At 49.5% G+C, this 60,948-nt stretch overlaps 1 protein-coding gene across 1 annotated transcript; it reads right to left on the bottom strand.

The window, feature by feature from the left end:
- Nucleotides 1–20,966: 20,966 nt before the first annotated feature.
- Nucleotides 20,967–45,746, bottom strand: MELK (maternal embryonic leucine zipper kinase). The gene is made up of 17 exons (XM_074570507.1): nucleotides 45,612–45,746; nucleotides 45,068–45,221; nucleotides 44,691–44,776; nucleotides 44,109–44,225; nucleotides 43,481–43,624; nucleotides 41,833–41,901; nucleotides 40,601–40,693; nucleotides 39,328–39,426; nucleotides 32,844–32,912; nucleotides 32,206–32,304; nucleotides 31,135–31,221; nucleotides 29,682–29,810; nucleotides 25,985–26,210; nucleotides 24,149–24,242; nucleotides 23,538–23,706; nucleotides 22,935–23,038; nucleotides 20,967–21,262 (listed from the first exon to the last, which is right to left on the bottom strand). The coding sequence occupies exons 1-17, from the start codon at nucleotides 45,744–45,746 to the stop codon at nucleotides 21,085–21,087; spliced, it is 2,052 nt and encodes a 683-aa protein (XP_074426608.1). The 3' UTR covers nucleotides 20,967–21,084.
- Nucleotides 45,747–60,948: the final 15,202 nt, after the last annotated feature.

Raw genomic sequence — 60,948 nt, 5'->3', positions numbered from 1 at the left:
TAAAGTGAATATTTTCCCAGATTCAGATATTAGAGCCTTCCAAAAATGGAGTTTTCCCCAGCATTAGAAGATAAATTAGTCCTGTGTTGCTCAACCCAGGACACTGCCCCGAGCTGCAGGTCCTATGTGGGGCTCACAGCTGCAAACCGCAGCATGGCAGCGTCCCTGCGCCCACCGTCCCTGCGCCTGGCGGAGAATCGGTGCATTGCTGTCCCTTTGTGACACTGAGACTCCCCTGCGCTGGAACAGGGTCCTGTTTTAAAGGTGTCAGGGCTTGGGCCAGGTTGGCCGATGCTGTCCCCCACCTCCGTCTCCAAGCAGAGGAGACAGAGAGAGATATAAAGACATTTATGAGCTTAGAAAAAACTAAACTATTTCAATGAAAATATTAATAAATTAATAAAATAATATCTATTTTTTTTAATTAAATATATACAATACATACAAAATGGTATCAAGCTCCCAGAATGACGATCCCATCACCGGCAGCACTGGGTAAGTCCCAGACTGGACTCAGCGATGGATGGGAGCTGGATTCTGCGTCTGGATTCAGGAATGCATGGATTGGGATTGAAGGCAGATGAACAGACAGAGTCCTTCTCGGACACCAGCCATTGAAGAAAGAGGCCGACCCTCTGATCCCTCAGCTTTTACACGGAGCATGGGGCAGATGTGATGGAAAACCCCCTTGGTCAGTTTGGGGTCCCCTCTCCCCTCCTCCCTGCAGGTGAGACCCCTCTGCGCTTTTCTGCTTCCGACCCTCCAACGGGGCAAATAATTATGTGACCTTGGTTGTTACAGCAATAAATATAAGCAGGAGCCTCTCTGCGTACCATCCCTTGGCATAATCGGGTCTTACCACTCTGACAGCGAGCAGTTTCTGCACCATATGCTGTTAATTTCAGAGAGTTTAGTTGGTTAGAAGAGCCTTAGCTAAAAAGTAAAATTACAAATCAGAAAATTGGTTCTGTTTTACCTCAAACTAGGACAATGGGAAAGTTATGCTCTGTATCCTGCTAATCTGGCCTTGCACAGCTTGGATCCTGAAAGGAACCGAGCCTTCCACAGCAGACAGGTTTGCAAAATTTATTTCCAAAGCCAGTGTTTTCAGGGACGGGGAGAGGAGTTTTCATCTTTCAGTGCTGCTGTATGCAGGTCCCAGGGAAGAAGCTTGTCATTGTGTTGGGTTGCTGGTTTTGCTGAGCATGGACATGAATTTTTGCAAAAGTTTCAGCTTCCTTCAAGCCCACTGGCATTGCTGGCATTTTATTAGAAGAGCGTGTGGTGACCCCAGTCAGGACAGGAATGGCAGATGCCATGGCCGAGCGCAGGTGCCAGGCCGAAGCTTCAGAGGAAAACAGAAACGCCCCTTCGTGCTTGGCCTGTCCAAGGCAGCTGGGAGACGATGCTGGCCTGCTCTGGGGAACCAGGCATGTCCAGGTGCTGCAGAGGCAGAACAAAGTGAAAGACTTCTGCTGGCGGCGATTAGTGAAGTCTTTTTCCCCTCTGCAGCTGATAAGCTGGGCTGGAGCAGGGGGGAGCAGGGGGGAGGAGAGGGAAAGGCTGGGAGGGGAAGGGGGTCTCATGGGTGTGTTGGATCCTCTGCTGTGTGCTGGGAACAGCTTGTGGCACTCAGTGTCGGAGTAAAGGTTCCAGTCTTCGGCCCTGAGGTTACGCAGGCAGCTCAGCGCTCAGCGCACAGTGCCAGGCAAATACTTGCCAAGACTCGTAGCTGAAAAGCAATACGCACAAGTGTTTCTTCCCTTGCTATAATGTTGATCAGGAACAGACCTTAACCCCTTCTCTTTCCTCACCTATGCTGAAAATTAAACCGTAGCTGGATTAAAGCTGACGGATATTCTTTGCCAAGTCCCTTGGGAATGGAAGAGGTCTCTGCCACGTCATTTTCAGTGCTTGTGTTCACAGGTTTTTCCCCAGGAGAAAGCGGAAATCTGCCTGTCGATGCCACCAGTGATGCAGATGGGTACCTGCAGACCTCAAGGCTGTCAGCTTGGTGTCACCCAGTTCCCTTCTGTCCTTCCTCTTCTTATAGGGTGCTCGGGGCTCACCACCTGCCCCAGGGGTTGCCCAGGCACAAGGGACCGCTGGGTCTCTGCCGTGGGCTCCACCATGCTGGGATGCTTGGCAGGGCAGCCCCAAGTGCGTGCTTTAATTCGTCTTGTACAGCCTTTCTGCCCCACTCCCAAATTAACAACATACCCCCATTAACTCTTTCCATGTTGGTCCCTGGTTTGCTGATTTTACACCCTAGCTTAGCCATTTTGGCCCAAATGTCTCTGGCACACCGCAATTCCCACAAGATCCCTAACCAGGTATATGTTATTTAACGTAAATATTCATGTTTTATAAATACGTAATGTCTGATATTATAATATCGAATATATAAATATATATTTCTAAAAATGTGTATATGTTAGTATTTGTGTGTGTGTGTTTTCCAACACACAGACAAAGCACATTCTCCTCCTGTTAATATTATTTTGACAATCGATAGCCTATGCTGTTCTTGTTTCATACAACAAAACTTTCCGATGCTCTCCCTGCTGTCTGAGAATCCCTGGAGCCGTCAGCACATGTTGCCTTTCCCTACCTACCGCTCCTCCTGTCCCTCACCAGAGAAGTCACACACGGAGCAGCTCTTAGAGGGACTCCACAGCATCCTCCAGGCAGCTCCAGAGGGAGTCCAGACCCGTGCTACAGCTGGGAAAAAGGCTCTTCGGTGCCTAGACCTGACTGTCTGCTCTGTTCATCCATGATGACAAACCCTGGTCCAGCCACAGCTCCGTGATGGGGCTGAACCTGATGGGGAAGGGCAGCCCAGGCACATGGGAGAGATTTTGCTGTTAATGAGAGCTGACGAGGTTGTTCTCACAGGATGCTGATGGGAGAAGAGGTCTCACAGCAGTCAGGGTCGCTGGGCAAATTGCTTCTGGGGGACAAAATGCGGGGTCACCACAAGCAGCCTCCATCCCCCCGGAGCCTCTCTTCCCGAGCCATCTCCATTCCCGGCCTCCCTCCCTGTCCTTCCCTCCTTCCACCACCCCCGGGTGGGTCCCAGGAGCCTGAGGCACATGTGGAGGCTCCCGGATCTGGTCACCCCGCGGGGGCCCTGCATGGTGGTCCATCACGGACCCTCCATGCTGGGAAGCTGCTGGCCTCCAGGGAGCTACCTACCGCCTGCAGGTCTGGCGCTTTTATCATGCACACTAAGAGGAGACATAATCAATTCCCCTGTTGGCACTTTGCACTGAATACCCACTTTTTCAGTCTGATAGCAAGACTAAATTAGTTATTTAGCAATGAGACCCTAATTTAAAGTGAGCAACTGCCCTGACAAGGATCATTGTTCAAGGCCGTCCCCCCTTTGCTTTCAGATGAGAGGCCCACCAATCCCTGGAAGGTGATAAATAGACAATTAGAAAATAGATATATTTTGTTAGTTCTACAAAGCTCCCTGGTGCTGTCAGGCTCACAATAAAGGGGGCTCCGGTAAATTGGTGGGCAATGAAAGCCAGCTGTACGGTCATCACTCCTACAGACACAAAGCCATATGTGGCCATTTACAGGACATCCCTGAGAATAGATGGAGCCAATAAGACCAGAGGGAACTAAAAATACTTGACAAAGTTGGCTGCTCTTCATTTAACAAGAATAAAATATCTAATGGAGTGTAATGGAAGCCATCAATCACCCCTGCGTAAAGCACAGCTTTAATACTCTACTTTTAACTATTAATGCAAGTTTTTATTCATCTGTAATAAGTCAGAAATGAGTATCTCCTGTGTGCAGCATGATGATGTTGTGCAAGGGCTAACAAATGGCATGGGCCCAGCACCACTGCCGTGAAACAAACCCAGACCTGAAAACTTGGCAGGGAGAACACAAAGAAAGAGGACTGAAGGCGAAAGCAACCACGGCGTCAAAGATAATGAGAGATCTGTGAGCCCTGCCAAGGAAATATTCCATTTCATCTTGCGAGCCAGCTGCCGCTTCTTCTTTTTACTTATCAGGCTCTTTCTAGGCAAGGAGATAGGAGTAGGTGTCAGGGGAAGTCCTTCAATTATCTGCTTATTAGGGAAAAATATTTGAAGTGCTTCTCCTGGAAGCAAGAATCAGAATGTTGGAAAACTGCTGGCACACCCTCAGTTCTGCGAAGCGGGATTTCAGTGCGGAGCTCAGCGCTGGACCTGCGCGACCTCATGCGGACGTTGGGTGTGAAATGGAGCCAGGTCCCACCACAGCCTTCAAGGCGTTCACAGCACATGCATGGCACAGTCCAGTAATCACGGCAATTTGAAGAAGCTACTCCTTAATGTAAACAACCGGCCAACGAAAAGCCAAATTTCATGAAAATAAAACAAAAAAAATTTAGCATTGTGTTACCATGGCTATAAAAGAAGACTGATTGCTCCATCTCTTGTTTGTGGCCAAGAGGCAGGCAGGCGAAGCTGCTACGATGTGTGGAAACCCGTATTTACTGACCCCAGAGCCCTGTCACTTTCACGAGCTAAAACCATGCATCAGCAACTCAAAAAGTGGTGGCCACACACAGGAGTGTTCAGACTCCCACCCCCATGAAGCCGGTGTCTTCACCTGCATTTAGAGATGGCATATGCTGCAAGGTAACTGCCTGCTCTCTCTTGCCTATTTTTAGCTGCTCTCACAGGACAAGAACCATAATTTATTTTGCAGAACACCAAATGTCACATCCTATGAGTACTTTGTTGTACAAAATGCAATATAGTAGCTGGAGAAAAGTGACCTTCCATAATGGAAGTGTCCTATAGAACTAATAGAAAATGATAACCAATAGGTTTTACCAGATAATTATATCCCTCTTCTAGAACAGTTTTTAAAGCCAAGGACATCTCTCTCCATAACATTGTGCAGTTCAGGCTTGTTTGGTGTGGTTTTTTTTTCGCTCTCTGAATTCCATTAGAACTAAATTCATTTAATCTCTGGCCGTGTCTAAGAAAATTCCCGTTGGTGTTATCAGGGACTCAGACGCAAGGCTGAACCCTTTGACTCCGATCGACCAGCCTGTCCTTTCTGCACTTACCACAAGCTTACAAGATCTACGCAGTCTTCCAAATCTAGCTTAACTCATCTTAAATCTATTATGTTTAATTTTCACAGGATTTGCTGACTGGGTAACAAGTACAGACTTCTTTATATATGGCTACAGCCACACATGAATGCAGACTTTATATCTCTTCTACCACTGTAGGGTGCCATCCTGAACCCAAGCCTCTTTTGTGAGGCCTTTTTGGTCTTTTTCTGAAAGGTTTTAGCAGCCATATGTGGTAACGATATTGACTGAAGAGCACTCTTGATGCACAATTATCCATGTCAGCACAGACTAGTAATTTACTCACCATGAAGGTGCCAAACACTTCTAGGGAAAAAAAAGCACTGTTTAATACACAGCCAATGTTGGACCCCGCTGCATCTACTGAAATAGTAAACGTGCCTTCGTGCTGCACCAGAAGGAGGACGGAAAAACCAACACGCTCACGGCATCGTGACAGAAATGGGCACTCTGGATTCGGCAAGCTTAGCCAGGGCTTATAAACAAATTCCCATCTAGACTTCACTCAAAGTGTTTGAACAGCTTCCAAGTAAGGGCCATAATAATAATTAAAGATAACATGTGTCAGCAGGCCCATTTTTCCAGCACAAATGTGTGCATGTATAAGACACGGAGTGGCTCCCGATTTCTGCCTCACATTTTCACTTTTTGCATGATACTTGGTCATACTTTGTTTTGGAGGAAAGAACATTGTTCTCATAGAGCTACCAAGTACCACACGTACACATCGGCTTTCTGTCCACAGCCTCAGTTAGCCACAAGCTGCCCCGTTCCTGCCTGAATCAAGGTTTTTCCATCGCCTCAGAAATCCCATTCCTGTTATGGCCTCTCTTGTAGGAAAAGGTAAAACTTTCCCTAAAGCTTTTTCCGTGAAAATCCAGGCCAGGACCTCAGAATGCTGGAGGTTGGAGAGGACCCCTGGAGATGGCCCAGTCCAACCCTCCGGCTCAACCTGTGTCACCTAGAGGTGATAACCAGTTGGGTTTTGGACATCTCCAAGGATGGAGACTTCACAGCCTCCCTGGGCCACTGCTTGGTCACCCTCATTGTGAAAAAGTGTTTTCTGGTGTTCAGGAGGAACCTCCTGTCTTTCCATGTGTGCCCAGTGCCTCTGGTCCTGTCACTGGGCACAACTGAAGGAAGCCTGACTCCCTCATTTCATTTCTCCCATCAGGTATTTATACCCATGGATAAGATCCCCCCTGAGCCTTCTCTTCTCCACCCAGAGCAGTCCAAGCTCCCTCAGCCTGTCCTTGTAGGAGAGATGCTCCAGCCCTTCATCACCTCTGTGATTCTGGGAGGCTCAGCACTGGACACGACACTCCAGATGTATCTCACCAGCGCTGAGTGAGGAAGGCTCACCTCCATTGACCTTCTGGAGACACTCTGCCCAGGATGACGACCTTCTTTGCTGGCTCCCAGTCAACCTGGTGTCCATAAGGGCCCCAGGGCTATTTGTGCCATCTGTTTTACAGACAGGTGGTCCCCAGCATATACTGGTGCCTGGGGCTGTTCCTCCCCAGGAGCAGTGCTTGGCTTTTCCCGTTGCTGAACTTTAAAAGGTTCCTCTCCACCCATTTGTCCAGCTTCTTGAGAGCTAAACAGAGTTAAAAAAAAATCTCTACAGAAGGATTTAACAACAGGAACTTGTGTTTGCAGCAGCCAGCCATGCAGAGATTGTCTTACCTGAGGTGCAACTCCCTGAGGATGGGACAAGAAGTGTCAGTTTGCACACTCAGGAAAACACACTCTGAGCACGTGCCTGTGTGTGCTCCTGTGTGGACAGTGTATGGTCAGCGCCTTGTCACAGCCTCTCACAGGCCTGTTGTGATACACGCTCCACGTGTGTCCTCTCTCCTCCATCAATGCTGAAGAGCAGACGAGCCTGCCCAGCTCCACAGGAAGGAGTAGGGAGGTGCTGGTGCTGTCGTCTGGGTGGGAAGCCAAGACAGAGGGCAGTTGAGAAGGGTGCCTCCGACCACTCAGGAAGCAGAGGAGAAACCAGACCTCCTCTTCTACCAGCAAGGTGTGAAACAGGCAGCTTCAGCATTTTCCTACCATTTATACCAAGAGGGGTCCCAAACGTATGTGTTTCCCAACAATTGACACGTGTGGAGAAGTGTCCTCTCCCAGACGGACCTTGACTGTGGTCTCCATCCATCGGCCTGTGCCCAAATCCTCTCTACTTTGCATGTTCAGAGCTAAAACTGGAGGCAGTTCCTGGTGCCAGAAATGTTAAGAACCAACCTAACACTTGGCACAGTTAGGTTTACTGTTGGACTCGATGACCTTAAAGGTCTTTTCCAACCTAAATGATTCTATGATTCTAAGAAGGCTGGTTGTTCAGCTGTGGTGCAAGAGAAGCCCATACCAGCCCCTGGTGAACATCATAGGAACAGAGAAATATTAAAAAAAAAAAAAAAGAAAAAGTTATGGTCCAGGAGAAGAGTTTGCAAAGGACGTAGGAGTTGCATTGCCTTTTGGATTCTGGCACAGATACAGCTTCTAGAGATGAAAGACCATTGCAAACGATTTGTATGGAGAAAAACTGCAAATTCTAGCCTTCAGGAAACTGGACTTTTGCCGACCTGTCCCAGCAACCTCCAACTGATGCACAGGAGGGACAAGGAGTGAGAAGAGCTGCCTCGCCCCAGGTTAAGGGTGAGATGGGTGGGAAGAATGGAAAGGTTTGCACAAGCAGTCATTGCCTGCGGAGAGCTTCATGCAGCACCGGGAGAGAGAGATGTCGTTGCGGGGGAACACTGAGATGAAAGGTAAAAGGAAGGAAAAAAGCAAGAATTAATACAGGCAGGAGAAAATTTCTGAAAGGGAATCTTGGCAGGTGTGGTCCTGCTCTTGCAGCCCTAACAGCCCCCCTGATGCCCACCCCAAACCCTGCCCATGGCACAGGACCCAATCTCAGCCCCCCAGGGGCCATCAGCCCCTTCCCCAGCGAGCCCCTGGGATGCTCCGTGGTGCTGCACCCTCAGTCTCAGGAGAAATCACCAGCCATGGGCTGCTGTGAGAGGTTAAAAAAGAGCCAGTGGTGATGGAGGTGCTTCTGGGAGAACCACAGCCAACAGAGCAGTGGAGGCCTCTCAGAGAAGCAGGAGGTGCCCATGGTGGTCCCTTGTCCCCCTGCCCACCACGGTGGTCCCCAGCTGACCAGGAGCCTCTCCAGCCTCAAGGGTCCCCAAGCGCGTGCATGGTCTGACTGGCCAGGGAGGGACAGAGCCCCTGGAAATGCTGATTTTCTCTTGTTGAAAATGCAAAACCTGACCAAAAAAATGTAAATTCATCGTAACTTCAGATGTGACAAAATCCTGGTTGGCTGCTTTCAGCAGTGGGCTCAACGCTGAGATTAGAGAAGCTGCATCCAAAGCAATATTCAGATAGCTGGTTGCAGAAAATACAACATCTTCCTCGGCATCCTTTGGGGGAAAGGTTTGGCGCACTGCTGTTAAATGGAGTTCTACTAATTATTTACAAGGCATATCCTTAAAGATCCATTCTATGATTAAATTAACATGAGATATATTAATACATGAAAATCACCAAACAGGATGTATTTGCAAGGGATTTTTTTTTATTTTGTTTACATTTGATAGGACATAATGAGGCCATCTTGGTGCTAATTGTGTCTCTGCTAGAGACATGATTCAAGAGCACAGCCTACCATTGTTGAATGAAATTGCCCAGAAAAGTAATTGCTTTTCAGGATGAGCTTGTGCTCATTTATATGATTATGATTTGTTGATTAACCTTTTTTTCTTTCTCTCTGTTCTGTGCATAGTAAGCAGGATCTTCTCCTTTTGTAACTTTATCATTTTAATAAACCTTGGCATGCCAGCAGCAACCCAGAGATCATCGTGACCTGCCCATGACCACCTGAGCCCTACTTAATCAATTTAATTAATTTACCTTACACAATCCTTGATATCAAGTTTAATCAATTCCATTTGATATAAGAAAAACTCACTGGCCACTCTTGTTACTCTTTGTGTGGGGCTTGTAAAAGCTCTTAACTTTGTCTTTTCAAGAAGAAATTAGCTTTTTCTTTAAAACCATTGCTAAATGAAACTGTATACATGAAAAGTAGTTAAAATAACTTCTCCCAGCAAAGGAAGAAAGGAAGAGCAGCCATACGGGTCCGTTCAGCCCATCTGGCTGTGATCACTATGGAAGTCCAAGGAAGAGTATAACAAGATAGCAATCAGTTCATTAAGATTTTATCTGAATATTCCCACTAAGTAATGATTGACAGTTCATGAGCTTCAGCCACTTTATTTTCAATGAGAGCTCCAAGTCAGGAACACGAGACAGGGATGGGGATACCCCGGTGATCCTTGAGTTTATAAACTGGTTGCAGAAAAATGATAGGAAAAAAGGAAAAAAAAAACCCCAAGCTTAACATCTGATCAAAATTGCGAAGTCATAGCACATTAGAAAAGGGGGATATGAGACGTGACAGCCACTCAGGCGATGGAGGCCCCGTCCCCAGCAATGTGGCGCGTTGGTCCCACGGTGTCACAGCAGCATCCGCAGGAGGGAGACAAACTGCCCCCCACCCTTCCCAGAACCAACCCAGGTCTGCAAGGCGCTCTGTGGCAGAGGAGCTTTCTTTTAAATGTTTTCATGGTCTGACTTGTTTGTTTTTTTTTTAAATCGCCCTCTGTAGGTACGTTGAAGTGATTTCTCTCCACTACTACCACGCCAGCTCCTTGCGGAGGGGAAATCTGTCTGAAAGTCAAGACACACATTTTGCTTCAGGTTGAACAAACCATCTCCCCTGACCCTGAAAACAAAGTCAATAAGAATCATGTTCTGCTTCCACCCAGAATGATCTACGGTGGCTCCTGTCTAGCTTTTCACGGGTTATGGAGACCAGCAGACCCAGCAATGGAATTAGCTGACTGGAGCTGCTCCTGCCCCGGGGAGGACGGGCTCCGTCCACACCTGGGAAAACCCTGCCAGGGAGCCACTGCCGACACTGGGGGAGCCCAGTGACCTGCAAACCCGCTCACCACCGCTTGCCACACCGCCACACACTTGGTCCATCCCACCGCAGCCCGAGCGACCAGCGTGCAGGATGCGTCCCCTGCCACTACCACCATCCCCAGGCTCAGCAGGGACAGGTGTGAGCTCAGCATTGATGACCACATCCCTGAACCCTGTCCTCACGCCAGCTGCTGGTGGCTTCGATGGCTGCAGGCCATGCATCAGCAGGGCTGGGTGGCCACAAGCTGCCAGCATTAGGGGCCACGTATTTGGGGTTGAGGGATACCGAAACTTCCCACTCTGCACCTCGATGGCTTTGGCACAGCCTGCCCCATCTCCTCGTGCACGCTCAGGTGCTGAGCTCATGTGGGACCCCGTTGTCCCCAAGCGCCGTCGCCACTGGAGGAGCCACCGGCCCCTTCCCCGTGCCCAGGGACAGCTCGCCCAGGGCCAACAGCACCTGTCTCCCCTTGTGGAATTTGGGTAATGAGGTGAAGTCTCTGTGCTCAAATAACAATTAAGACTAGCTTTGCTATCTCTTGTACAGCCCAGAGGAGTGAAGGTTCGTCTGGCCATTGCAGGACATACAGAGAAGCAGGAGGCCTTGTGGAGCCAGGACAGCCCTGCTTTTCATCAACAAAGACAGTAAAATCAAGATAACAGGAACTTGTGTAGCTCTTTGTTTCCTCGAGAGGCTACCATGCCCGATGACGGACCTTTGCCTCATTACCTGTGAAAGGCATATTAAAGTTGACACCCCTGTGTATGCTAATGAACATTTTAGAGATCATGCTAAACTTCTATGACTACAGCACTCATGTCTCCACCGAAATCATACTACACGACATCTAGGGGAGGGTGACCTTGTAGTTTTGGGGATAAAAAGACGGAGAAAATGACTTAAATTGGGAGAGAAGGTACTCGATACCTTGACGGAGCAGCCGAGGGGCTGTGTCCTGTCCCTCCGCCCCAGGCAGGGACGCCATGCTGCGTCAGTGCTGCGCCTTCACCCTCTGGGGAGTGTTACCCCAGGGCTGTTGTATTGTTATTAGTTTCACTAGCAATATTAACCTTAATTAGTAGCACTATTGTCATTAGTGAATTTATCAGCAGCAAACTCGAATCTGTTCTGCCACTCTCAATAAATACATAACTTCCCTTTTTGTGAATCTGACTCAAAGTCCTTTGCTGGGACTCTGACAGACAAATCAAGTGAAAGTCCTGGGACGCTGACAGACAAATATTGAAACTACATTCCTTTTTAATGCGACACTCCCGCCCCAGGGCCCTCACCAGCACGGCCGTCCCCAGCCCTTCCCTCCGGTGCCTGCGATGGGCAGAGCAGAGGGACCGCGTGTGGCACTGGGCAGCAGAAAAGCAGGGGTCTGCTCCCAGCTGCGGGGCACCCCCTTCTCCTCCCAAATTTCCTAAAATGGCTGTGACCCCCAGGCAAGGGGAAGCCTCCACAAACCCCCTCTCTAGCACAATCTCCTGTGGGGGGTCCTCACTGCTGCTCCTGGGTCCAGCAACCCCCACCCCAGCGCGTCCCGCCATCCTGCATTGGCTCGGGACGCCCCGACACACCGTCCCCTTCCCTTCCTTACACACCCAGAAATCACCTCTTGTAGAACCATTTCTCTAAAATCGATAGGTCTCTGTGGCGGCTTTCTAGTTGGCGTTTTTTTGCTTTACAGATTTATTGTGTAGGATTTTATCTAAGCAGCCCAGATCCTAACATTAAACCTCTTTTTATCCCACGAGTTAAACAAACCTGAAAATCTACTACTACACAATTAATTAAAAATAGATGAGTTTCTTACTGCTGAGCTTTGAATTAAAAGAAAACCTGTATTACCCTGAACAATTGCATTAGGAGGCTGTGAAGTACCACTGTGCAGTGATACTGAGAGAGTTTGGGAGATTTGACTGCAGATGTCCACGTTTCAAAATGAAGATGCTACTACCAACAGCAGGAAGGCGCTTTACTGTTCTCCATTTGGGAGCTTTGCTTTATCTTAGCTGAATTTCCCTTTGCTAGCACTCAAAGCCCACACATCCAGCAACTCAGTTACATTTTCCCAGCCTGGCTGTGAAGCTCAAACCCTGAAGATGACGGCGGGAGCAAGGCTGAATGTTTTCCATTACTTCCTCCTTTGCCAGATAGCTAAAAGTTTTCAAGAATACAAGCTTTGATGGGGAATTTCAAATTAAAATTTAATTTTCACAATTGCTAGCAGCATTTTGCAAGGCAAATCTTGATTATCAGTCTACCCTGAGAAAAGGTATATTCCCTTTCCTTCTGCTGCAGGGGCATCTTCGCATGCTTATGCCGGTTTCTGTGCTTGCTCCTGTACTCCTCAAACTCGTGAAGCTCCTCAGAACTTTCCTAATGTTTCCCAAGCCCCGTGAGCTCCCTGCCCAGTGCTGACAGGCACCTTCTGTGAGCTCGAACGAGGGGCACCCTCCCTCTGGCCAGACCTTCACAGGGAGACACAGATCCTTTGCTCCAGGAAAAGGCCTGGTAGAGGTCAGGAGAGGTCCCAGTCCTGGAGGTCCCAAACCTGCTGCTGTACCTCACCAGTTCCACTGACATTCATCTCCCATGTGTATAAGCAAGACGCAACACACCATGGCATAGACAGGGCTGTTGACACGTGGTTTTATGAGCATGGTGGTGCATGCCACAAAATAAAGCTGTAATACTGCCAGACAACAGCAGTGTGACATAGGAATCGTCTCCTGTAGGGAATCTTGGAGTAGCTGGTTTTATTTTTACAGCTTCTTATGACTCACAGTTCTTCCTTGGGATTGTGATGTCTTCTGATGATCTGAAGGTTCAACGTCATCTTGCAGTTGAATGCAACAGTCTGTCTGACTCAGCAAATTCTCTTCCTGTCAGCAGAAAAAACTGAGATTTTTGCTCCGGGAAGGGTGGTCATTATGTCACTTTTTTTGTGTTGTCTTCAGGAAAGGTGGCAATTAATCCAGAAGATTCAAGCCTGGACCAGGGGGATGGGCAAGGGGAAACTGAAATCCATGAGAAGTGGCAGAGGACACAGAGGGGATGTAGGATGTCAGCAGCACCCAGAGAAGGGAGGTCAAGAATGTATTCCATGGGAAGGCTTTGGGTCACAGAATCACAGAATGGTTTGGGTTGGAAGGGACCTTAAAGATCATCGAGTTCCACCCCCTGCCCTGGGCAGGGACACCTCCCACCAGCCCAGGTTGCTCCAAGCCCCGTCCAACCTGGCCTTGAACCCCTCCAGGGATGGGGCAGCCACAGCTTCTCCGGGCAACCTGGGCCAGGGGCTCACCACCCTCACAGCAAAGAATTTCTGCCTCAGATCTCATCTGAATCTACCCTCTTTCAGTTTGAGGCCATTACACCGTGTCCTATCATTACAGTCCCTGCTCCAGAGTCCCTCCCCAGCTTTCCTGGAGCCCCTTGAGGGACTGGAAGGGGCTGGAAGGTCTCCCCGGAGCCTTCTCTTCTCCAGGCTGAACCCCCCCAACTCTCTCAGCCTGTCCTCACAGCATATGTCCTCAAAGACTTGTGGAAGAAAGGGCGAGCTGGTGGAGCAGGCAGGGAGGAGGAGGAAGGCCATACAGGTCTTCAAGGTTTCAAGGGTCTCAAGGCTGCAGGGTTGGCTTTGTTTGGAAGGAAAACTTTCTGTGGGTGAAAAAAACCTAAGGGTGGAGGGTGCTAAGGGTGGAGAAAGGCAGACTGTGGCCTCTCGAGGGCTGCAATCAGTGACATTACCTCAAACCCTGCTGAGGACAGGGCTTTGCAGGGCTATCTGTCTCGGATGGATTTTGAAAACCAAGATAATCCCGTGTGAAGCAGGGGAAAAAAAGAGCTTCCCTTGGGGGTCTTGAGCTGGGACGGGCGCTGTTTCTTTTTTCACCGTCCCCTGGGGCAGCCCAAACCAAATCAGGATGGGGGTGGTCCAAGAGAAGAATGACTCAATTTCTTTTTGGGGGGTTGTTGGGTAAAGCTTTATTTTATGTCACAATGACTGAAGGTGGAAGGGCGAGCTAAAGAAGGACTGCTCATTAAAGCATGACTTTTTCTCCTCTGCTATGGAAACACAATGAAATCTACCCATTACTCTTAGTAAGAGATTTTTTTCCTTCCCTTTCCTTCCACAAAAAGAAGTTCCTTGAATTAAAGTCATCTCAAAATATAAACACATTTTATTTTCCCAACACTTGAATAGGCTTATTGTTTCCACCATTTATATTTAACATTAAAGTTTAATCATGAAGTTGTTAACCATAAAAAACTATTAAATGAGTACAGAACATTAAAAAAATTAGTAAGTATTTCAGAATGAGCACTTGAAAAGAAAATTTATGCATAGAAACAATGGAGAATTACAATTAAGAGCTCTAGGGATCTGAGAATGATTTGTCCAGCCATTACACAGTCATTTCAATTTAAATTAAAATTGTAACTATTTTCTAGTCTACTAAAAATATGTGGTGTCACATTAAGAGTTTTAATGGAGCTTTCTCTAGGGAATGCAGAAAAGCTAGTTAGTAGCACATAAATAACTATATATTGGAAACTGAATAAATTCTCTGCCAAAACCCTAATATGATAAAAACAAAAATGACAGTGGATTATTCTATTTTCTCTAACAAAGCGCAGACCTCATATTAAACCAAAAAAACAGTTCACGAGGTGTCTGAGTCTACGTGGTTTTGCTGAAGCTGACCGACAAAAATAAATAAAAGTCTGCCTGACTCATTTTTTTTAACTTGGTGAACCCCTGTGTGAATTTCTTCACAAACTATGACAGTGTTATCTAACAGTACAATCCTGTCTCCTTCTTCTCCTGCAACACGCAGAATAAGTTGCTGTGGTCTATCCAACACCTCTGACGTCAGGAAAATTGGCTCAAAGTTTTGACTGCTGCAAAACGTTCTCAGGAATAAAGTGTTTTAGTGAGTGGTTTTATTCAAGTCTTCTTAAAGACAAAGTTCTGACTGAACAAAATGCACACATGGACCAAGTCAAAACCAGCTTTCATGTGGACCTGGGTGGCTTTTGCATTTCAGAAGGTACTTGAGATCTGGGAGCGGCATGCCGCTCTGCTGGAAGTGAAAGCCAGGTTTAAGAACAAAGAGGACAATTTGTTTTGCCTGCTTTGCTCACCAGCACGCTGCTTAGATTTCAGAGGAACACAGGGAATCTGGATCTCACCGCGTCTGACCCACAGCAATCCAGGAGGGGCCTCAGGGGTGCTCAGGGATGGGAAAAGTACCTGCCTTGACCCGCTCTGCGGAGCAGAGCCCTGAGAGAGATCCTGCCCACCTGTGCTCCCAAAGAGAAGGATCTGCCTCCTGCTCCTCTGCTCAAAACATAAAGGAATGCACCCAACTATCAGGTCTGTAGGTGCCTCCGTACCCGTCAGACCAAGCTCAAGACTGGTTAGGGGGGTGTCTCTTCTTGTACCATCATGGGTGGATCGGTGTGGGCTGCAAACAAGCACCCTGCAGCCCCGTGTAATGCCCACACCCGCATGAGGATGCGATGCACCGTGTGGGACGGATGGCAAAACCCACCTGTGGATGTACGGAGGTATTTTGAGGTCATGGAAAACATCTCACAGGTGCTAGGCAAGCTTTGTGGACAGGACAGTATAATGCAAAGCTTTTTTGAAGTCAGTTTACTGTTAGAGCTCTCAAGCACCCAGAAGTTAAAGCTTTAGGGACCGGCAGCTACTGCCAAACGTCTTACTGTAAAGCTAATAAAATTTTCTTATCTGTCTCTCCCAAGAAAGGTTGGTGGCATTTAGACATTTGAGAAGCTTTCCATATGGCATTCCTAGTTGTTTTTTCAACTCTTCACTATTTTCAAAAATTAAAGATGTCAGAACAGTAATTCTCTTAGTTAATATATTGACTTTAATTAAGTAAAACAAAGGGCAAGCAATTAGACTAATAGCCTCAACCCTGACCGAGTCTGGAAAACAAGGCTGTGCGTTTTTCCCTTGTGTTACGTCTATACCAAATCTCACTCTATAGACTTAATAACTAGCTTAGTTTCTATATGTAAACATATTTTGATTTCCCCTTCTCCCCAAAACTTAATTCCATTTTTGTTTGCTTGAATTACACAGATCTGTTTTAATCTTAACACAGGCCAGTTAAAATTTGGGTTTCCTATTACCGTTGCACCCAAACCGGCCACCTGCCTGCTCCTCCGCAAAACCATCCCACAGGACAAGTACTGAAGAAAAGAGGCAGGGAGAAGAAAAGCAATGAGGGGGTGATATTCATTAGGAAAAATATCTTCCATGTTACAATATTAAAGCAGCAGCTTTATAGAGAGTGTTTACATCAAGCTTTGAATGGAAAAATAATTTAAACACGTGAACAGATGTGCTGCAGAGATAAAGCAGGAAAGGTTCGCTGCTGTCTGTCCTGCAAAATAAAATCAACATGCAACACAGCTTTGACAAAATACCAAAACTAGTCCAGCCTTTGGTTTTCTAAACAATGCATAGCAGAACTGATCTGCACTCCTGAAGGGCACTTGATACTACAACAGATAGGAAATACGATTGCACTGCGAAGGATGGGGATCACTCCATGAATTACAAAGATAAGGGAGCCAAGGAGATGGAGGGTGATCTGCTGAAGAGTGGAGAGCTTCTAGTTGGTTTTTCAAGCATTGGCCTGGGACTGCTCTTGTTAAGTATCATTATTCGTGGCCTGGACACAAATTGTAAAAGGTGTTACAGAAATTTGCTGATAGCACTAAGTTGGAGCTGACCGAAGAAGGAGGAACTGAGAACACGTGCAGCGGAAAGAACGTGAAGATCCATAGCACCAAGTGCGAGGAACAGTAGTTCTGGTGGAAAGAGGACAAAGAGTGTTGCTATTGCATGAGGCCCTTGCAGGGACTTACAAGAAAAGGGACCATTTGACCAGCTGCTTTAAAAGGAAGATGAGCAAAGATCAGACGGGGGAGTCCTCGACACCAGGATGATGAAATGGAGAGCCAAGAGGAGGCCACAAGAGCTCGGCTAATTCAATCTCAGAAAACACATGTGGGTAAGTCATGGTTACTCGTATACTTGGAAAAACGGTACCGCCATAGAGAGGGAAAACAGAAGCTTAGTGGTAACGCCAAGAGCACACTCATGTACAAGGAACATAAATTAACTTTAGACTCTAGAAGAGGTTCCCAGCCAAGGGAATCGAGTTCAACCAGGCCAAGTGCAAGGTCCTGCACCTGGGCCACAGCAATCCCAGGCACAAATACAGGTTGGGCGGAGAATGCCTTGAGAGCAACCCTGAGGAGAAGGACTTGGGGGTGCTGGTGGACGAGAAGCTCAACATGAGCAGGCAATGCGCGCTTGCAGCCCAGAAAGCCAACGCATCCTGGGCTGCATCAGAAGAAGCATGGCCAGCAGGCTGAGGGAGGTGATTCTGCCCCTCTGCTCCGCTCCGGTGAGATCCCAGCTGGAGTACTGTGTCCAGCTCTGGAGCCCTCAGCACAAGAAGGACACGGACCTGTTGGAATGGGTCCAGCAGAGGGACACAAAGATGGTCAAAGGGCTGGAGCCCCTCTGCTGTGAGGACAGACTGAGAGAGTTGGGGGGGTTCAGCCTGGGGAAGAGAAGGCTCCGGGGAGACCTTGGAGCCCCTTCCAGTCCCTCAAGGGGCTCCAGGAAAGCTGGGGAGGGACTCTAGATCAGGGAGGGGAGCCATGGGACAAGGGGGAATAGTTTTACACTGAAGGAGGGGAGATTTAGGTGAGATATTGGGAAGAAATTCTTTGGTGTGAGGGCGGTGAGCCCCTGGCCCAGGGTGCCCAGAGAAGCTGTGGCTGCCCCATCCCTGGAGGGGTTCAAGGCCAGGTTGGACGGGGCTTGGAGCAACCTGGGCTGGTGGGAGGTGTCCCTGCCCAGGGCAGGGGGTTAGAACTAGATGATCTTTAAGATGATTTTCTAACCCAAACTATTCTATGATTTTATGACAGCCTCCTAAATGCAGCATACCATCTGATGTCACGACTGACTGATACACATGACTTTATAAAACCTGGCTGCTGCAAGAAGAGTAGTCTGAGTGCAGTAGTCTGAAACTCCCTGGCCCTACATCCTCTGCTTGGAACAACAACCCATGCTCCCTGTTATCCACACAGCTCCTTTCCCTGTTAACCCTTCGTTTTGCCTCGCTCAGAGTTCCACCTGAGATCAGCTGAAATAGACTTCCAGCAATCTCAGTAAAAAGAACTGCTGATAGTGTAGCAGCAGTTTGGTTTCAGAAAAGGCACAAATGAATCTTTCTTCTTGCCCGTTCTCTGATTCCTATCACCAGATGTCATTCATTCACAACAAGGATTATTAGCAAAAAAAGTCAGGACGGTAGCCTACAAAGAGGAACCCTATTTCACACATCAGAGCCTGTAAGACAACTTGAATCAATTATCTCCCAGTTGTTTTTAGCTTAAAAAGAGGGAAGGAACAAGACATTTTAATTACCGTTTGTCCTTTCATAACATCAGTCCTGTGACCATAGGGAGGAGACAGTTACTCACAGAGAATGTGCTTCTCAACAGCGTCAGTTCGGGTATTTCAGGATACTTCTGTAGTCACTCCTGAAATTAAAGCTCAAAGAATGCCAACGCAAGCCAGCGTTCCAATTCTTCAGCCCTTGGGCTTTGCAGTTGTGATTGGTGATCTAAAACACACATCATGGTACTCATTAGCTAGACTGTTATCAATATGCCTCGTTCAATCAGCCCTTCCATCTTCTACCTTTATTTTAATTCAGACCAAGTTCCAGGCAGAAGCCAAATTCTCAGGGAAAAGTTTGTATTCAAACAACAAGCAAGTGAGCAAAAAGCCAGAGCTCGCACAACCCTGCAGCGCTGCTGATACGCATCAGCTACAGCCCTTAGCGGCACTGCCGGCAGGCTTAGACGATTTACAGCTGATGTTTAGCAGACTCAAATTTCAACATGCAAAAACCAAACTGGAGTCTAATATTGCAGCTAGAGGAGTCAGGCACAGGAAGTACTTAAGTGCAGATAGGAGGATTTAAGCACTAATTTGTTAGAACAATAGGTCAGGTGTGCCTTTCTCAACCCAAACCCTTAATTCATGTGCCGGTCACAGACACTTTTAACACCTCCTGCAGTGTCTGCACATCACCATTTACATTTCTACATTGTCCGTGAAGGGATGTCAGGAGCGTGGCTGCCTCCTCCAGCACACACAGTTGTGGGTCCCCCTGGCATCCCTACCCGGAGCAGACAGCCTTCCCAAAACGAACATTAGCACGTTCCACGCACCCTCATCAATTAGCGTGACCAACCAGGTCTGCCTCTCATACCATCCGTCAGCCACGTTTGTGTCATTCTATCTTCCTGATCATGTTGTCCCTCTTTTCTCACTATCCTGTTCTGCATCTGAAAGGTTCTTGACCAGCCACTTAACGGAGCAGCAGCCCTCTCCTTCCACATACCCCCACAAACACTTCTGCCATTTCTTGACATTCACTAAAAATTTCCCAATTCCTTTACCTGCCTAGAGAGCAGCAAAGGGACAACTTGGCACTGGCAAAAAACGAGGGACGTGTCTACCTTGACCAGTAACTGCTTTAACAAAGAAACCCTAGTTACGTTATCCCTCTAGTTAAATTAAGGGATAGTGAGCAAACAGTTTTAACTAGCAGAGGTGGGGGTCGGGCTCTTCTCCCAAGGAACAGGCGACAGGACAAGAGGAAACAGCCTCAAGCTGCACCACGGGAGGTTTAGGACAGATATTAGGAAAAGTTTCTTCATGGAAAGAGTTGTCAAGGATTGGAAGAGGCTGCCCAGGGCAGTGGTGGAGTCGCCATCCCTGGAGGGGCAAACATGGTGCTGAGGGACATGGCTTAGTGGTAACTTGGCAGTGCTGGGTCAATGGTTGGACTCGATGATCTAAAGGTCTCTTCCAACCAAAACGATTCTATGACTGCCACTGGAAGCTTCCAACACCCCACTGTCCACCTACCCAGCCCTCCCATGGGTGAGCTTTAGGCTTTAGTTAAGGGGCAATAATGTGGGGTTTTCACACAGCCTACGTCATAGTTGCCTTCATGTACCTTAAGATGAACGTGCAGCACATTATCAACTTATCTAGGTATTACTGGACACCTTTGCACAGAGAAAGACTTCAACATATCTTCCCACTGCCGCTGCTTGGATTTATCCCAGTATCCCCGGCTACTGAAGCACGGCTAAAGGCATGAATAGGACAGACACCACCAGCGCTTGGCAGACACATACCTCTTCCCAAGGGGAAACCCTAACACCCCAAACAACTCTTACGTGCACTTACTAGTCCTGTATATTTCAAATTGTACTTTTTGTTCTGCGCCCGGTACCGTAAAGGTATCCCTCCGAGCTCCTTGTAGACAGCCGGGGTTACAAATGGCTTCTCCACTGACAACAGTTCAAAGGTGCTCTGGTTCCTAACACGACGTTCTGATGATCACTTAACACAAGAGCATCAGAAAGTACACACACTTGTTAAGCATCAGTGAGGCTTTGTAATGAGACACAGTAACGCTTTATATGGGATCATAGTTTAAATCCTAGCCCTCTTGACTTCACATTTATTGAAGACAGTCCCATTTTGTACAACACTGAGCATATAGTGTAACTCTGGGAACCACAGCTGTGACTTAGTTAATGATCTCAATAAATCCTACTTAAGCAGAGACAAGAAGAGAATTATGCAAATGACTATTTCTGTACCACACGTACTTGATAACTGAAGACATACCAAAATAAGCTGCTTCAGCATACAAACACCAATACTTTTTTAACCCGCATATGTGAAAAATACGCAAGAGGGGGAACAGCTTACAGAATTTTATTTCAGAAGAGTTGCACAACATTATTACAAAGTAATGTAAACATACAAAAGCCTCAAGTACAAAACTGCTGCTTCCTCAGCACACGCATCAGCCAGTCACAGCTGGCAGCTGGACAAAACGTCTTCCACCAGTCTCTTGTAGGCCCAGGCATCACCTTTAAGCCGTTGTCGCCTGATACCCACCAGTTCAGTTTTACTGAGCTGACACACTTCTAACTCAAACTTCATAGTGACTTCGCCAAAATCCGACCGCATTTGACATTTCAGGGTATAACTGTACAAAACAAAGGGAAAACAGAGTAATCGCTTAACTGTTTAATGTTTGTTTTGCAATGCAATTCTGAATTAATAAAAGCACTTTACAGAAATTATCCCATTGCTATTCAGAATATTGGGAAACAACACAGAATTTAGTGAACCAAGGCTTTGAGTTTTCAGTCAATATATTCACCAACGACATGGATGAGGGTACAGTGTCCCCTCGGCACGTTTGCTGATGACACAAAGCTGGGAGGAGTGACTGACACAGCAGAAGGCCGTGCTGCCATTCAGCGAGACCTGGACAGGCCAGAGAGCTGGGCGCAGAGGAACCTCATGGAGTTCAAAAAGGGCAAGTGCAGGGTCCTTGCCCCTGGGGAGGAATAACCCCCCGCACCAGGACAGGTTGGGGCTGACCTGCCGGAGGAAAAGCTGAGGGACTTGGGTCTTGTCAGTCTGGAAAAAAGACAGCTGAGGGGGATCTCATCAATGCTTATAAATACTGAAAGGGGGGATGTCAGGAGGATGGGGCCAGGCTCTTTTCAGTGGTGCCCACCAACAGGACAGGAGGTAAAAGGCACAAACTTGAGCGTAGGAAGTTCCACCTAAACGTGAGGAGGAACTTCTTCACTTTGAGGGTGGCAGAGCCCTGGCACAGGCTGCCCAGAGAGGTGGTGGAGTCTCCATCTCTGGAGACATTCCAGCCCCGCCTGGACGCGTTCCTGTGCCACCTGCTCTGGGTGACCCTGCTCTGGCAGGGGTTGGACTGGGTGATCTCCAGAGGTCCCTGCCAACCCCCATCATTCTGTGATTCTGTGACATGTAGCACCAATGTCCCACCCAGCCACAGGCCCTCATTCTCCGAGTGCAGAGCTGGAAGTCTGGAGACGTTCCCACAATTTTTTGTAGACAAAACTGCTCTCCTCTCTGCAGAGTCACGGCTGCCAAGAGGCCGGTTACAGCTCAGCTGGTGTGACGAGTGGAGAAACTGAATCTGAAGCTTAAATCATTACAACGGGAGGAGGCGCCTCTGTGGAGTTCAGTATCCTTCCAGATTTTGAGCTTGGAAATGCATCAGAGGTTAAAGTGTACTCTGACATTCTACAATGCCTATCACTCACATATTCAAGAACTTTAGAAAATGCATATTCGTAAGTGAGCACAAGAAGATCAGAACTAGGAACCAATCCTAGTCTCAGTACCTTACTCTAGTTAGTAGATGCTACAAGTTACAATAAGGTTAGACAAAGGTGTAGATTCTGTGCAGCTTTTAAAATATACTGATCTCTTGGCTAAATGTTTATGTGTTTTACCTGCCAAGAATGAGGGTTAGAGGTACTCGCATTATCTCCCAAAATCATCTGTTTTGGTCATGTGACTGTACCATAACAAACCTTTTGTATTTACAATTTCACAAGAGACAGATAACATTGACATCAGCCTTTCAGAGCCACCTCACTATTCCCAGCTGTCAGCTGCCAAGCTCTATTAGAGCTCACTTAACATTGCTTTGCATCGGGTGGAGAAGTCTTACGGCATACCTTCATTTAGCGCTTTGTACACTTTCTATAAAATTATTATATTTTACACTGCGAGGCTGAGAAAGTTTAAATACTTCACTTTATCAAGGATTGGAGTATTGATTATTTAGACAAATACAAGTTGAAGTCATCGTCTTTTACACTTACCCCTTCTGAACATATTCCACATGCTTCCTTGAAAGAATAGCAATTATTTCGTTCAACAGTTGGTCTGGATTCAGCAGCTGAGTGGTGGTAACATTATAGTGAGCCTAAAAGTAGTCAGATCATTAAAATAAGAGTCAAGGGGAAAAAATAAAAAATCTTTCTCCTAAAACTGAAGAAATTACAAAAAATTTTCATAAAGCAAGCTTTGGAGTAGCAAACTTGTGAAAAATGCTTCAACTTCCCAATATTATCATAACTAACACATTGCAGTAGCAGCAAGAACACTAAACAATTAATATTAAATCATGCCCAAACTACAATCCACCATAAAATCCGAAGTGGCAGCGGAGGGCCGGGGCAGACTGAGAAGGCAGACACACGACTGTGCCTCGGGCGCCCTCCTGCACGCTCCACAGCCAGGAGATTGCTGATGGTGCATCACCGAGCTGAGACCGAGCACTTCTGATGTGCAAGGAACAGGCACGGCGCCACGAGGCTTTTGCAGGACTAAACCATCGCCATATTTAAAGAGAAAAATGTAACTTACTACTCATAACTTTACTGTTAATTCTTTTTAAGTAAGATTTTTTCCAGCAACCTTACCTTAAGTTTCCTTGGACAATCTCTAGCGCATCGTTTCTTTTTGCTTGGTGTAAGCATTGTGATCACTTTATCTAGGCCTCTTTCAAGACTTCCGAATACTTTGGCTTTTCTCTTCTTTTGGCTGCGACTCACATGAGCAACATTGAGATCTAATTCCCCTGAGTGACACCTGTTACATGAACAAAATTAATTAGCTATTTTTCCTCGGTGTTCAGAAATTAGTCATTTTGGATACATCACTAAAATATTACCAGACCTGTTGGAATGAAGAAAACCAAAGCAAGTGCAGTGTATTATGAGAGTTTCTGTTCGAAAGTCAGTTGAGATTTAAACCCAGAGATGTACATAGAAACTGCAGCTCTCTGGGGAACTAGAATAAGAAGGAACTTATATTATGGAAAATAATATATTCTGAAGATAATTGAGACATAGTTTTAAAACTTTTCTCTGCCTTCAGTGTTTTCCAGTGAATGTAGAAAGGGTTTTAGGAAGGTTCTTACCAAGAGAATGGAAATAACTACTTGCTGTTGTAACAAGGCTCCCTAGGCAGTACATGGATTAAGGTAGTCCTGCTTTAAATCAGAAGTGTACACAAATAACTGGACATTTACCTCCTTTTGGGAAGAACCTCAGCTGCTGTCAATTCATCTGTGTTTGTTGGGTTTGTGGGTTTCTTAATTGGGGTGACTGCAGTGAACTGTCTCTCTGAAAGAAAGAATCCAAGCCAAAGCAGGTATGTTTTTGCATAAAGGATTTTCTTTTCTTCAGCAAGGATTTCTCATGATTAATAATTTATTTCTAAAATCGCCCCCCCTTTTCTATCTCAGGTCTGTATCTTCAGAATGATAAAATACGTTTTTAATATAACAATACTACCCCTACTTTACAAAGAAAAACTGTGACTGATTTCCCCAGGGCTCTACAAGTCAAGCCTTAGAGCGACCAATGCAGTTCAATATCAGAAATTTGGAAAGGAAGAGGATTAGAATTTCTTTCTTGCTCTGCCACTAGTCCCAGAATAAATAGTGAGCAATTCACTGCGTCAAATAGTTATGTTCTTCACCAAGCCATTTCCCTTATAGGAAGCGTGTGAGCTTGTACAGCCACGTTTAATAATACACTCTACGTAACAGCCTAACAAGTTCTACTAATCACACATTGACAGAGTTCTGCAGAGCATGGTTTTGAATGTGCAGAAGCAAACACCAAGTGAAACAGTGAGTTGCTAAAATTAAATTCAACTTCAGCATTTAAAGTTTCAGCTCTCTGGAGAATTGCACCTGGCCCCAGACAATGATGATGTCAAAATTTCCAACAGATGCTTCCACTTTTCCACCTCTAAGAAAATATTAATACTACCTTTCCTGACCCAAAAGTCTTTCAATGAAACAAAGAATTAGCTTTTCATTGTTTAATCCTCATAAATATCTCACTAAAATGAGCAGAAACAGTGTTTCTGCATTTCCCACTTCAGAAAGAGCATCTACTTTTGTGAAGTCAAACTTCACAAGTTCTTCACATACAACCTTAAGAGAAAAGAAATAAAACTCATATAAACAACTAGTCTTTGCAGCGCACTTGCTTAAATGCTTTACAAAGGATGTCACTGAACAGCAGCATGTCCAAGATCCCTTGTAACTTGAATCAGCCTACAAGTACTTACTGTTTCTGAACAATGTTCCTTAGCATCTGGAACAGAAGAGTCTCCTACTGGAAAGAGTCCTTGGCATTTCAAGGACAGAGTTAGCATTTACAGTATCAACACCAAAACTTTTATGTTAATGGTTGAAAGGAACGGTAATGTGTATACAGGATCCATCCATTTTCATAAGAATGGACTAGACAGGCTGAGGACAGAAATTTCTGGTAACTTGGAAAAGCTAACACAATTTAGCCAGATTTCTGTGGTCCATCACGTAACTGTAAGATCTATACATTGTTAACGCAAGTGTTTTCACTGCCACAGCGGACTGTTACTATGAAAACACTGATATGCAAACACACAAAAAATTCTCTAAGCAGCAGTAAAAGCAGATTTGACTAAAAGTACGCCTTTATTTTCCACTCAAAGTAATATCAAAGTAAAAACAGAGTATTGAGGAAATTATGTTCTCAGCCTTCATGGAAGAGTGGAACCAGATACAAGTTTTAGGAACACATCACTTGGCTCCCTGTCAGAGCGCACCAAAAGGCATGCGCGTGTGTTACCGTAAGCAGCAGTGACTTCTGTAATTAACATACAAGTAACCTGCCCCGATGTATGGTTAAACCTCCTTCAGCACCTTACCGATGTACTAGAAGAACCAGGCTGGTGAATACAGCAAAAAAGGTTAAGTCTTCCAGAAACAGATGTTTTGGATACACAAGTATTGTGATCGTATTTTAATTTACAATAATTTCTAAGTGACATGTGTGTTCTAAGTTTTCATTAGTTACATTCAACGTACCTTTGAAGACGGGTGCCTGAAAGGGTATGGTTTGTACTTGCGTCTCAATCTGACTCTTCGCAGAAGAAGTCGTTGGAGCAGGAAGCGCAAAGGGCATTTCATTTCTTAAAGCTGACTCTGTATCAACATTCTCTTTGTTTTCATGCTTCTCTGATGCCACTTTTCTTGTCACTGGAGTTGACAGTGTGAATTCTGTATCGTACAGTTGAGCATCATGCCTTGAATGCTACAAGAGATGTAACAAAAAGAAGACATCCTTTGCTGTATTCTGATCACATTCAGGAGTGTTACAGACAAGGAAATTATAAAATTGAAGCAGCTTAAAAATACCATACAATGCTTGCCTATCGAGCGAAATAGTTAAAAACTCTTCAATACTCCTGATTCCATCTATAACTTGCTAATAAACATCTCAAGTCATTTGCCAATTCTTTATCTGCTCTTCCACATTCTTCAGCTTGCACGTTTAAGACTATTCCTCACCAGCTCATCTAAACACAGCTAAGAATTTTCATTTGGTTTGATTGCGTAATTGTAATTGCTTCATTGGATTTTCTCGTCTGATACAGACAGGCGGAACTTCTTCAAAGACTTGTCCAGCTCTAGCCCGGCTCTGAGGTCTTGTTTGCTGTACCTTATTGTTTTCCTGTCCATTTTAAAATCCTCACTGCCTCATTTACTCATTCTCAGTTGAGATTCCACTGCACTACTAATAGCAAGATTTCATCAGAGAATTGTCACAAAATCTTACTTCTTTCTAAGTTCTTAATTATGGCTAATAGCTCATGGAAGTTCGCATGACAGAGACCTAAGTTTTATATGATTTTAACATTGTCATTATGGATTTATCATTTGTATCAAAAGCAGATGGGAAATTATTCTCAAGCGTTACAAAGTCATCTTTCATGATCTGCATCAAGAAGAGAAGTGACTCACAAAAAATACCTTCCTTTGATTTCAACACAAGCTCTTCGTAACAAAAGTCAAATAATAAGCTGGAAAGAAACCCAAGAAAAGAATGCAGTAAAATCTGAAAGGGGGACGGATAAAGGTAAACACATTACAACCAAAACCTGTGATTATGTAATCTGCAACAGTACTTGAACTGGCATTCAGAAGCCTTCATGTAATTGCTAGCTCCAAAAAAAGATGTCGTTTCTTAAATCACAGGATTCATAACTTCAGAAGACTGCTACCCTTCATGGCTCACACCACATACAATCAGATGCGTACCACAGTACCCTTAGTTTCTAACACCTTTTGCTATTTTCAGGAAACTCTTCCCAAGGACCTGTTTCATACCACTTCAGCGAAATTGCAGGTATTCCAAATTATCAGTCCTCGGTTGGAATGGATCCCATTTTAGGAAGCTTTGCTCTGCTGGCAGGTAAGTTTCTCTTGCTCTATGATGAAGGATATTGGAATGATCAGATCTCTCATTACTACTGGAAAAGAAACAGAACTTCCTGGTATGCTACCAGACCTACTACGATGACTTACTAAAAAGGCCTTACCGGGGCCTCCTAGTACAGCAAGCAAGCTAGCAGCCCAATACTGTAGTTGAAATCACGTCCCATTACAATACGAATACCTGAACAGGATTCCTTGGCTACCCTGCTCCAGATGAAATTCAGGCCATGGTGAATTTTTTTGGAATATCCTTCTACATCAAATTGCTTGAAACAAGGCAGTACCATGTACAAGCTTGTGCCACCAAATTCAGAAACTGGCTAAGTTAAAGGTTATGTTTGCTTGGTTGTCTTCACATTAGACCAGCTCTAGCTAGAGAACTTTGCCAGTTGGGCATTTCAGCAAATTCAAGTGATACTCACTCACAGTATCTACACGCAGGTAAGTTAAATATGTCCTGAGAGCTGTAGGAGGACTACTGGATTGTTGTATTGTGTAGACATGGTTTTCACAATCATCTGTGAAGGCATAATGCGTATGTTAAATAGTAGCATTAGCCAGATGAATTTACCTAGGGCACCACTAAAGATGAAGTAACTTCACAGCATCAGCGCTACTGAACCTAGAGAACCTCCGACTTCAAATCATCTGAGTGTGGAAGACTAACCCACCATGATCATGGAAAGCACATTATGCATATTCATCAACACTTATGATTCATGATCTGTTATGCAGCCCTGGTAATCTTAGAATTCTCATCTGCGTTTCAAAGCAGTTGTATGAGTGAACTGAAACGATTTACATGCAATTGAATCGGGTGCATAAGAAAGTATTTATTCTGAGTGCTTGTCTCTATGTAGAGAATAGCACATTCAGATAGCTAGTTAACAATTTTACACCAATGTCTACAGTTCAAGGGGGAACGGTTAATAGGAAGTCTGCGATTTTATTGAATGTTTTTGAGTTTGTCAAATACAGACGAGCATCACTGACATCACATATAGCTGCATATTATATATGACATTGCAAGCAATTTAGCAACTGTAGAGTGGTTATGAAGTGCCCTATCTGCAATTTGCTACCAAACCACAGGAACTGAAATTACTGTAAGATATACAAGCCCACAGGAGAATGCAATTAATCAGAAAAACATCAGCAACATTTTTCCTTTATTAAAAATAAACAGAATCCTCTCTGGGATTGTGTTCTGAAAGGAAACAGATGAGGAAGGAATGGGTCTCTCTCCTTTGATCATCATCAGCTCATGTAGTGTTCGTGTCATCTCAAAGTAGGCTGCCCAGATGACACGCCAGGATATTTCAAAAGACCTTCCTTGCTAAGCCATGCTAAACGCAACTAGCAAGGTACAAAAATATTTACACACAAGTGTGAAAAAGCAGAGTAAGAAGTTAGGCATCACAGAGGAAAATCTGGAATGATCACGTAGGCCAGACACTGGGCAACTTTAGTCCATTTCTGTGAGCAGCCAAGGGGACGTTCTGTGCAGTACACATAACACACCACGTCCCCGCAGACAGTTATTCCAGTAATACCAATTCAAGAAGCAGCCCTGCTTTCAAAAACATGTTAATGAGGAGATTGAGCTGTTTAATGACCAAGACTTTGGCTGACTGCACACATGGTCTCTTACTGACATTGTCATGGTTTAACCCAAGCTGGCGACTAGGACCATGCAGCCACTTGCTCACCCGTCCTTCCCCCAAAAATGTTGCAGGGAGAAGAGAGAGAAAAGGAGGGGAAAGGGAAAAGGAAGGCAAAAAAAACCAAAACAAAACCCACACTTGTGAGTTGAAGTAGAGTTAAATAGAACAATATCAGAAAAGAAAAAAAAATACCAAAAAGGATAATAATAATAAGAACAACAACAACAACAGAAGTCACTCTCACACCCTGGTGAACTGGTACCACCCCGCGCAGTGATCGCGGATCCCCCCTCCCACCCAACCCCCACTTATACACTGAGCATGCCGTCTGTGGTAGAGAATATTCCATCAGCCATTCCCTTGTCCTGTCTGTATTCCCTTCTCAGCTTCCATGGGAAGCTGAAGAGAGTCCTTAAAAAGCATAAACATCGCCTAGCAACAACTAAAACAATATGTATTGTTGACGTTCCCTTCACAGCAATCACTAGAAAGGAAATTAACTCTTTCCTGGCTAAAACCAGGGTGTAAGTTTAGGGCACCAGTCTGTTTTTCTAGGCACAGCTTTGTTAATGCAGAGCAGCATTTTAATCAGTACTTTGTCCTGTTGAATTCAAAAAACTTACCTCGAGGCCTGCGGCTTGTGATGTACTAACATATTCTGTTAGACATGGAACACTTAAGCGAATACTCTTGCCACGAGCCTTCTTGGACTGAAGCATGAGATACGTTGCTGACATCTGGTCATATTTCCACTAGGGGGGGAAAAAAAAAAATTAATCTCCTCTTTGGAAACATTAAGAGAACAAAGCAAGCTCAGCCTTCTGAAAATTTCTGCAAGATTTTCTACCTGATGTGCACCCTAATGTTTGATGACATAAGTGTACTTTCAGACTTCAGTTGGTTCACAATACATGTCTGAGATCAAGAAACAGGCTATGGTTGTCGTTCTTTGGACGTTACTCTGTAGTATGCTCACTAGCATGAAAACCAGTCCTGGGGCCAGAATCTATCTACTGAATAAATGGCAAAGCTATTAATTCAGTTTAGCCAATATTTCAAGCAGAGTCTCAATTTTTTGGAAGTCCCTCCTCATTCTTCCTCCACGAGTGGCACCAACTTTTTGCATGATTTTTGGCAACTCTGCTTGTATGAGAAACACGGGTACAAAGCTTGACAGGTTTGCAGCATAGCACAACTAGTTTGAATTAGTTATAAGGGATTAGAAGTACTGCCATAAAGGACTGTGCAAATAGCACAAACCTACTTGGAAGGACTTTTCCCCTTGTAGACAGATTATTTCCTATAACTGAAGAACAAGTAGCACTAACTCCACAAATGCATCTTAAGTATCACACATATTTTAAGTCCGTTTCTACTACAGTTATGTGGAAACCCTGACAGTTTTTCCAAAATGAAGAACTATGTCACTGTTACCGTGTATAAAAAAGGAAAAAATTTAACTTCCAGGACGAATTTTCCGATTCAGGGTAAAGCTGGAGTATGCATCACGTTTTAAGTCCCTTCTACAGCTTGCCATGTCATTGCATCTGAACATTTGTGCAATTCTTCTAGAACTCAGTTCAACATTTGTCATTTTTATTCCACTTTTAAAAACTGTGAATAGTAACTCTCAAAAATGTATTTTATAGTCTGTCTGGGTGATGCTCTGATATTTTTTTTTCTTTCTTTTTTTTTTTTTTCTCCTCTTACTTATTGAACCATTTCAAAGCAAAAGCTAGCCCAGGAAATGGCATCTGTTTTTCAACTACGAATTTCTTTAAGTCTATTTTGACTTTAAAAGATTATGAAGGATTTTACCATGCGTAGAAATAACAGTAAGGTTTAGGAACTATCACGAGCACAATTAGAGGAAAAGGAAAAAAAAAAAGTTTGAACTTCAGAACTGTAATTATAAGCTACAGTTAGATTCTGGAGTTCGGCACGGGCTCCTTAATTCTGGAAAGTATTAAAAATTTCATAATTGAGAATGAGTGAGCATTAGCCTGTTAATACAGTAAGTTTACTTACTGTATTACTGTGTTTAATTACTGTAAATTACCAATATATACTTCTTACCTCTGATATTAATTTTGATATAGTCTCCCTGCTCTGTTTATGAAACACAGAAAGCTCTGTTACGCAGTCTTCATCAAGATGTCTCAGCTGCAAGAACATGACAGATATTGAAGCATGAGGCTTTCAAGTCGTCTCATAATCCATATCTGACTGTGATACTGTCGTGAAACTCAGTGGGCAGCTCAATAATCAACTATGATTTTAGACCTTGTATTTTAAATAGGTAGCATCACAGCTAAATACTGTAGGGAATGGACTGAAAAAGTCATACAAGTTCAACAACTTCACAGTCTGGCCCCTCCTTGGTGAGAGGTTGTGAATTCAAATAAGCCTGACAGCAGATGAGATTTTTACTTGAATGGAAGCTACACTTTCATCTCTCCTTAAATATTCAAAGCTATCAGACATGCACATCTTTACAGCCCTTCAGAACTGATGCTGCAAGCACAGTACGGCTGCTCTTTATCCAGAGAAACAGTGGCATCCAGTGGCCAAAGGGAGGCACCGGCTGCAAACATGCAGGAACTTCTCAGTACTTACTACTGACAGCTAGATTATTTTGGTTTTTCCCCTCTCCATACTACCTTAGTCTCTCACACAAGTAAAACAAGTGATAGACAGGATGAACATACTTTCAATGAGGTTGAATTTTTATTCAATGTAGAAATTTTCAGTGCGGACTAGACACAAGATAAACCATAATCATAATGAACATGCTCTTGAGAACATTTGCCTTTTGCCTGTAAAGTATTGACCAACCAGCCTGGAGAATTAACTGGTCACTCACACGCAGAAATACTTCACATTTTTATGAGAAGTCAGTTATTTTGCGAATTAAGCATCAGTTGCAGAATGCAATGAAAACACATTTGAAATTCCTCCTCAAGGGAAATTTAGAGAGAGTAGCAACATTTTGACAGCAAGAGGAATCAGAATGGAACTACGGCCATCTCAAAATTCATCTTTGGAGAAACATCTTCCCACCCCTGTACTGTGAGGATGGTACTAAGCCAGTAAAGATCACGTTAAATACTTAATTAAATCAAGTATTCATCTGACAAGTGTACTTACTGTGTATTTACTTTGCCACTGAACAGCATCAGAATAACCTTGCATGAGCCAAGGGTGACTTAATAGATGTTTAACCGTAATCCGCTTCTTTGGGTCCACCTAGTGGGCAATAAATATTAAGCTGATGCTTAAGTCATTGAGAAGAACTGAAGAAACAGTTTGTCTTCTACTCAGAATTTTAGGGTGGTTACAAGCTCAAACAGAAACCAATACTGCTTTGTAGCTTGAGCAAAAGGAAGGTCAAACACGTGCGCTGTGAAGAGCAGTCACAGAACCTACAGTTACAATAAATATTCCAGGAATATTTAGCACTAGCTAGATTGCTTATGTAGCCCAAATACATATCCAGTATGTTTAGCTTCATTTATAAAACAGATTATTTATAAAACACAATTAAGAACAACCAAATGCAGGCTGCTTGAATACTGTGTTTGATTATTTGAACTTTGCTTAGTTATTTCTATACCAAATCATTCAACTCAAAGAATTTTCAGCAGAAGACAACATCCACCTTCTCTTCAAAAATTATGAAACTTCAGGTTTAAACACTGAATATTTTAAAAATATTTCATCGATGTAATGTTTTGACCTATGCAATAGTACTTTATAGACCTGTTGAATAGAAGCAATTCCTTTACCTGCAGCATTTGGTTAATTAGTAGTGTACTGCCAGGAGAGAGCCACTTTGGAATACTGTATTTTCCCCTCTGCAGAAAAGAAGACTGAGAATGAACCTTGAACAGCTAGCTCAAAACGAACTGTACATTACTTGGATTGTACCAACATCTGTATTCAGTCAAAAAGGAAGAACAGCAGGCACATGCAAATGTAGCTTTAAGAATAACTTGAATAAATTAATGGTAGTACCAAAATCCAGATGTGTTAGTAAGGAGAATGCTACGTTTGAATTATCAGATGCAGTTTTCACCCACTCAGCTTGTGTGATGTCCCTCTCAGCCCATTTTTGCAGCTAACCTCCTCCTTACCTACTGCATCATTTCATCATATCAAATATGATGAAATGAAGTTTTAGAAGCGCAAACAATGTTGGAGCATGAATAACTGATATTAGCACTTTGAAATTGTAATGTTCATTGAAATCACTACTTTTCAGAACTAAAAATAACACATCCTCAACATTTAGCTATCTTTTTTTGAATAGGTCACATCTAATGCTACAGTTTTGATCTCTGCTCATACCGCAGACAGGGAAAAGGTTACAGATCTAACAGGTAAGTTTCTTTCAATCAAATTATTTACTGGGGGTTTTTTAATTCTTGATTAGAAGAAAAGTGAAAATGGCTTTCAGATTTGAGGTAAAACAACAGTACCTAAAAACCAAATGAATTCACCATCAAGGATCATTTACTTGTCAATGAAAACGGAGAAAAAAAATAAATTAAAATCAGTAAACATTGTGAAGCAACATAACTATCAATTTTTCACAGCAGGTTTCTTCCTACAAATAAATGCCTCAATAACAAAACAGGTGGTATTATATGCAACGTACATTTCTAAGGAGAGCATGCATTACTTTGACATCACAGGTTAAAGAAGTTAAGTTACATCTTTACAGACTACACTAATGTGCTATTTATGAAGAGTTTGTAGCCTGTTTCACAACACAGCTTTACTCTGAAACTAAGCCAAGTCAAACAAAACGTGTAATCTGCATTTTGTTTTTATTTTATTATTATGTTCCGTACATTACATTACATACAGAACATTATTATGTTCTGTGTTCTGTACATTACATTCAGAACATTATTATGTTCTGTATTGCTACAGAACATGAGACACGGAAAAACGAAATCAGCATCTACTTGACTGTGGGCAATGGTGGAAGGTAAATAGGTTGCAATAGCTACCAGATGCAGAAAATCACACCAGAAATAAGTTGGTTTGGGGGACTTTTCGGTTTTTTTGCTTGCTTGTTTTTTTGTTTTTTTTTTTGTTTTTTGTTTTTTTTTACCAGAAGTTCCATCACATGCTTGATTTTTTCACTCAAAAATTAAAGGAGTTTATTGACGTATTCTCAAATTAAAAGTTGTGGAACATTCCAGGGAAAGAAACATTGCACATAAGTCATACGATCCTAATTAGATTCAAGTAGCAGATTATTACATTGCCTTGAAACAAGAGTTATGGGTTGAGATTACAATAAATTTCAGGTTCTATAATGTGTGAAATTAAATTCCACAATGGTGCATAAGTGTCCTCATTTCAAGCGATTTTCAGTTCACAACCATGTAAAATTAAGACAAATTCAGAGTGGAAATAGCAAGCCTGCATCTTAACACCTGTGACATGATCAGTTTCCAACTGCACCCAGACTGAGTTTTAAAACTTGTCTCTCGGTTCACTTAAATACGTTTTCACTGGCCAACATTCTGTCAGTCCAAACCGCTCAGCTCCTAGTTCCCGTTAGACAATTGTAACTATGCAGAAACTGCCTTTGATGATCTTAAGATCTCTGCTCACGTTTCAACTACTGACAAGTTTAAGAGAACGAATGCCTTAAGCACACTGATCACTGACCAAGTTCTGCATCCTGGCATAACGACCAGCATAAAGGATTTTCTGTCATCCTACAGAAGTACACTTAGAAATGGATGAGTTCTCCATGTATAGTGACTCAACGGTTCAACAACACAGTTCACACCCCAAGCAAAGAGGGAAAGGTAGCTAAAGGCTGTCTGACAACCTAGTTGATTCCCATTTATAGCGATTTTACTGAGAAATTGCAAGCGCTTGCCAACACTATCTGGATGGACAAAGCTCTTACTCACACCGTTTTAGGTAATCCTGCGAGGAGCAGGGAGCTGGACTCAATGATCTTTATGGGTCCCTTCCTACTCAAGATATTCTAGATTATTCAAGTAGGAAAGTCATACCATTTCAATGGTGACTCATCTGAATATCGGCACCTTTACGCGATCTCTTTGGATCAGTCAGCTATTGTTTTTTGGTTTGCTTGGTTGTTGGGTTTTTTTACAGTTCTTTACAAAGACTCATACTGAACTTCCTATATATCTTCTGTCAAGGTACTCAAGTCCACTCCAATTCCAGGCTAAAAAGCCACGCCCTTTGATGAGCTGATCCTGCACCTTGTAGAGCCCTGATTGTTATGCCCCCTGAAAACACTCCCTGTGTAGATCAGCTGTCAGTTGCCTTCTGCCACAGCAGTCCTTGGACGCTCTGCTCTCAAGGAACTTTGGGTTGGTTTTTTTTTTGTTTGTTTTTTTTTTTGTTTGTTTTTTTGTTTTTTTTTTTTGCTGTTTTTTTTTTTTTTTAAGACACATCAGACTCTGGGTGAGTCTGATGGCAGCTGAGAAGTGGTTGGCAGAGGTGTATGTATGATGTGGAACAGCAGCTGTTTAGCTGCATCAGGAGGAAAATACAGGGAAACAGAACCAATCACTGAATTCTATTACTTACTATTTATTCAACTTTCTGTTGATTATCATGTCCTACATTTCCTCCTCATTTTGGAGGAGGAAAGCTTAACAACAGATGCAGAACCCTGCTTTTGGTAGACATGAGAACGGTCTTCTTCCACTTGGAAGACCATGGCATCTGTCAGCCCTGCACCCACCAGTTCTGATGCAGCTTCCCAGATGGATCTCTCACAGGAACATCCTGCCACACAGACGTCTGGCTGCAGGGTGGGCCCTGCTCTTACACTGGTGGCAGACGGCAGTGGTGGGCACGCCTCTAGGAGATGTGCCCAGGTAGAGGAGCTCCTCTGCTTAGTGATGGAGCTCAGGGGGGAGGTAAGCAGGTTAAGGACCATCAGGGAATGTGAGAGGAGAGAGAGATGCTTGGAGTCGCTCCCTGCCTCCCATGGCAGAAACCAAGCAGGCAGACAGAACCCCTGCTGCAGAGAACTCTGTCCTCTCTCTGCCCCACAACGTGGTGACTTGAACAATGGGAGACAATGGCAACAAGAAGTTCCTGCCCGGTGCAACAGGCACCACAGTCACATCTGCCCAGCGACTATCCCACCTTCCCAGGTGTCATTTTATAACAGGTACAGTGCTCCGTAAGGGAAACTGGACAATGATGAGCATGATAGTTCTTCCAGCTTGGAGGTGTCAGCAAGGTCTAGCCACATCACCCCCCGCATCAAAACCTCTGCGGTGAAGAAGAAGAGACAGGTCATTGTCACAGGCGACTCACTACTGAAGGGAGCGGAAGGAAGGCCTGATACACAGAGCAGACCTACTATATAGGGAGGTCTGCTGCCTCCCTGGGGCCCAGGTTAAGGATGTAAAGAAGCAGCTTCCCTCCCTCGTACGGCCCTCAGATTATTATCCCCTTTTGATCTTTCAGGTAGGCAATGACAAGGTAGCGAGCAGTCCGAGGGCAACGAAGGGAGATTGCAGGACCTTGGGACGACTGGTCAAGGGATTGGGAGCGCAAGTTGTGTCCTCCTTTACCCCCTCCAGTTGCGGGGAGTGATGACGGGGTAAATAGGAAAAGCCAGCAGATGAATGCCTGGCTCCGAGCCTGGTGCTATTGGCAGGACTTTGGGTTCTTTGACCACAGCTTGATTTACAAGACACCAGGCCTGCTGGTGGGAATAGCTTATCTTGCAGGGGGAAAACAGTCCTAGGACAAAAGTTATCAGGGCTCATTGAGAGAGCTTTAAACTAGATTCGAAGGACGGAGGGGGATGCAACTGGGCTTGTCAATGAGGCACCTGGGCGTAGTAGCTCAGCACTTGTGGGACAGCATGCCAGTATTTTTTAGAACCAGAAGGCCCACCACCCCTCAAGGGTGAAAACTACACACAAAACTCCCTCTCTGAAATGTTGATACACCAATGCACACAGCGTGAGGAATAAGCAGGAAGAGCTGGAGATCTGTGTGCGGTGGCAGGGCCACGATCTCACTGCAATTACTGAGACATGGTGGGACAGCTCGCATACCTGGAATGCTGTCATGGATGGCTATGTCCTTTTCAGGAAAGACAGACCAGCGAGGCAGGGTGGTGGAGTTGCACTTTATGCGAGAGAGCAACTGGAATGCACTGAGCTCTCCCTGGGGGTGGATGAAGAGAGGGCTGAGAGCTTGTGGGTAAGGATTAAGGGGCAGGCAAATATGAGGGACAGTGTTGTGGGTGTTTATTACAGGCCACCTGATCAGGATGGGGAAGCTGATGAGGCTTTCTACAGACAGCTGAAGGTAGCCTTGCAATCACAGGCCTTGGTTCTCATGGGGGACTTCAATCACCCTGATATCTGCTGGGCAGACCACGCAGCCAGGCACGCACAGTCCAGGAGGCTCCTCCAGTGTATTGATGACAGCTTTTTGACTCAGGTCATACAGGAGCCAACAAGGAGAGAAGCCCTCTTGGACCTGGTACTGACAAACACAGAGGGACTGGTGGAGGACATTAAGGTTGGGGGCAGACTTGGCTGTAGTGATCATGAGAAGATAGAGTTCGGGATCATGGGTAGTATCCACAAAACAAGCAGGACTGCAACCTTGGACTTCAGGAGGGCTAACTTTGACCTCTTCAAGAAACTTGGAGAGATCCCGTGGGCTAGGGCTCTGGAAGGTAGGGGCAGCTCAAGAGAGCTGGCTGATATTAAAATACCACTTTCTCCAAGCTCAGGATTGGCGCATCCCTAAGAGCAAGAAATCAGGCAAGGGAAGCAGGAGACTTGCATGGTTGGGCAGTGAGCTTCTGAAAAAGCTCAAGTGGAAGAAGGAAGCTTACAGCACATGGAAGAAGGGACTGACTGCTTGGGAAGAGTACAAGAATGCCATCAAGAGTATGCAGGGATGAAACGAGGAAAGCTAAGGCCTCCTGGGAATTAAACCTGGCAAGGGATGTCAAAGTCAACAGCAAGGCTTTCTTCAAGTATATTGTAGGCAAAAGGAAAACTAGAGAAAATGCGGGCCTGCTGTTGAATTAGACAGGAGCCATGGTGACAGAGGATGCAGAGAAGGCTAAGTTAGTGAATGCCGCCTTTACTTCAGTCTTCACTGCACAGGCCAGCCCCCAAAAGTCCCAGACCTTGGAGGTAAGAGGGAAAGTCTGGACAAAGGAAGACTTCCCATTTGTTGAGGGGAATCAAGTTAGAGATCAATTAAGTAAACTGGATATCCACAAGTCCATGGGTCCCAATGGGATGCACCCGAGAGTACTTAGGGAGCTGGAAGAAGTCATTGCTGGGCTGCTCTCCATCATCTTTGAAAGGTCCTGCAGTACAGGTGAGGCCGCACCTGGAGTGCTGTGTCCAGTTCTGGGCTCCCCAGTTCAAGAAGGACGGGGAACTGCTGGAGAGGGGACAGCAAAGGGCTACCAAGATGCTGAGGGGACTGGAACACCTCTCTGATGAAGAAAGGCTGAGGGATTTGGGTGTCTTCAGTCTAGAAAAAAGACGGCTGAGGGGGGACCTTATCAACACTTACAAATACTAAAAGGGGGGGTATCAGCAGGATGGGGCCAGGCTCTTCTCAGTGGTGCCCGGGGACAGGACAAGAGGTAACGGGCACAGACTTGACCATGGGAAGTTCCACCTCAACATGAAGAGGAACCTCCTTACTTTGAGGGTGGCAGAGCCCTGGCACAGGCTGCCCAGAGAGGTGGTGGAGTCTCCGTCTCTGGAGACATTCCAAACCCGCCTGGACGCATTCCTGTGCCACCTGCTCAGGGTGACCCTGCTCTGGCAGGGGGGTGGACAGGATGATCTCCAGGGGTCCCCGCCAACCCCTGCTAATCTGGGATTCTGTGATGAGAATAGCTGACATGCAAGAACATTATTTTTGGCAAATCAAATTACATAGTCGCAATTCTATTCCATACAATAAAGGGAGAAGCCAGATCAAGGCTCAGACACAAAAATCCAGCCCACCAGCAAGACAATGCTTCTCCTGAAATTCAGTTTCCTACCTTCTTACAGGACCCAGCTAGAGTACTGCAAAGGACAACTGAAGACAGAAACAAACCCACAAAATATTGATAGGAAAAGTAGCACAGTGTAACAAAATGCAGCAGCTATGCCTTTTCGCACGAGGCACAGCTCAACAGGTTCTGCCATCAGGAAAGCAAAGACCTCTTGTAATGCTTAGCAATGTCTGTTCCCAGCGTATTCCAGCACCAATACCTACCGTGATCTTCCTGTAGACTGCCATGAGGCTGTTGTCATCAAAGGGGAGAAAGCCACACAGCAGAGCATACAGCAGGACTCCCATGCTCCAAATATCCGCCTACAAAATAAACGCAAGTGGAAGTTGCGAACATGATCTATCCAAAACAGGGTAGACAGGTAATATTGTCCCCCTTTGGCAAAGCCCACATACAGCTCATGAGAAGCAGGCTCCTTAATTCTGGACAGAATGCTTACATTCCAAGTGCGAGCGCGCAACCCAAACTCCATTTTCCATTCACTCAAGCTAGAGCACCAGTAAAACAAGTATCCTCCCCTTAGGTCACTAAATTGCTGCATTACCTTCAATCTACAAGGATTTTGCTGGCGAAAATGAAATCCAACTAGGAATGGCACGGGATTTCCTATGGTAACGTATTGCGGATGACAGCCGCCGCCAGCACAGGTGCCATCAACCTGAAAACCCTGCTGCTTCTTCTCTGCTCGTAGAGGCACGACAAGGTCCACATGCCTCATACCGCCTCATACCGTAATCCCCACTTAGACCATGGATAAGGAGGCTCGCAAAGCACCAGACTTCACGCAAAACAAGAAAGAAAGCAGGAGTGAGAGGCTGAGGACAGTGGTGCAAAAGTATGCAAAAGGCAAAAAGACCAACTCCATCCCACGGCCCAACAATTTAGGAAGTTTGAAGGGATTGCAACGACAACAGTTTGGATAGATGAACAAAGGCGAGTACCACGTTCTAGACATGGAATCAAAGCTGGATAAACTCCACGGTTTTTCTCTCTCAAATTTTACTACGCTGCACAGTATGAAGAGAGCAAGTTTCCATACACGAATTTCAAGCCAAAGACAGACCTGGTAAAGCACACAAAATACTGAAACTGCATAAAACTTGGCCACAAGAGCTGGATAATTAACAGAATAAATCACTGCTCCACAGAACGTGCAGCAGAAGGAAGGCATTTAAGTTACTGTTTTGTAGGGCACTAAAATACAGAGCAACAAATGGCGATAGCGAAGGACTAGTCAGAGACAAACCAGCCAGTGACACGACCTGCGGCCAAAAGCACTACGTGCTGTTCCAGGCTGTGACTGTTGAGGCCAGACACACAGCTTCCGAAAACGATCCGGGCAATGTTATCCAGTAGTAGTTGAGAGAGAAACCAAGTGAGCACAACTGAACTTCACCACCTTTAAATACTTAAATACCCGGCAGGGGGGCAGGGGGAGGTGGCGGAACCCCCCTAACCCAAACCGGTGCTCCATACCTCTGAGCCAATATAGGCTTTGCCCTGGATCAGCTCCGGTGCTGCATAAGCTGGGCTTCCGCAGGACGTGTTCAGACGGTTGTCAAGGCCACCCTAGAAGAACACAGAAAAGCCATCACACAGAAGCATCGGCTTTAACACAGCGTAAGTCTTCCACCCATGCCATGTTAGAGGCCTCAGAGGCTTCATCTTCCTCTGCCATGCATCTGCATCCACCTGACATTCGCTTTGGTGCAATATACGCTTCAATAGCAAAGTTGTCTAAGAGCACGAGGACCCTATAATCATTCAGGTCCCAAGCTGCTCATTCACCTATTATCCTAGCAGCCTTTTCCGCAGCTCCTCCTCTGATAAGAATACTTTCCTTTGCAACTGCGGAGAGAAGAGAGATGGAACTTGGGAAGAAGTGATCCAAGAGCTACTGGGCATGAGGCTAGCTGGTTATTTATACCAATATTTAAGACAATAACTTCACGAAGAACAACTAAGACGACTTCCTTGTCAAAACCACATTATTACTTTGCCTGGGCTGTGTTCCAAGCAAGTCAGAATAAGATGACATGACACCACCGAGATGGTGGTCTAACAGAGCATCTTGCGGGGAATCAAGACTAACTTGAGTTAAGTAACATGATCTGAGGACAAGCAACTGTCTTTGGATCTGTAAGACCTTCTTGCCACTAAACCATTGCTTAACAGCACCCAGCTCGCACGTTAAGCTGACAAATAGAAAGGCCTCCTAGAAACCGATTTTGAACTCGGGAAACTACTCAGCACAAGCACGTGGAACCAGAGGATTTGTAAGTGTAACTGGAATAAACTATTTGACTCGATCCACATCTCCACGTACACACAAATCTTTTGAAAAAGACAGACACCGTTGAAACTCATTACAGAGAAATGCATGCCAACATCAGCTTTATATTATAGGTCTTTGCAGGGCACAGCAGTGCGATACGCACAAGATGATCTCTGCCTTAACTTATGATAAAATGGGAAATGTAAGAGGAGAAAATTATCTAACAGTTTGGTCGTAACACGCAGTTAACTGCTCTCTCACGCAGCTAGCGCCCTACCCCGTAATTAGTGACCGGACGACAACTACGCAAACAGCTTGAATTTAGGATCTTTGGGCGAGTCTCTGCATTGCCCTCTGAAGTCAAACGCGCGGTTTCTATGTGCGTGCAGCAGCTAATTTAGCTCTACTCTGGGAGAGCAACTGATACTCTTACCTTTGGCTTGGCACAAAGTCCGAAGTCTATCAGCTTCAAATTATGCTCCTTGTCAATCAGCAGATTTTCCTGGTAACAGAGAAAGCGGTAATGAATGCTTCTATAACCTAAGTATCCAAGGGAGCACGTTTTCTTTCACCTTATTGCTTCGTGTTGTTAGCAGCTAGCATTTACCTAAATCTCTCCTCTGGAGATTTTGATCGGTTGTTACCAAACATACCCCGTATTCCAGATGGGGAATCCCAGTTCCTACCCGCTGAGAAGGGTCTGGGGGGTGGGGCAGGGCTGATAGACAGCAACCTGGATGTGAGGCAGCAGCCTGCTCTGGCAGAAAAGGCAGTCGGCAACGTCACGGACTGTGTTCAAAGGAGCACAGCGAGTCGGCTGGCGGAGTCACTCCAGTCCTCCGTTCAGCACAGCGACAACAGCGCAACCAGCTTCTGCCCCCCGCGCAGGAAGGCCAGACAACTGAAGTAAGCTCTGGGGATTGCCAGCAGTGTGCTCAGGGGGCTGGAGCGCTTGCTCAACGAGAGGCTGGGGGAAAGGTGTTCCTTCAGCCTGTAGACGAGCAAGCTTCAGCGGAGATGTCGTGGCAGCCTTTTAATACCTCCCCGGAGGGCAGGAAGACAGAACTCGCCTCTTCACAGCAGCGCACGGTGGGAGAATTGACAGACAACAGGCATGGAGAGAGGTTCAGACTGGAACTAAGGAAATGCCTTTCTCCTCGTAAGGACAGTGAAGGGCTCAACAGATTGCCCAGAGAGATCGTGCTGCCTCCTCCTTGGGAGAGGTCGAAGATGTGACACGGATAAGGCCCAAGAAGCTTGGTCAGACACTGCTTTGAGCGGAAGGTTCCAACAGAAGCCTCTAGAAGCCACTTCCCACCCAAGTCATCACACAGGCCTATGAATCCGTCCGCTCGCCAACTGCAAAGCCAGCTCCTTCACAAAGGTACATACGATGCTTTGTTTGGGGAGAAGTTCTTCGGAGGCAAAGATTTCAGGAGCTCTCTAGGAAAACGCTTGTGCGCTAAAACAGTTGCTTTTCTCAGAGATGCCAGCATCTGTAAAAATGCAAATTTCTAACCCCGTCAAGGAGAAAGGGACTCAGGTCTTCCATTACCTACACTGATGCTTAGGGATGATGATGCCCTAAACCCTGCAATGACAGCAAAGCCACAGGATGGGTCCAGTCGCACGCAGCTCCCCCTGCACCTTCTGTCTAACCACCGCTTGTTTAAATTATCCGTGTCACTTTTTCCTTTGGGCATGCAAATACAGCGGTTTGCACAACAGAGTGGCACCATAAAGTCTCTCTACAGGTACAAGCTGCAACGAAGGGGAGAACAAAAACGTCTAAGTAACATTCCAAGTCACATTCCTCTCTCCGCTCCACTCACAGCTGAAGCATGTTGTTCTGCTTCCCTTTCAGAGGAAGCCGAGGGAAGCTCCTTCCTCAGATACAGACACATCCAGCTCAGCTGAGGAACACAGTAGCAAGCCGAAACAATGCTCTTTCAGAAGACACTAGATAAAGAGCTCTAAGCACCAGAGAACAGAGAAGGCATAACTTACTCCAGCTCCTAATGGAGAAATGAAAGTGAGCGTTCGTTATCACTCATGCAAATCTAGCTACTCTTCAGGCTTACTGGTTTGAGGTCCCTGTGGGCATATCCCTGGCTGTGAACATAAGCAATCGCCGAAACAATCTGCCGAAAAAACACACGAGCTTCCTCTTCTGAAAGGCGATCCTTAGAAATGATGTAATCAAACAGCTCTCCTCCAGGACAGTACTGCACAAAGACAGGAAAAAGAGAATACCTTGAGAATACAGTAAGGAAATCCAAACAGCAGTGCGAGGACGCTCTTCCATCCCTCTGCGTTATCACGGTAGCGCCCAGGTGTCCCCCAAACGTGCCCTCAGCCGGCATCGCAGCAGACCAGAGCAGCCGAGGAGCCTGACTATTGCCTGATGCGCTGCGACAGATACATCACACTAATGGCACAGCCATACAAACTGCCCAGGAGGTGACAACCACGCCAGAGTTCCGGGGCCCTACGTACCCTCCTGGTGCTCTTTTAAAACAACTGAAGCACAAGGTAGCAATTACAGTTATTTCACTTCTTGTCAACAGCAAAGAGCGGCTTTTACAGGAAGAGAGAACATGCACATCATTCAGGTAACTTCCTAAGAATTGTTTCGTTTGAACTCTGTTATCAGCTACTGCTACAGCGAAAACCAGGAACCTTTGCCACAGGAGAAACACCGTTGCTTACCTCTAGGACCATGAACATTTTCTCAGATGTCTCTATCACGTGATACAACTGGCAAATATGCTGGTGCCTTAAATTCTTCATGGCATCAATTTCTATTTTAACACGAGGCAAGTCATCCTAAGAGACCACAACAGCAAGCCATGAAATTGCCAGCTACTGGGAAGGCTTGTCCATCACAGTAAGCACCAGACTACCCTGCAATACAAAGTTCCACAGCGCGAAGGCGACAGCACCCAATTCAAGTGCCCAAATTCAACCCAGCAGCAGCTCTGCCGTTACTCTCCTACAATTCCGGCACATTGATCAGCCGAACCCAGAGGGGCAGCCGAAAAACAGCTAGTATTCTCACCAGCGTTCTGTTCAAATTACTGTAATAATCTGTAACTTCCTCAATTTTACAGCCAGAGAATGTCGCCCTCCCCACAAGAGGCCACGAGATTAATATTCTTTCAAGACTACAGCATCCACCAATAGCCCAAAGGGCAGGCAGGCTGCCTTTTGACACGTCGCACCCCTGTGTTCTCAAGAACTCCGCAAGGGCAGCGGAAGATCCCACCAACTTGTAAGTATCTCATGGCTTACCCCCAGAGCAAGTTTGTCCATGATTTTTATGGCAACCTTCTCACCAGTGAGGAGATGGCGTGCGAGTTTCACCTTTGCAAACCCACCTAGGATTGGAAAAAGAGACGTTGAAAGCTCAGCGTGAGGACACGTTTTCTTGCCTATAATCTCACAGGGGCAGCGGATGTGTCACACACACCGCAGGCAGCGTCTTCACTAGAGCAAGAAGCGATCACTGACGCCAACTTTCAGTGACACTGCCAGAGCTCTGCCACGCAAAATACACAACAGAAACGTGCCCCGTGCCTTCGACAGCAACAGTTAACGTGTGCTTAGGGAAGCACGAGAGCGGTCAGACAGGGCGCGCGCATGGGGTTGTGCCCACTGATCAGGCCTACCTGTCCCAATCGTTTCATGTAATTCGTAGCACTTGAGAATTTCCTCATAATCACCTAAAGCCATTCTGAGAGCAACGGGGACCCGGCAATTCTTCTCAGCCCCTGCGAGGAGAAACTGCAGCCGGCCTTTGGGCTTCTCCACGCTGAGCAGACTCTGGAACGGAAAACGCATTTACTGCAGCTCAGCGCGGGCCGGGGCGGGGGGCGACCTGCGCTGATGACCAAGCGCTACACCCCCAGCGGGAAATTCACCAGACGGGGCAGCCCGAGCGCCCGCAGGCCCCGGGCACAGGCGGCTACCGTCTTACGGCGGCTCCTGACTAACGCTTGCCAGCGAGAGCGGGCGACTGCCCTGCCGAAGAGGCAAGCACGCCCGACCCGGCGGTATCCTCCGCGGGGCAACGAACGAGACCCAAGGAGACGCCGCGGCGGCAGCCTACTTTCGCGAGCCGGCCCGCGCGGCCCGGCGAAAGGCGCCCAGCCCCCCCCCAGAGTCCTGCCGCTAACGGGCTGCGGGGCAGCGGGGCCCGGAGGGTACGCTCACCGGCTCGGCAGCCGCCTCCCGGTGCGGCCGTTGCCGTTCAAATCTCTTGCCGCGGCGCCCGCTTCCGGGTAGGACGCCCGAGAGACCAATCACCGCGCGGCGCTGGGCCGGAACAGGCGGAGACGCGCGGTGCATGACGGGAGGAAGGTCGAGGAGGAGCTGGGCGTGCGGGCGTCGCCATGGCGGGAGGGTCTCCGCTGCCCAGGCACCCGGTCCCGACAGGTGACGGGGAACAGCGCCCGCTCCCCCCGGGAATGCTGCCGCTCCCTACAGCCGGTGGGGGCTGGCGTGGGAGCCGCGCCGCCGGGCCTGCCGCCGCGCACAAGATGGCGCCCGGCCTACCGCCCCGGGGAGACTACGGCTCCCAGAGCGCTCCGCGGGCCCGCCGATCCCCGAGGGGAGGCCCTTCCCGCCGCCAGGCCCGGCCCCGCCCGCTCCGCTCACGGCCCCGCCCGGCGCCGGCCCCGCTTCACCCGGGAGCTGCGTTGGGCAGGCGGGGAAAGCGAACAGAAAGACGGGGGTTGCTCTGTTGAGCCCGGCCGGGGGCTGACGGTCTGCCTTGGCTGCGGGCGGCCATTCCCCTGCCAGGCCTCTGACGTCCCTGCGTACAGGCGTGTCGGCCTAAAGCCACAAGCGGAACAGGAAGAAGAAAAAAATAAAAGAAGCCTGGTGGAACATGTGACTTCTGTAGAACGTTTGTCCTTTGGAATCCTCCCGGACACATTGCCTGTTTCCTGAAGAAAGGCCTACATTTCTAAAAGAAAGTTTCAGTTCTCTCCCGAATAACAAAGGCGAAGGCGGCTGTTTCGGGGACAGAGAGAATGGGGCCATTCTTTTAGGGCAAGACAAATGGTATCTCTTCTATTTGGGGCAGAGCCAGCGGTACCCATCGCAGAGCACTCAGTGCCACGCTTTTTCCCTCCCTCTCTCTCTCAGCTACTTGGGAGCCCCTTCTTCCCGTCGGAGATGAGCGACTTCGTCCTCGCCATCTTGAAAAACATGGCGGACCCCAGGGTCTCTGACCTCTGCTGGTTGCCAGGGTGCTGGAGCTGGTCTTGAGAGGCTCGTGCTCGGAGCTATACGGGGTAGGCAGTGTGCAGCCGCGTTGCCCTGTGTGCGTGGCACAGCTAGGCAGGGCAGCGCGTGCCGCTCGGCCCCGCAGCACGCAGGCAGGCCACCTGTCCCGGCCCTGCTGCCCTCAGAGTCCCCACTCCCTGCCCGCTGCCCCTGGCTGGCTCAGCAGTGGGGAAGCTGATTAAACTGAGAGGATGATTGAGAAAAAGGAGAAACTGTTTGAGAAACCGTCTAGTATGGAAGAAACATCCCGCTTGTCACCTGCACGGGCCCATGTCGCAGCCGTTAGGAGAAGATGCCCTCCTACGAGACCCACTTGGAAGAAAAAGAAGACGCTACGAGATACCTTGTGGTTTTACCTCTGTGACTAGGAGAAGACGCGAGTAAGTGGGATGAAGGACCTACCTCGGCCCAACAGGCACTAGTTGCAAGGTAAAACAGATAGAAGAAAGAATCGTGAAGATTCTGTGAATTCTTCCAGGAGGGTGGCTGCTCCAGTGCCCAGGGAGGAGTTCTGTAGTCCGGGTCGGAACTCATCTGCTAACTGTAGGTGTTGTCCTCAACATTAGAGGTGCCCTGCCTCCAGCCAGGAGGAGGAGAGGATAACCGAGTTTATTGGGCTCTGTGGATTCGATGTCCTCGCGTATTAGAGCCACAAAAGCATAAAGACATGGTGGACACCAGTGCGCAGTGTACTCTGTTGCCATTGAATCATAAAGGAACAAAATCTGTTGCTGTTTCTGGTGTGACAGGTCTCAAGAACTGACTGTAGTTCGGCCAAAGTGAGCCGGCCTGGGAATAAATGGCAGATGCACCCCGTTGTGACTGGCCCAGGCGCTCCACGCATCCTTGGCGTAAACTATCTCAAGAGAGGGTATTTCAAAGACCCGAAAGCGTATGGGTGGGCTTTTGGTATGGCAGCTGGAGGGACTGAGGACATGACACAGCTGCCTGCCTTATCTGGTCTTTCAGCTGACCCTTCTGTGGCGGGACTGCTGAAGGTTAAAGAACAGGTTAAAGGTTAAAGAAGGTGAAAGAACACCCAGTGGCTGCTGCCAGGGTGATACCCTCGCTGGTGATACAGTAGCCTTGAACAGCACAAAAGGCTGGGGTGGAAAGCCCCCCAGGCCTCACTGATACCCGGTTGAAAAGAACATCTGGTTCCCTCCTTACTGGAGTAACGTAGCTGAGTTTGAAACGCTTTGTAAGCGGATGGGTTAGACGTCTGCTGGGTTTAGTTGGATACAAGGAAGTCTTGAGACGTTGTATCCTTGAGGAGAGTAGATGGGAGAGATGCTAGAATAAGCTAGTTTGGTGAGAACTGGAGTTGCAAACTAAGCCAAAAGAGGAACGGAGTGTGCGCGGGTGCAACTGTACCCGAGTTCAACCAGCAGACACGGTGAGGAAGACTATTGACGACCACCAGAGGACCCTGGAAGACCACCAACGGACACGGATGCGCATGCATCAGGGACATTTACATATTAATGAGTTGTAGGTGCTAATAGGAGTATGTTAGTCATTTCTGGGAAATGTAATTAATATGTATATTCTGATTGCTTGTAGCCTTTGTAGTTGAGCAACTCGGCGCGCACTCTAGGCGGAGCGATCCCCTGTGCGCCCAGCGCTGCAATAAAGAATGCCTGCTTTGACACTCCAAAACCGAGTCTTAGAGAGTCCTTAATCACCGGCTCATGGTATCAGGGGTGCATCAGCGACAGTATCGCACCAGCCGAGAGTCCCCGATTCCCATCCGGAACCTGGTTCGTTGGCTGGAGACCCAAGGCGTGATCAGCAAGCCTTCCACCTGGAGAGGCATCCAGTACACCTGGAACTGACTGCCCCAGGGGTGCAAACACAGCCCTGCTGTTAGCAAAGCACATCCCTGAAATGTTATTAGTAGCTAGGGTTGGAAGGCCTTATGGGAGTTCTCACAAATAATGAAGATTCTATCCCCGACTTTATCAGGCATGAGCTAATTAAAAGAACTCCTCATCACGGGAGGCAAGTAGTGCATCATTCTCCAGGAAGCACGTGGAGCGTAAGGACCTTGAGGATGGTACTAATCTCCGTGTTTTGAGACGTTTAGCCGACTTGTCAGGAAAGTGAAAATTCTTAGTGTCCCAAGCTGAACTACCTTCATTAGAATACTAAAAATCACGCCCATAGGTCAAGACAACCCTTGCCCAGGTGAAGACCCTTCCCTTGAGCATGTGTGGTAGCTGTAACTTGACGGTGTAACTGTATGTGAGTTACTAACCAATCAAATAGGGGTGGGAGGTACTAACGTTATAGCGATGTTGTAAAACGTGTATAAAAATCACACGGAGAGTTCTGATGGCTGTGCATGACAGGAGGAGGTATCCCCCATGCACCCGGTGCTGTAAATAAACTAATGTCGGCTTTCTAAACCCCAGAGCTGGTTTAGAGAGCGATAATTTCATGATGGATGTAGATAACCCTCTATTTGCCATGGCCCGATCCAGACGGCACTGGGGAAGGGGGGAGCTGCAGAACACCGGCAGTACGTCGATGACATCATTGTGTGGGGTAATACAGCAGAAGAGGTTTTTAAGAAAGGTAAGGAGGTAGTCAAGATTATTTTGAAAGCAAGTTTTGCTACACAAAGAGCCTGAAGTAGCCAGTTCTTAGGAATCGGGTGGCAGGATGGGTGTCGCCAGATCCCAAGGGATGCGATTAACAAAATAACATCTATGTCCCCACCTACGAACAAAAGGGAAGCACAAGCCTTTTTAGGTGTGGTGGGTTTCTGGAGAATGCACGTGCCAGGTTGTAGTCAGATTGTGAAACCTCTCTGTGAAGCGACTCGAAAGAAAAAGGAGTTTAGGTGGGCTCCTGAGCAACGACAGGCCTTGGAGGCAAATTCAACAAGAGACTGTGCGTGCAGTAGCCCTTGGAGCACTCCAAACAGGATGGGGTGTTAAAAATGTGCTCTGTACAACAGCCAGGAACAATGGCCCTGCCTGCAGCCTCTGGCAGAAAGCACCAGGGGAGACTCGAGGTCGACCCCTAGGATTCTGGAGTCGGGGATGCAGAGGATCCGAGGCCAACCGTACCCCAACTGAGGAAGAAATCTTGGCGGCATATGAAGGAGTTGGAGCTGCTTGAGGGGTAACTGGTACCGCTCCTCCTGGTGCCCCGATGCTCAGTGCTGGGCTGGATGTTCAAGGCTAAAGTTCCTTCTGCTCATCAGGCCGCTGATGCTACCTGGAGGAAGTGGGTTGCCTTAATCGCTCAGCGAGCTTGAATAGGAAACCCAAATCGCCCAGGAATCGTAGAAGTGATCACAAACTGTCCCGAAGGCAGAGACTTTGGAATGCCACCAGAGGAGGTGGTGACCCGTGCTGAGGAAGCCCCACCGTACAATGCGCTCTCAGCTAATGAGAAGGCAAGTACGCCTTGTTCACTGATGGGTCTTGTGTATTGTCGGAAGGCATTGAAGGTGGAAAGCTGCTGTGCGGAGTCCTACACGACAAGTCGCAGGAGCTGCTGAAGGACAAGGTGAATGGAGTCAATTTGCAGAGGTAAAAGCCGTCCAGCTGGCCTTAGACATTGCTGAACGAGAAAAGTGGCCGACACTCTATCTCTATGCCGACCCATAGATGGTGGCCAGTGCTCTGTGGGGACGGCTGAAACAGTGGAAGCAGAGCAACTGGCGGCGCAGAGGTAAACCCCTCTGGGCTGCTGAAGTATGGCAAGATATTGCTGACCAGCTGGGGAAACTAGTGGTGAAGGTACGTCATGTAGATGCCCATGTACCCATGAGGCGAGCCACTGAAGAACATCGAAATAATCAGCAAGTGGATCAGGCTGCTAAGATTTTCCAGACACGTTTGGACTGGGAACGTAAAGGTGAACTGTTTTTAGCTCGGTGGGCCCATGACACTTCAGGTCACCAAGGGATGCAACATACAAATGGGCTCGTGACCGAGGGGTGGATTTAACCGCGGATGCTATCGCGCAGGTTACCCTGAAAACGCGCGAAACATGCGCTGACATCAAGCAAGCTAAACGGCTGAAACCTTGGGGGTGTGGGGGATGATGGGTGAAATATAAGTACGGGGAGGCCTGGCAAATAGACTACATCACACTCCCTCAGACCCGTCAGGGTAAGCGTTACGTGCTTCCAATGGTGGAAGCAAGCACCAGATGGTTGGAAAGCTACGCCGTACGCCACGCCACTGCCCGCGATACCATCCTGGGCCTTGAAAGGCAAGTCTCGTGGCGACATGGTGCTCCAGAAGGAACCGAGTCAGCCAATGGGACTCATTTCAAACACAGTCTTATAAGTACTTGGGCCAAAGAACGTGGCGTTGAGTGGGTATGTCATATCCCCTGTCACGCACCAGCTTCCAGGGAAGTCGAGCGATACGATGGATTGTTAAAAACTACCTGAATGCAATGGGTGGTGGATCCTTTAAAAATTGGGACAAGCCTTTAGCACAAGCCACCTGGTTAGTTAACACCAGGGGATCCATCAATCGAGCTGCTCCAGCTCAATCAGGCCTTTTACGTATAGTAGAAGGGGATAAAGTCCCTGTGGTGCGTGAAAGGAATACGTTAGGGAAAACTGTTTGGGTTTTTCCTGCCTCAGGCCAAGGCGAACCCGTTTGTGGGACTCTTTTTGCTCAAGGACCTGGATGTACTTGGTGGGTGATGCTGAAGAACGGAGAGGATCAATGTGTACCCCAAGGAAATTTGACCCCGGGTGAGAATACTTAATTCTGAATCGCATGATATTGTCATATGACACTAACGGTGTTCTATCAGTGTTTTTCAGGGTAACGTAGTAGTAATGAACCTGAACCAACTTCATCAAGTGTCATCCAGCAAAACTCTTTGAGATGGACATGCTACCCAGGGGCATGGCCCACAATGAATTTCATTCATCTTTCCTACCCTGAGAGTCTACTATGGTAGACGAAACGCTACAGTTATGAACTAAATGGACTCAGTGAACTTTTCTGTATAAAGTCAAGATATAACTGAGTAACCTCCGTCTGTCTGTCTGTCTGTCTGTCTATCGATCTATGCGTGCGTGTAGGTTTGATAGAGAAACGTATCCGTGATCTGAGCACGACGCAAATGGTATGGAATAAGGAGTGGAATGTCCTGGTTTGAGGTAAAACCAAACCAACTGTGCGTTCAGTCCTTTTACTTCTGAGCGAGGCCTCTTCTCACTCTGAAATTAACAGCACGTTGTGCCGAAAACGGTTCGTTCTCGGCGCGATAAGACCAACGTTTGCAGCTTGTGCCGAGGAGCGGCACGCAGGGAGGCTCTTGCTTATACTTACTGCCGTAACACCCAAGCTCAGCTCATTTCGTTATTTGCCCCGTTGGAGGGTGGGAAGCGGAAAAGCGCAGAGGGGTCCCACCTGCGGGGAGGGGAGGAGCGGACGGGACAGGGGACCCCAAACTGGCCAACAGGGTATTCCAGCCCACCTGTCCCACGCTCAGTATGAAAGCTGAGGGATCAAAGGGTCAGCTCGCTCTCTTCAATGGGCAGCGTCCCAGCAGGGCCCTGTCTGTTCGTCGGCCTGGGATCCCCACCCGCGTGCTCCCGGCTCCGGCTCTGGAATCCAGCTCCCACCCGTCGCCGAGTCCAGTCTGGGACTTCCCCAGTGCCTGCCGGTGACGGCATCCTGGGAGCCTGGTACGGCTTTGTATCTGCTGTATCTATTTCATTATTTCCTTTTTATTTTATTATTAATATCACATTAAAATGGTTTACTTTCTTCTAAACTCGTAAGTCTCTTTATGTCTCCTCCTCCTCTCCCTGTGCAAGACGTGGGGGGAGAGCATCTGTCGCCGGCCATCGGCCAATGTGGCCAAAACTGTGAGAGTTACCGACACCATTCCCATCCCAAACCCAAAGCACAGCGCTGCGCCAGCTGCCGCAAGAAGGTCGATTCCATCCCAAACGAAACCAGCACACAGTAACTCGGGATATCAATAATAATAATCAGTAATTTTAATATCAGTAAACATCTAGGTATGCTCGGGTTCCTCAGGCAGTCTCGGACCTGATCCTCCCCAACGATGGGAGGGATTCATGCTCCTGGCAGAGGTCTGGACGTATTTCTGCAGGTGGGTGGTGGCAGGATGCCCTTTGACCACACAGCCGGGTTTCAGGCCTCAGGCCAAAGGGGCCGCAGAGTACTGCCTGCGGCAGGGGACGTGCGCAGAGGGACCGTAGGCTGCGGCCAGATCCGGCGGTGGGCTGACTCCCCTGGGAGAGCCCAGGTCCCAGCGGGGGGCAGGATGGGCTGCCCCTCCCGGCAGGGGTGGCGGGTCACAATGGGCCCTTGGTGACCTACCCTTGTGACAGCTGGTGATGTCCAGCAGCATGTGCACGGCAGCCCCACAGTGTCCCGGACACTCGTGAAGAGTGGACATGGGTGATCCGGCACGTGCGAGAGTCCCTGTGCGCAGAACGCGTGTTTCCCTGCGACCCCTGCCACGTTCCCCCCCCAGGGCCAGGGTGTCCCGCAGCAGGTAGGAGTGCGGCTCTGGGCCGGGCCAGGGCCACAGGGACCCCAGGGCACCCGGGCCCAGCAGGCCCTTCCGCAGGGGCTGGGGGCAGGAGAGCCGGCGCCAGGGCCGGCTGGGCGAGGGGGGACTGCCCGCTGGAAACGGCGTCCTGCAGGAGTTCCCCCCAGCCCTGCCCAGCCCCTGCCACCCACCACCTCCCTGCTCGGGCCAGGCCGCACCGCGCTGGGGCCGCTGGCCGTGGGCAGCCCCCTCCCCACCCTCAGCCCTCTCCTCTGTCCCGCAGGACGGCGAGCGGTTGCCCTCGGAGCAGCCCTGCACCTGAGGCGGCAGAGGACCAAAGGGCCGGGGTGGCCGCCGAGGACCATCAGCGGCCAGAAAGCCCCAGGCAACGCCGGGTGCAGAGCGAGGACTTGGGCTGCGCCAGCCTCCTCATGCTCCAAGCGGAGGAGGAGAAGAGCCCCGGCATCCCCGCCATGAGTGAGTAGCGAGAGGACCCCAGGGGACCACCTCCAGCCTCGGGGCAGAGAGCAGGGCAGGGAGAGGCCGCTGGGCCGGCGGGAGGCAGCGGTGCTGCCGGGCTGGGGCCTTTCCCGCCCTGCTGCCAGCACCATCCCGGGGGAGACGGGGCATCAGCACCCCGGGCCAGGGCTCGCTGGGAGCAGGGCAGCGGGCGCAGGGCTGGAGAGGGGGCCCCTCTCTTCCCTCTGCCTCCTGCCGCGGCTACAGCTCTCCCCGCGCTTGTTCCTCATCAGGTGGAGCTGCTTCTGCCGCCAGCTGCTGGCTGAAGGGCGAGGAGAAGGAAGCCCACACCTACGTCTTGGCCTTCCTCGACGGCACCCAAAGGGTAACGGCAGCCTTTGCCAGGCAGGCTCTGCCCGCGGCTGCCAGCCGCGTGCTGCCGTGCCTGCTGCCTGCGCGCGGGCCCTAGGGGGACTGCTGGCTGTGCAGGGCTGCTCCCCCCCCGGCCCCCTGCGCCATCGCTGCACCCCTCGAGGCCCCGCTCCTGCTGGCCCTGCTCTGGCCCTCATCCGCCCTCTCTGTCTCTCTGCTCGCTGGCTGTCAGGAAGAGGCCTCCAAGGTGAGGTTCCTGGTCTCCATCCGCATGCTCTGCACAGCCTGGCTGCAGGGCAGGTACCGGCCCAACCTCAGATCCGTGTATGAGCTGGTGGAGAAAATGGAGGTGAGGGCACCCAGCGGGGCCGAGGGAGGGGGGCAGCGCTGGCTGAGCGCTGGCTGAGCGCCAGCCCAGCGGTAAAGACAGCACACGTGCCCTTGGGCACAGGGGAGGGCGAGACGGGCCTCCCTGGGCACAGCCCTGCCTGCCACGGGGCCAGTGCCACGCGAGGGGCTGCCCTGGGGGCCAGTGCCCGCCCTGCAGACTGGTGCTGGCCGCTGGCAGCCCTGCTGCTCCATCCTGCCCGTGCTCTCCCTCTCCAGGCCCTTTGGAAAAAGGAGTCTCCTCACAGCACGGATGCCGTGATGTGGCAGGAAGCCATGCTTGCCATCGCCGCAATGAGGTACCTGCCCCAGACCCTGACCTGGCCAGGGCCCCCCACGGCGTGGGCCTGCTGGCAGCAGGCATCTCCCATCCCGGCAAGACCCTGGCACCACTGCCTTTGGGCCTCTGCTCTCCCTCACGCTTGGCCCCCCATGGGTGCGCCAGATGGGAGGGCAGAGGCTGCCCGGGGGCTCCCCGCTACCTCTTAGCTCTTCCCTGGAAGGGAGAGGCAGGAGGCGGAAAGGGGCTCGGGCTCCCCCGGCCAGGACCGCCCTCTGTCCCTGCCTCAGCGGCACCGGGGAAGGAGGACGTGCCTCCAGGCATCCCTTCCCCACCTCGTACGGGTACCACCCTGGGGACTGCCAGCCCCGACGCCTGCGACCACCTTCCCGACGTGGAAACCCCGGCATCCAACCGGCACCTTCTCTCCTTGCAGCGAAGACACTGAGGGCCTGGTGCACGAGCACTTCTGCCCCTGCATCCGTGACATCTGCTGTCTTGACCCAGCAGAGAACGGGGACGGTCAAGGCGCTTCCCTGGATGCTGCGGTAAGCGCGGGTTTGAGCTACGGGGAGATCCTGCCACTCAGTCCCCGCACACATTTTCCTAGCCGCCTCTGGCTGCAGGAAGACAACAGGGGAAGAAGGAAGAGCAGGGAGAGCCTGAGGCCTCTCCCGGGCGCAGCGGGCAGTTGAAGCCCGCCTCGGGTGGAAGGCGTTCAAGCCAGCGCCCTGCAAGGAAGAAGGGCCAGGGCAAGCGTGCCACCTGCTCTGTCCTCTTGCAGATCCTGAAGACTCTGAACAGAGTGCTGGAGGTGGTGATGTGTGGTGCTTCGCCGAGTTCCAGCCTGTTGAGATTGGAGATGATCTTGCAGGTGAGGCATTTGCCAAGAGCGGGGCTCTCGGGGTCTCTTCCTTGCCCTACCCGAAAGAGAGGTGACCTTCTGGAGTGTGCACGGCCCAGCCTGGAACCGGAGCAGCAGAAGGAGTCCCAGCATCCTTCCCCGCTCCCCTGCTCTGGCAGCTGGCGCTGCTGAGCCACTGCCCTTGCCGCCCGCCCCGTGCCTGCTCTCCTCCCCAGAGGGCAGCAGGGCAGAGAGCTGCTGGGACGTGGCCTGGTGCGAGGGGAGTCCAGCCCTGAAGCTGCGGGGGCAGAGGTGCTGGCACCTGCCTGGGGCAGGCCCCCCTGGGGGTTCCTGTCCTCCCGCAGAGGGGACACGTGGCCATCTCTGGAGGGGCGTGTGGGAAGGGGCAGAGGTGGTTGGGAGGGTGGGATCCGGCTACCTCCCTGACTGCCGCAGGTCACCAGCTGTTGCCAACGGTCCCCGAGGCTGTGAGGTGGCCGGACCCTGATCCAGGCTTCCCCCTGTGCAGGGGAAGCCTCAGCAGCACATGGTGTGAACCCAGCAGGCGCGCGGCAGAGCCACCGCTCTGGCTCGTTTCCCAAGGATGACCATCTGCTTTTGCCTTCCCAGGTCCTGATGCCCCTCATGACATCCCCGGAGGTGGCTAGGCGCCAGAGGGCTGTGCAGAGGATTGTCAACCTCACCCAGTTCCTGAGACTCTCTTGCATGCGGGAGGTAAGGGGCGTGCCGTGCAGGCGACCTCTCGGCACCCCTCACCGCGTCCTGCTGCCCCAGCGTAGCCGGTAGCGCTGGGCTCCCCGCAAGGGAAGCCTGGCCTGAGGGCAGGGTATTTGGCAATGCTCAGCCCTGCGCCACCATCTTTGCCCTTCCCTCTGGGAGCTGCTCCCTCCCGTGCCTTTTTTCCGGGAGCCAGCTCCGTCCCAGGGCGCAGAAGCGTTTTGCAGGCCCGGCCCTGGCAGCCCTCCCTGCCTCCCTGCCTCCCCTGGGCTTCTGCCCAGCACGCTGCTCGCCCTGAGACGGCTGCCGCAGGCTGGGTCTCCACGGGGCACAGCACAGGGCAGAGCCCTCCAAAGCTCTGGCTACTGCTCCGTCCTCTCTCCCACAGGACTTGCCCTGCGGAGACAGAAGGAGGTCCTTCTTCTGTAGGAAGCCTCTGCCATTCCTGGGGCAGCTGATGGGGCTCCTCACCCTGTGCTGCGCTGAGGAGGACCAGGAGATCAGCGACGGGGCTGCGCAGGCCCTGCGTGCCTTCCACAGGTTCTTCCTGCTGCGAAATGGTAAGAGAGGCCGGGGCGGGCTGGGGCCTCCCAGCCACAAGGACCCAGGCATGGCGCCACACCGCCTCGGCGCACCCCCTCTGCTAGAGGAAGGGGCAGCGAACTCCTGCGAGGCTGGAGCAGGGCAGCAGCTGGGGGCCTGTCCCGAGAACCCTTGGGCTGGAGAGCCTGTGGCAGCGGCACGCCCGGCCTTCTCTCCTCCTGCCCCCGAGCAGAACGCCAGACCCCACGCTCCTGCCCTTCTGCAGCCCAAGAGGCGGTTTCCCCTCCTCCCCTGCCACCCCGGCACACCTCCGGCTCCCCACAGAATGGAGAGCCAGGCACAGAGCTCTGCTTCAGGCCCTCGCCTGCTGTCCCCAGCTCTGCCTTGTTCTGGCCACTCATGCTCTGTTTTGCCTCCTTCCCAGCCTACCAGGCAGGAAACCTGAGCCAGAACCTGGTGCTACACGTGGAGCAGGCAACTGATGTCGCCCGCTGGGCCCCGGAGCACGTTGCCAAGGTGGTAACAAGCTCCTTCCTTGCTGGGGGTCTTGGCCGTGGGGCTGGCGGGAGGCTTGGGATGAACCAGTGCATCAGCCGCGGCGAGGGATGGCACGGCCTCCTGCCCATCAGGCTGCAGGGAGCCACCACCTCTCTGCAGGGAGCAGTCCAAGGCTTTAGCCCAGCGTCAGTGCCACAGCTCTGGCCGTTCTGGCCACCGGCGAGCTCTGGTTGCTGGCAGAGCCCACGGTCCCTGCCGCCAGGGCAGTCGGTGTGACGCCTTTCCCCTCCCTCTCTCCCTCAGCTACTTCGGAGACGCTTCCTCCCATCTGAGAAGAGCGACTTTGTCCTCACCATCTTGAAAAACATGGCGGACCCCAGGGTCTCTGACATCCTGCTGGTTGCCAGGTCTCTGGAGCTGGTCTTGAGAGGCTCGTGTTTGGATCTACTCGGGGTAGGCAGTGTGCAGCCGGGTTGCCCTGTGCGCGTGCCCTGCGGGGGCCGTTCCTTCCGCCCCGAGGCCAGGGCTTGCCGTGCCTGACAGGCGTCCCTTGAGGCCAGCAAAGGGTGGCGGGAGGGAAGCAGGTCTTGGTGGCAGCGGGGGCCATGGCTGTGCTCCAGCCCGCTCCAGCCCGCTGTCTCCGGCAGATGGACGACCTTGTGGAGATCATCTATAGGCACCTGGTCTGCGTCAGTAGGCTGCAGCTCCAGGAGATCTTGACGTTCACCCTTCTCCGGCTGGCCAACATCGACAGTTATGAGGTGGTCACTGGCCTGCTGAGGGTTTCCTGGCCCTGTGACAGGTACGTGGCCCATCAGCCTCGGGGGCAGCTCAGGACCTCTGGGGCCTGCCCAGGCGGAAGGGGTGGTGGCCAAGGTGGCTCCGCTGACAGTGTGCTCTGGCTCTGCAGCACTACCAGGGCCATGTGGAGCACGCTGGCCCATGAGCCCGGCCTCGTGGCCGACCTGCTGAGGGTGCTGATAGAGGTCAGTCACCAATGCAGCAGGCAGTACAGCATCGGGGGACACTACAGCTGCCAAGAACTCCTGGCCGTGAGTGTCTGGACGAGGCTTGCCCCGTCCCACCCAGGGCTGCACGCCCCTCTCCAGCCCCTCCGGCCCACTCCACCCGCCCCCAAACCCGGCCCTCTCCAGGGCGTCTGGCCCAGGGCCCTCGGGCCACAGCCGGGCAGGGCAGCGCGTGCCGCTCGGCCCCGTGGTGCGCCGGCAGGCCGCCTGTCCCGGCCCTGCTGCCCGGACACCTCTGCAGTGAGAGCCGTCCCGGGCTGTTTCTGCAGGTGGCCAGTGCCATGCGCGAGATCTTCCTGGTGCCCGACAGCCAAGGCCACGTGTCGTTACGTTTTGAGGAGGTCTTCATGGCAGTGCTCTTCCAGATCTCCTGCAGCCTGAACGGCTCACGGAAGGGCTGCTGCTGCATTGTCAGTGGGAGCGGGACACATCCTTCAGTGCTCAGGTGCTCCGGCACTCCTCGGGTGCCCCGACCCTGTCCCTGGTCTCTCCCCGGGCCCAGAGCCGGGGCCGGGGCTCCGCGTGTGACCGCGCTTTGCTCTGCCCGCAGGAGCGCAGTGAGCGCCATGCAAGCGCTCTTCCAGTGCCTGGGCGGTGCCTCCCTGGTTGAAGTCATCGGGAGTCAGGGGGCCTGGGACATGCTCGAGAGTGCTGAGACCTACCACAGCGGCGTCGCCATGCTGACGAGGTGAGAGCCTGCTCAGCCGCCCTTGCCTGCCCGGGCGTTTCTCCCCTGGCGGGGAAGGGCCGCCTGCACGATCCCCGTCCTCATGGGCAGTGGGACGCCCACCTCTCAGCGCAGTCCCAGAGAGGTTGGCCTGCCCAGCTCGGTGCCACCAATGCCTTCTTCCCCGGGCCAGGGTGCTGCGGCATCAAGTACCGGACTGCTGCGCCACCTTGTCTGAGCAGGCGGTCAAAGGCCTCCTCCAGAGACGGGCCGGGCAGGACGTCGGCGCCATGGTGGTCTTCGTGGAGGTGGGCCTGCTGGCACGCGCTGCCTCTCTGAGGGCAGGCGGGGGGAAGGCAGGCTGCCTGCGTGCGGCAGAGGGCAGAGGGGAGGCGGCCAGGGCCCTCTGCGGACCCTGCTGCCTCCCGCCTGGGCTGTGTCCGGCCCTGGCGCCTTGCCCCGAGCCGTCCGGGAGCTCTGCTGGCTGTGCCGGGCTCTCACTCTGCTGCCGATTGCCTTTCAGCTCCTGGAGTACACCGACTTTGAGCACGTCAATGCCCAGGTCCTGTCCCTCCTCCAGGCCCACCTGAGCAGCGAGGAGGTGCTGCTGCGCAGGCTGGCAGTCAGCAGCCTCGTCACGCTGTCCGGGAGACCCGAGAAGGTGGGCAGGGGCCGCCGGGCACAGTGCGGGTGTCCGCCTGGGGCTGGGCTGCAGGCGCGGTGCGCGCAGCGGCTTGCTCGGGCTTTGCCAGGAATTGGGAGCGGCGGGAGCGCTGCCCGCTGTCCCTGCTGCCCCGTTCAGCAGCCCGTGAGCGCTTCAGGCCAGGCCCTGGGCTGCTCCGCACGCGCAGAGACCTCTGCCCGACTGGCCCCGCACCCTCCACACGCAGCGTGGGTCGGCCGGTGCGGTGCTCGATTGCGTCACACAACACAACCACAGAATCACCGAATGATAGGGGTTGGAAGGGACCTCTGGAGACCACGTAGGCCAACCCCCCTGCCAGAGCAGGTTCACCTAGAGTGAAACGGTGTGTTTCTCGTAGGCAGCGACACTGCAAGGCCTGCTGCCAGAGGTCACGCAACGACTGCAGGACGGTGACAGCGACGTCACAACAGGGGCCCTGACTGTCCTCGGCAACATGCTCCGCGTGCTGGACAGGCAGACGGCTGGCCCCATCGCTCTGCAGCTGCTCAGGACGCTCCCGCCCCTCTTTGAAAACGTAAGGCGGCGGGAGAGCGGAGGCTTGGATAGCATGCCCGGGGGCACACGTGTGCCTGGCCCGGGGTGGCGCGTCCCTCTGCGCGCGTGCCCACTGGCCCGAGAGTTCTTCTCCTCACTGCAGAGGGAGAGCCACAAGCATTCGTCTCCTCACCGTGGGCTTGGAGGAGCGGGACTGAGGTCCTCCCCTCTTCCTTCTCTCCTCCTAGGAGTCCAGCGACGTGCGAGAGCACTCCATCCTCCTCTGCAGAGATGCGATGGGGGTGGCAGTCAGCAGCCACAAAAAGCAGACGAGGAAGGACGTGGGGAGGAGCCTGATGATGCCCCTGTTCTTCCACCTGCACGACAGGGACCAGAGCGTGGCTCAGGTGGGGATTTCTAAGCCCTTGGCATGTGCCGCACCTGGGGCCCTGAGGAGGGCTCCGAGCCCCCCGCTGCCTGCAGCCGCAGAGCTGGCAGCAGCTGAGGAGGTGGGCAGGGACGTGTCCTACCCCTGCCCTGCTCAGTCCAGCGGAGCAGAGCAGCAGTGCGCGGCCATGAAGACCGAAGCACTGGAGCCCCCCTGGGCTTCCCAGGGGTGCCTGCAGGTGTCTGAGGCCAGGCCTTGGACCCCCAACCCTTGCCACCCCCCTGCCCTGCCCAGGGACCCCCTGGCAGTCCTGTCCCCTGGGCGGCAGGGCCATCTCCCACTCTCTGCTGCTCTGCAGGCCTCTCG

This window comes from Larus michahellis, chromosome Z (genome assembly GCF_964199755.1).
Source record: "Larus michahellis chromosome Z, bLarMic1.1, whole genome shotgun sequence".
NCBI lineage: Eukaryota > Metazoa > Chordata > Aves > Charadriiformes > Laridae > Larus > Larus michahellis.
This window is presented reverse-complemented; position numbering and strand designations above follow the sequence as displayed.

What these genes read in the sequence shown, in the direction of transcription:
- MELK (XM_074570507.1), bottom strand. Translation starts at nt 45,746, where the DNA reads ATGCACCGCGCGTCTCCGCCTGTTCCGGCCCAGCGCCGCGCGGTGATT. An exon ending in AAATGTTCATGGTCCTAGAG is followed by an intron (nt 43,625 to 44,108) that starts GTAAGCAACGGT and finishes GTCTTTGTGCAG; the next exon opens with TACTGTCCTGGAGGAGAGCT. An exon ending in TATCAAAATTAATATCAGAG is followed by an intron (nt 29,811 to 31,134) that starts GTAAGAAGTATA and finishes TTCCCCCCCTAG; the next exon opens with TGGAAATATGACCAGATGTC.